Raw genomic sequence first — 72,089 nt, forward strand, 5'->3', positions numbered from 1 at the left:
AACCGCAAGTTCTGCATCCACTTGCTGCTTTTGGCAGAGCGCGCACGTGGATTTCTGCCAAACGACGTGCTAAGCACGCCCATGCTGTTCTTTTTAGCGCCCGCGCATGGATTTGTGCCGAACCACTTGTTAAGCATGCATGTGCATCTTTTGGTAGACGCAGACGTTGTTTTCTGCCAAACCACAAGTTATCCATGGACATGCTGCTTTTGGCAGAGCGCGCACGTGGATTTCTGCCAAACGACGTGCTATGCACGCCCATGCTGCTCTTTTTAGCACACGCACATGGATTTGTGCCAAACCACTTGTTAAGCATGCATATGCATCTTTTGGCAGACGCGGACGTTGTTTTCTGCCAAACCACAAGTTATGCATGAACAAGCTGCTTTTGGCAGAGCGCGCACGTGGATTTCTGCCGAACGAGGTGCTAAGCACGCCCATTCTGCTCTTTTTTGGACCCGCGAATGGATTTGTGCCAAAGCACTTGTTAAGCATGCACATGCATCTTTTGGTAGACGCGCACGGTGTTTTCTGCCAAACCACACGGTATGCATGCACATGCTGCTTTTGGCAGAGCGCGCACATGGATTTCTTCCAAACAACGTGCTAAGCACATCCATGCTGCTCTTTTAAGCACTCGCAAATGGATTTGTCCCAAACAACTTGTTAAGCACGCTGATGCATCTTTTGGCAGACGCGGACGTTGTTTTCTGCCAAACCACATGTTATGCATTCACGTGCTGCGCTTGGATGGCGCGCACGTGGACTTCCGCCAAAGGACGTGCTAAGGACGCCCTTGCTGCTCTTTTTAGCACCCGCACATGGATTTGTGCCAAACCACTTCTTAAGCATGAATATTCATCTTTTGGCAGACGCAGACGTTGTTTTCTGCCAAAGTACAAGTTATGCATGCACATGCTGGTTTTGGCAGATCACGCACGTGGATTTCTGTCAAACGACGTGCTAAGCACGCCCATACTGCTCTTTTTAACACCCCCGCATGGATTTGTGCCAAACCACTTGTTAAGCATGCACATGCATATTTTGGTAGACGCGGACATTGTGTTCTGCCAAACCACAAGTTATGCATGCGCATGCTGCTTTTGGCAGAGCGCGCAGGTGGATTTCTGCCAAACGACGTGCTAAGCACGCCCATGCTGCTCTTTTGTGCACCCACCCATGCATTTGTGCTGAACCACTTGTTAAGCATGCACATGCATCTTTTGGCAGACGCGGACGCTGTTTTCTGCCAAACCACAAGGTATGCATGCACATGCTGCTTTTGGCAGAGCGCGCACGGTGTTTTCTGCCAAACCACAAGTTATGCATGCGCATGCTGCTTTTGACAAAGCGCGCACGTTGATTTCTGCCAAACGACGTTCTAAGCACGCCCATGCTGCTGTTTTTAGCACCTGCGCATGGATTTGTGCCAAACCATTTGTTAAGCATGCACATGCATCTCTTGGTAGACGCGGACGTTGTTTTCTATCAAACCACAGCTTATGCATTCGCATCCTGCTTTTGGCAGAGCGCGCGCTTGAATTTCTGCCAAACGACTTTTTAAGCACGCCCATGCTGCTATTTTTAGCACCTGCGCATGGATTTGTGCCAAACCACTTGTTAAGCATGCACATGCATCTGTTGGTAGACGCGGACGTTGTTTTGTTTTCTGCCAAACCACAAGTTATGCATGCACATGCTGCTTTTGGCAGAGCGCGGCGTGGATTTCTGCCAAACGACGTCCTAAGCACGCCCATGCCGCTCTTTTAAGCACCCGCACATGGATTTGCGCCAAACCACTTGTTAAGCATGCACATTCATGTTTTGGTAGACGCGGACGTTGTTTTCTGCCAAACCACAAGTTATGCATGCACTTGCTGCTTTTGACAGAGCGCGCACGTGGATTTCTGCCAAGCGATGTGCTAACCACGCCCATGCTGCTGTTTTTAGCACCTGCGCATGGATTTGTGCCAAACCACTTGTTAAGCATGCACATGCATCTCTTGGTAGACGCGGACGTTGTTTTCTGCCAAACCACAGCTTATGCATTCGCATCCTGCTTTTGGCAGAGCGCGCGCTTGCATTTCTGCCAAACGACTTTTTAAGCACGCCCATGCTGCTCTTTTTAGCACCCGCGCATGGATTTGTGCCAAACCACTTGTTAAGCACGCATATGCATCTTTTGGTAGACGCGGACGTTGTTTTCTGCCAAACCACAAGTTATGCATGCACATGCTGCTTTTGGCAGAGCGCGCACGTGGATTTCTGCCAAACGACGTGCTAAGCACGCCCATGCTGCTCTTTTGAGCACCCACCCATGCATTTGTGCCAAACCACTTGTTAAGCATGCACATGCATCTTTTGGTAGACGCGGACGTTGTTTTCTGCCAAACCACAAGGTATGCATGCACATGCTGATTTTGGCAGAGCGCCCACGTTGTTTTCTGCCAAACCACAAGTTACGCATGCGCATGCTGCTTTTCCCAGAGCGCGCACGTTGATTTCTGCCAAACGACGTGCTAAGCACGCCCATGCTGCTCTTTTTAGCACCCGCGCATGGATTTGTGCCAAACCACTTGTTAAGAATGCACATGCATCTTTTGGTAGACGCTGACGTCGTTTTCTGCCAAACCACAAGGTGTGCATGCACATGCAGCTTTTGGCAGAGCGCGCACGTGGATTTCTCCCAAACGACGTGCTAAGCATGCCCATGCTGCTGTTTTTAACACCTGCGCACGGATGTGTGCCAAACCACTTGCTAAGCATGCACATGCATCCTTTGGTAGATGCGCACGGTGTTTTCTGCCAAACCACAAGGTATGCATGCACATGCTGCTTTTGGCAGAGCGCGCACGTGGATTTCTGCGAAACGACATACTAAGCACGCCCATGCTGCTCTGTTTAGCACCCGCGCATGGATTTTCGCCAAACCACTTGTTAAGCATGCACATGCATCTGTTGGTAGACGCGGGCGTTGTTTTCTGCCCAACCACAAGTTCTGCATGCACATGCTGCTTTTGGCGGAGCGCGGCGTGGATTTCTGCCAAACGACGCGCTGAGCATGCCCATGCTGCTCTATTAAGCACCCGCACATTGATTTGCGCCAAACCACTTGTTAAGTATGCACATTCATGTTTTTGTAGACGCGGACGTTGTTTTCTGCCAAACCACAAGGTATGCATGCACATGCTGCTTTTGGCAGAGCGCGCACGGTGTTTTCTGCCAAACCACAAGTTATGCATGCGAATGCTGCTTTTGGCAGAGCGCGTACGTTGATTTCTGCCAAACGACGTTCTAAGCACGCCCATGCTGCTCTTATTAGCACCCGCGCATGGATTTGTGCCAAACCACTTGTTAAGAATGCACATGCATCTTTTGGTAGACGCTGACGTCGTTTTCTGCCAAACTACAAGGTATGCATACACATGCAGCTTTTGGCAGAGCGCGCACGTGGATTTCTGCCAAACGACGTGCTAAGCATGCCCATGCTGATGTTTTTAGCACCTGCGCATGGATTTGTGCCAAACCACTTGTTAAGAATGCACATGCATCTTTTGGTAGACGCTGACGTCGTTTTCTGCCAAACCACAAGGTATGCATGCACATGCTGCTTTTGGCAGAGCGCGCACGTGGATTTCTGCGAAGCAACGTGCTAAGCACGCCAATGCTGTTCTTTTTAGCGCCCGCGCATGGATTTGCGCCAAACCTCTTGTTAAGTATGCACATTCATGTTTTGGTGGACGCGGACGTTGTTTTCTGGCAAACCACAAGTTATGCATCCACTTGCTGCTTTTGGCAGAGCGCGCACGTGGATTTCTGCCAAACGACGTGCTATGCACGCCCATGCTGCTCTTTTTAGCACACGCACATGGATTTGTGCCAAACCACTTGTTAAGCATGCATATGCATCTTTTGGCAGACGCGGACGTTGTTTTCTGCCAAACCACAAGTTATGCATGAACAAGCTGCTTTTGGCAGAGCGCGCACGTGGATTTCTTCCGAACGAGGTGCTAAGCACGCCCATTCTGCTATTTTTAGGACCCGCGAATGGATTTGTGCCAAACCACTGGTTAAGCATGCACATGCATCTTTTGGTAGACGCGCACGGTGTTTTCTGCCAAACCACACGGTATGCATGCACATGCTGCTTTTGGCAGAGCGCGCACGTGGATGTCTTCCAAACAACGTGCTAAGCACATCCGTGCCGCTCTTTTAAGCACTCGCACATGGATTTGTCCCAAACAACTTGTTAAGCACGCTGATGCATCTTTTGGCAGACCCGGACGTTGTTTTCTGCCAAACCACATGTTATGCATTCACGTGCTGCGCTTGGCTGAGCGCGCACGTGGATTTCTGCCAAACGACGTGCTAAGCACGCCCTTGCTGCTTTTTTTAGCACCCGCACATGGATTTGTGCCAAACCACTACTTAAGCATGCATATGCATCTTTTGGCAGACGCGGACGTTTTTTTCTGCCAAACCACAGCTTATGCATTCGCATCCTGCTTTTGGCAGAGCGCGCGCTTGGATTTCTGCCAAACGACTTGTTAAGCACGCCCATGCTGCTCTTTTTAGCACCCGCGCATGGATTTGTGCCAAACCACTTGTTAAGCATGCACATGCATCTGTTGGTAGACGCGGACGTTGTTTTCTGCCAAACCACAAGCTATCCATACACATGCTGCTTTTGGCAGAGTGCGCGCGTGGATTTCTGGCAAACGACGTGTTAAGCACGCCCATGCTACTCTTTTTGGCACCCGCACATGAATTTGTGCCAAACCACTTGTTAAGCATGCATATGCATCTTTTGGCGGACGCGGATGTTGTTTTCTGCCAATCCACAACTTATGCATGCACTTGCTGCTTTTGGCAGAGCACGCACGTGGATTTCTTCCAAACAACGTGCTAAGCACACCCATGCTGCTCTTTTAAGCACTCGCACATGTATTTGTGCCAAACAACTTGTTAAGCATGCTGATGCATCTTTTGGCAGACGCGGACGTTGTTTTCTGCCAAACCACAAGGTATGCATGCACATGCTGCTTTTGGTAGAGCGCGCACGGTGTTTTCTGCCAAACCACAAGTTATGCATGCGCATGCTGCTTTTGACAGAGCGCGCATGTTGATTTCTGCCAAACGACGTTCTAAGCACGCCCATGCTGTTCTTTTTAGCACCCGCGCATGGATTTGTGCCAAACCACTTGTTAAGAATGCACATGCATCTTTTGGTAGACGCTGACGTCGTTTTCTGCCAAACCACAAGGTAGGCATGCACATGCAGCTTTTGGCAGAGCGTGCACATGGATTTCTGCCAAACGACGCGCTAAGCATGCCCATGCTGCTGTTTTTAGCACCTGCACATGGATTTGTGCCAAACCATTTGTTAAGCATGCACATGCATCTCTTGGTAGACGCGGACGTTGTTTTCTATCAAACCACAGCTTATGCATTCGCATCCTGCTTTTGGCAGAGCGCGCGCTTCAATTTCTGCCAAACGACTTGTTAAGCACGCCCATGCTGCTATCTTTAGCACCTGCGCATGGATTTGTGCCAAACCACTTGTTAAGCATGCACATGCATCTGTTGGTAGACGCGGACGTTGTTTTCTGCCAAACCACAAGTTATGCATGCACATGCTGCTTTTGGCAGAGCGCGGCGTGGATTTCTGCCAAACGACGTCCTAAGCACGCCCATGCTGCTCTTTTAAGCACCCGCACATGGATTTGCGCCAAACCACTTGTTAAGCATGCACATTCATGTTTTGGTGGACGCGGACGTTGTTTTCTGCCAAACCACAAGTTATGCATGCACTTGCTGCTTTTGAGAGAGCGCGCACGTGGATTTCTGCCAAGCGACGTGCTAACCACGCCCATGCTGCTCTCTTTAGCACCCCCGCATGGATTTGTGCCAAACCACTTGTTAAGCATGCACATGCATATTTTGGTAGACGCGGACGTTGTTTTCTGCCAAACCACAATTTATGCATGCACATGCTGCTTATGGCAGAGCGCGCACGTAGATTTCTGCTAAACGGCTAAGCAGGCCCATGCTGCTCTTTTGAGGACCCGCGCATGGATTTGTGCCAAACCACTTGTTAAGCATGCACATGCATCCTTTGGTAGACGCGCACGGTGTTTTCTGCCAAACCACAAGGCATGCATGCACATGCTGGTTTTGGCAGAGCGCGCACTTGGATTTCTGCGAAACGACGTGCTAAGCACGCCCATGCTGCTTTGTTTAGCATCCGCGCATGTATTTTCGCCAAACCACCAGTTAAGCATGCACATGCATCTGTTGGTAGACGTGGGCGTTATTTTCTGCCCAACCACAAGTTCTGCATGCACATGCTGCTTTTAGCGGAGCGGGGCATGGATTTCTGCCAAACGACGCGCTAAGCATGCCCATGCTGCTCTATTAAGCACCCACACATGGATTTGCGCCAAACCACTTGTTAAGTATGCACATTCATGTTTTGGTAGACGCGGACGTTTTTTTCTGCCAAACCACAGCTTATGCATTCGCATCCTGCTTTTGGCAGAGCGCGCTTGGATTTCTGCCAAACGACTTGTTAAGCACGCCCATGCTGCTCTTTTTAGCACCCGCGCATGGATTTGTGCCAAACCACTTGTTAAGCATGCACATGCATCTGTTGGTAGACGCGGACGTTGTTTTCTGCCAAACCACAAGCTATCCATACACATGCTGCTTTTGGCAGAGTGCGCGCGTGGATTTCTGGCAAACGACGTGTTAAGCACGCCCATGCTACTCTTTTTGGCACCCGCACATGAATTTGTGCCAAACCACTTGTTAAGCATGCATATGCATCTTTTGGCAGACGCGGATGTTGTTTTCTGCCAATCCACAACTTATGCATGCACTTGCTGCTTTTGGCAGAGCACGCACGTGGATTTCTTCCAAACAACGTGCTAAGCACACCCATGCTGCTCTTTTAAGCACTCGCACATGTATTTGTGCTAAACAACTTGTTAAGCATGCTGATGCATCTTTTGGCAGACGCGGACGTTGTTTTCTGCCAAACCACAAGGTATGCATTCACGTGCTGCGTTTGGCTGAGCGCGCACGTGGATTTCCGCCAAACGACGTCCTAAGCACGCCCATGCTGCTCTTTTTAGCACCCGCGCATGGATTTGTGCCAAACTACTTGTTAAGAAAGCACATGCATCTTTTGGTAGACGCTGACATCGTTTTCTACCAAAACACAAGGTATGCATGCACATGCAGCTTTTGGCAGAGCGTGCGCATGGATTTCTCCCAAACGACGTGCTAAGCATGCCCATGCTGCTGTTTTTAGCACCTGCGCATGGATTTGTGCCAAACCACTTGTTAAGCATGCACATGCATCTCTTGGTAGACGCGGACGTTGTTTTCTGCCAAACCACAGCTTATGCATTCGCATCCTGCTTTTGGCAGAGCGCGCGCTTGCATTTCTGCCAAAGGACTTTTTAAGCACGCCCATGCTGCTCTTTTTAGCACCCGCGCATGGATTTGTGCCAAACCACTTGTTAAGCATGCACATGCATCTTTTGGCAGACGCAGAAGTTGTTTTCTGCCAAACTACAAGTTATGCATGCACATGCTGCTTTTGGCAGAGCGCGCACGTGGATTTCTGTCAAACGACGTCCTAAGCACGCCCATGCTGCTCTTTTTTGCACCCGCGCATGGATTTGTGCCAAACCACTTGTTAAGCACGCATATGCATCTTTTGGTAGACGCGGACGTTGTTTTCTGCCAAACCACAAGTTATGCATGCACATGCTGCTTTTGGCAGAGCGCGCACGTGGATTTCTGCCAAACGACGTGCTAAGCACGCCCATGCTGCTCTTTTGAGCACCCACCCATGCATTTGTGCCAAACCACTTGTTAAGCATGCACATGCGTCTTTTGGTAGACGCGGACGTTGTTTTCTGCCAAACCACAAGTTATGCATGCACATGCTCATTTTGGCAGAGCGCCCACGTTGTTTTCTGCCAAACCACAAGTTACGCATGCGCATGCTGGTTTTGGCAGAGCGCGCACGTTGATTTCTGCCAAACGACGTGCTAAGCACGCCCATGCTGCTCTTTTTAGCACCCGCGCATGGATTTGTGCCAAACCACTTGTTCAGAATGCACATGCATCTTTTGGTAGACGCTGACGTCGTTTTCTGCCAAACCACAAGGTATGCATGCACATGCAGCTTTTGGCAGAGCGCGCACGTGGATTTCTCCCAAACGACGTGCTAAGCATGCCCATGCTGCTCTTTTTAACACCTGCGCACGGATTTGCGCCAAACCACTTGTTAAGCATGCACATGCATCTCTTGGTAGACGCGGATGTTGTTTTCTGCCAAACCACAAGTTATGCGTGCACATGCTGCTTTTGGCAGAGCGCGGCGTGGATTTCTGCCAAACGACGTCCTAAGCACGCCCATGCTGCTCTTTTAAGCACCCGCACATGGATTTGCGCCAAACCACTTGTTAAGCATGCACATTCATGTTTTGGTAGACGCGGACGCTGGTTTCTGCCAAACCACAAGTTATGCATGCACTTGCTGCTTTTGACAGAGCGCGCACGTGGATTTCTGCCAAGCGACGTGCTAAGCACGCCCATGATGCTCTTTTAAGCACCCGCACATGGATTTGCGTCAAACCACTTGTTAAGCATGCACATTCATGTTTTGGTAGACGCAGACGCTGTTTTCTGCCAAACCACAAGTTATGCATGCACTTGCTGCTTTTGACAGAGCGCGCACGTGGATTTCTGACAAGCGACGTGCTAAGCACGCCCATGCTGCTCTTTTAAGCACCCGCACATGGATTTACGCCAAACCACTTGTTAAGCGCGCAAATGCATATTTTGGTAGACGCGGACGTTGTTTTCTGCCAAACCACAAGTTATGGACGCACATGCTGCTTATGGCAGAGCGCGCACGTAGATTTCTGCCAAACGACGTGTTAAACACGCCCATGCTGCTCTTTTTAGCACCCGCGCATTAAATTGGGCCAAACCACTTGTTAAGCATGCATATGCATCTTTTGGCAGATGCGGACGTTGTTTTCTGCCAAACCACAAGTTATGCATGCACGTGCTGCTTTTGGCACAGCGCGCATGTGGATTTCTTCCAAACAACGTGGTAAGCACACCCATGCTGCTCTTTTTAGCACCCACACATGGATTTGTGCCAAACCACAAGTTATGCATGCACATGCTGCTTTTCGCAGAGTGCGCACGTGGATTTCTGCCAAACGGCGTGCTAAGCAGGCCCATGCTGCTCTTTTGAGGACCCGCGCATGGATTTGTGCCAAACCACTTGTTGAGCATGCACATTCATGTTTTGGTAGACATGGACGTTGTTTCTGCCAAACCACAAGATATGCATCCACTTTCTGCTTTTGGCAGAGCACTCACGTGGATTTCTGCCAAACGATGTGCTAAGCACGCCCTGCTGTTCTTTTTAGCACCCGCCCATGGATTTCTGCCAAACCACTTGTTAAGCATGCACATGCATCTTTTGGCAAACGCGGACGTTGTTTTCTGCCAAACCTCAAGTGATGCATGCTCATACTGCTTTTGGCAGAGAGCGCACCTGGACTTCTGCGAAACGGCGTGCTAAGCACGCACATTCTGCACTTTTTATAACCCGCCCATGGATTTGTGTCAAACCACTTGTTAAGCATGTACGTGCATCTTTTGGTAGACGCGCACGGTGTTTTCTGCCAAACCACAAGGTATGCATGCACATGCTGATTTTGGCAGAATGCGAACGTGGATTTCTGGCAAACGACGTGTTAAGCACGCCCATGCTGCTCTTTTAGGCACCAGCGCATGAATTTGTGCCAAACCACTTGTTAAGCATGGATATGCATCTTTTGGTAGACGCAGACGTTGTTTTCTACCAAACAACAAGTTATCCATGGACATGCAACTTTTGGCAGAGCGCGCACGTGCATTTCTGCCAAACGACGTGCTATGCACGCCCATGCTGCTCTTTTTAGCACCCGCATAGGAATTTGATCCAAACCACTTGTTAAGCATGCATATGCATCTTTTGGCAGACGCGGACGTTGTTTTCTGCCAAACCACAAGTTATCCATGGACATGCTTTTGGCAGAGCGCGCATGTGGATTTCTGCCAAATGACGTGCTATGCACGCCCATGCTGCTCTTTTTAGCACCCGCACATGGATTTGTGCCAAACCACTTGTTAAGCATGCATATGCATCTTTTGGCAGACGCGGACGTTGTTTTCTGCCAAACCACAAGTTATGCATGCACTTGCTGCTTTTGGCAGAGCGCGCACGTGGATTTCTGCCAAACGAGGTGCTAACACGCCCATGCTGCTCTTTTTAGCACCCGCACATTGATTAGTGCCAAACCACTTGTTAAGCATGCATATGCATCTTTTGGCAGACGCGGACGCTGTTTTCTGCCAAACCACAAGTTATTCATGGACATGCTGCTTTTGGCAGAGGGCGCATGTGGATTTCTGCCAAATGACGTGCTATGCATGCCCATGCTGCTCTTTTTAGCACCCGCACATGGATTTGTGCCAAACCACTTGTTAAGCATGCATACGCATCTTTTGGCAGACGCGGAGGTTGTTTTCTGCCAAACCACAAGTTATGAATCCACATGCTGCTTTTGGCAGAGCGCGGCGTGGATTTCTGCCAAACGACGTCCTAAGCACGGCCATGCTGCTCTTTTAAGCACCCGCACATGGATTTGCGCCAAACCACTTGTTAAGCATGCACATTCATGTTTTGGTACACGCGGACGTTGTTTTCTGTCAAACCACAAGTTATGCATGCACTTGCTGCATTTGGCAGAGCGCGCTTGTGGATTTCATCCAAGCGACGTGCTAAGCACGCCCATGCTGCTCTTTTTAACACCCCCGCATGGATTTGTGCCAAACCACTTGTTAAGCATGCACATTCATGTTTTGGTAGAAGCGGACGTTGTTTTCTGCCAAACCACAAGTTATGCATGCACATGCTGCTTTTGGCAGAGCGCGCGCGTAGATTTCTGCTAAACGACGTGTTAAGCACCCCCATGCTGCTCTTTTTAGCACCCGCGCATGAATTTTGGCCAAACCACTTGTTAAGTATGCATATGCATCTTTTGGCAGATGCGGACGTTGTTTTCTGCCAAACCACAAGTTATGCATGCATTTGCTGCTTTTGGCAGAGCGCGCACGTGGATTTCTGCCAAATGACGTCCTAAGCACGCCCATGCTGCTCTTTTTTGCACCCGCGCATGGATTTGTGCCAAACCACTTGTTAAGCATGCATATGCATCTTTTGGTAGACGCGGACGTTGTTTTCTGCCAAACCACAAGTTATTCATACGCATGCTGCTTTTGGCAGAGCGCGCACGTGGATTTCTGCCAAACGACGTGCTAAGCACACCCATGCTACTCTTTTGAGCACCCACCCATGCATTTGTGCCAAACCGCTTGTTAAGCATGCGCATGCATCTTTTGGCAGACGCGGACGTTGTTTTCTGCCAAACCACAAGGTATGCATGCACATGCTGCTTTTGGCAGAGCGCGCACGGTGTTTTCTGCCAAACCACAAGTTATGCATGCGAATGCTGCTTTTGGCAGAGCGCGCACGTTGATTTCTGCCAAACGACGTTCTAAGCACGCCCATGCTGCTCTTATTAGCACCCGCGCATGGATTTGTGCCAAACCACTTGTTAAGAATGCACATGCATCTTTTGGTAGACGCTGACGTCGTTTTCTGCCAAACCACAAGGTATGCATGCACATGCTGCATTTGGCAGAGCGCGCACGTGGATTTTCCCAAACGACGTGCTTAGCATGTCCATGCTCCTCTTTTTAGCACCTACACATGGATTTGTGCCAAACCACTTGTTAAGCATACACATGCATCTTTTGGTACACGCGCACAGTGTTTTCTGCCAAACCACAAGGTATGCATGCACATGCTGCTTTTGGCAGAGCGCGCACGTGGATTTCTGCGAAGCAACGTGCTAAGCACGCCCATGCTGCTCTGTTTAGCACCCGGGTATGGATTTGTGCCAAACTACTTGTTAAGCATGTACATGCATCTGTTGGTAGACGCGGCCGTTGTTCTCTGCCAAACCGCAAGTTCTGCATCAAATTGCTGCTTTTGGCAGAGCGCGCACGTGGATTTCTGCCAAACGACGTGCTAAGCACGCCCATGCTGTACTTTTTAGCGCCCGCGCATGGATTTGCGCCAAACCTCTTGTTAAGTATGCACATTCATGTTTTGGTGGACGCGGACGTTGTTTTCTGGCAAACCACGAGTTATCCATGGACCTGCTGCTTTTAGCAGAGCGCGCACGTGGATTTCTGCCAAACGACGTGCTATGCATGCCCATGGTGCTCTTTTTAGCACACGCACATGGATTTGTGCCAAACCACTTGTTAAGCATGCATATGCATCTTTTGGCAGACGCAGACGTTGTTTTCTGCCAAACCACAAGTTATGCATGCACTTGCTGCTTTTGGCAGAGCGCGCACGTGGATTTCTGCCAAACGAGGTGCTAACACGCCCATGCTGCTCTTTTTAGCACCCGCACATTGATTAGTGCCAAACCACTTGTTAAGCATGCATATGCATCTTTCGGCAGACGCGGAGGTTGTTTTCTGCCAAACCACAAGTTATGCATCCACATGCTGCTTTTGGCAGAGCGCGGCGTGGATTTCTGCCAAACGACGTCCTAAGCACGGCCATGCTGCTCTTTTAAGCACCCGCACATGGATTTGCGCCAAACCACTTGTTAAGCATGCACATTCATGTTTTGGTACACGCGGACGTTGTTTTCTGTCAAACCACAAGTTATGCATGCACTTGCTGCATTTGGCAGAGCGCGCTTGTGGATTTCATCCAAGCGACGTGCTAAGCACGCCCATGCTGCTCTTTTTAACACCCCCGCATGGATTTGTGCCAAACCACTTGTTAAGCATGCACATTCATGTTTTGGTAGAAGCGGACGTTGTTTTCTGCCAAACCACAAGTTATGCATGCACATGCTGCTTTTGGCAGAGCGCGCGCGTGGATTTCTGCTAAACGACGTGTTAAGCACCCCCATGCTGCTCTTTTTAGCACCCGCGCATGAATTTTGGCCATACCACTTGTTAAGTATGCATATGCATCTTTTGGCAGATGCGGACGTTGTTTTCTGCCAAACCACAAGTTATGCATGCACTTGCTGCTTTTGGCAGAGCGCGCACGTGGATTTCTGCCAAATGACGTCCTAAGCACGCCCATGCTGCTCTTTTTTGCACCCGCGCATGGATTCGTGCCAAACCACTTCTTAAGCATGCATATGCATCTTTTGGTAGACGCGGACGTTGTTTTCTGCCAAACCACAAGTTATTCATACGCATGCTGCTTTTGGCAGAGCGCGCACGTGGATTTCTGCCAAACGACGTGCTAAGCACGCCCATGCTGCTCTTTTGAGCACCCACCCATGCATTTGTGCCAAACCGCTTGTTAAGCATGCGCATGCATCTTTTGGCAGACGCGGACGTTGTTTTCTGCCAAACCACAAGGTATGCATGCACATGCTGCTTTTGGCAGAGCGCGCACGGTGTTTTCTGCCAAACCACAAGTTATGCATGCGAATGCTGCTTTTGGCAGAGCGCGCACGTTGATTTCTGCCAAACGACGTTCTAAGCACGCCCATGCTACTCTTATTAGCACCCGCGCATGGATTTGTGCCAAACCACTTGTTAAGAATGCACATGCATCTTTTGGTAGACGCTGACGTCGTTTTCTGCCAAACCACAAGGTATGCATGCACATGCAGCTTTTGGCATAGCGCGCACGTGGATTTCTGCCAAACGACGTGCTAAGCATGCCCATGCTGATGTTTTTAGCACCTGCGCATGGATTTGTGCCAAACCACTTGTTAAGCATGCACATGCATCTTTTGGCAGACGCGGACGTTGTTTTCTGCCAAACCTCAAGTTAGGCGTGCACATGCTGCTTTTGGCAGAGCGCGGCGTGGATTTCTGCCAAACGACGTCCTAAGCATGCCCATGCTGATGTTTTTAGCACCTGCGCATGGATTTGTGCCAAACCACTTGTTAAGCATGCACATGCAACTTTTCGCAGACGCGGACGTTGTTTTCTGCCAAACCTCAAGTTAGGCGTGCACATGCTGCTTTTGGCAGAGCGCGGCGTAGATTTCTGCCAAACGACGTCCTAAGCACGCCCATGCTGCTCTTTTAAGCACCCGCACATGGATTTGCGCCAAACCACTTGTTAAGCATGCACATGCATCTTTTGGCAGACGCGGACGTTGTTTTCTGCCAAACCACACGTTATGCATGCACATGCTGCATTTGGCAGAGCGCGCACGTGGATTTCTCCCAAACGACGTGCTAAGCACGCCGATGCTGCTCTGTTTAGCACCCGGGCATGGATTTGTGCCAAACTACTTGTTAAGCATGTACATGCATCTGTTGGTAGACGCGGCCGTTGTTTTCTGCCAAACCGCAAGTTCTGCATCCACTTGCTGCTTTTGGCAGAGCGCGCACGTGGATTTCTGCCAAACGACGTGCTAAGCACGCCCATGCTGTTCTTTTTAGCGCCCGGGCATGGATTTGCGCCAAACCTCTTCTTAAGTATGCACATTCATGTTTTGGTGGACGCGGACGTTGTTTTCTGGCAAACCACAAGTTATGCATCCACTTGCTGCTTTTGGCAGAGCGCGCACGTGGATTTCTGCCAAACGACGTGCTAAGCACGCCCATGCTGTTCTTTTTAGCGCCCGCGCATGGATTTGTGCCAAACCACTTGTTAAGCATGCATATGCATCTTTTGGTAGACGCAGACGTTGTTTTCTGCCAAACCACAAGTTATCCATGGACATGCTGCTTTTGGCAGAGCGTGCACGTGCATTTCTGCCAAACGACGTGCTATGCACGCCCATGCTGCTCTTTTTAGCACACGCACATGGATTTGTGCCAAACCACTTGTTAAGCATGGATATGCATCTTTTGGCAGACGCGGACGTTGTTTTCTGCCAAACCACAAGTTATGCATGAACAAGCTGCTTTTGGCAGAGCGCGCACGTGGATTTCTGCCGAACGAGGTGCTAAGCACGCCCATTCTGCTCTTTTTAGGACCCGCGAATGAATTTGTGCCAAACCACTTGTTAAGCATGCACATGCATCTTTTGGTAGACGCGCACGGTGTTTTCTGCCAAACCACACGGTATGCATGCACATGCTGCTTTTGGCAGAGCGCGCACGTGGATTTCTTCCAAACAACGTGCTAAGCACATCCATGCCGCTCTTTTAAGCACTCGCACATGGATTTGTCCCAAACAACTTGTTAAGCACGCTGATGCATCTTTTGGCAGACGCGGACGTTATTTTCTGCCAAACCACATGTTATGCATTCACGTGCTGCGCTTGGCTGAGCGCGCACGTGGATTTCTGCCAAACGACGTGCTAAGCACGCCCTTGCTGCTTTTTTTAGCACCCGCACATGGATTTGTGCCAAACCACTTCTTAAGCATGAATATGCATCTTTTGGCAGACGCAGACTTTGTTTTCTGCCAAACTACAAGTTATGCATGCACATGCTGGTTTTGGCAGAGCACGCACGTGGATTTCTGTCAAACGACGTGCTACGCACGCCCATACTGCTCTTTTTAACACCCCCGCATGGATTTGTGCCAAAACACTTGTTAAGCATGCACATGCATATTTTGGTAGACGCGGACATTGTGTTCTGCCAAACCACAAGTTATGCATGCACATGGTGCTTTTGGCAGAGCGCGCAGGTGGATTTCTGCCAAACGACGTGCTAAGCACGCCCAAGCTGCTCTTTTGTGCACCCACCCATGCATTTGTGCCGAACCACTTGTTAAGCATGCACATGCATCTTTTGGCAGACGCGGAAGTTGTTTTCTGCCAAACCACAAGGTATGCATGCACATGCTGCTTTTGGCAGAGCGCGCACGGTGTTTTCTGCCAAACCACAAGTTATGCATGCGAATGCTGCTTTTGGCAGAGCGCGCACGTTGATTTCTACCAAACGACGTTCTAAGCACGCCCATGCTGCTCTTATTAGCACCCGCGCATGGATTTGTGCCAAACCACTTGTTAAGAATGCACATGCATCTTTTGGTAGACGCTGACGTCGTTTTCTGCCAAACCACAAGGTATGCATGCACATGCAGCTTTTGGCAGAGCGCGCACGTGGATTTCTGCCAAACGACGTGGTAAGCATGCCCATGCTGATGTTTTTAGCACCTGCGCATGGATTTGTGCCAAACCACTTGTTAAGCATGCACATGCATCTTTTGGCAGACGCGGACGTTGTTTTCTGCCAAAACTCAAGTTAGGCGTGCTCATGCTGCTTTTCGCAGAGCGCGGCGTGGATTTCTGCCAAACGACGTCCTAAGCACGCCCATGCTGCTCTTTTAAGGACCCGCACATGGATTTGTGCCAAACCACTTGTTAAGCATACACACGCATCTTTTGGTACACGCGCACAGTGTTTTCTGCCAAACCACAAGGTATGCATGCACATGCTGCTTTTGGCAGAGCGCGCACGTGGATTTCTGCGAAGCAACGTGCTAAGCACGTCCATGCTGCTCTGTTTAGCACCCGGGCATGGATTTGTGCCAAACCACTTGTTAAGCATGTACATGCATCTGTTGGTAGACGCGGCCGTTGTTTTCTGCCAAACCGCAAGTTCTGCATCCTCTTGCTGCTTTTGGCAGAGCGCGCACGTGGATTTGTGCCAAACGACGTGCTAAGCACGCCCATGCTGTTCTTTTTAGCGCCCGCGCATGGATTTGCGCCAAACCTCTTGTTAAGTATGCACATTCATGTTTTGGTGGTCGCGGACGTTGTTTTCTGGCAAACCACAAGTTATGCATCCACTTGCTGCTTTTGGCAGAGCGCGCACGTGGATTTCTGCCAAACGACGTGCTAAGCACGCCCATGCTGTTCTTTTTAGCGCCCGCGCATGGATTTGTGCCAAACCACTTGTTAAGCATGCATATGCATCTTTTGGTAGACGCAGACGTTGTTTTCTGCCAAACCACAAGTTATCCATGGACATGCTGCTTTTGGCAGAGCGCGCACGTGGATTTCTGCCAAACGACGTGCTATGCACGCCCATGCTGCTCTTTTTAGCACACGCACATGGATTTGTGCAAAACCACTTGTTAAGCATGCATATGCATCTTTTGGCAGACGCGGACGTTGTTTTCTGCCAAACCACATGTTATGCATTCACGTGCTGCGCTTGGCTGAGCGCGCACGTGGATTTCTGCCAAACGACGTGCTAAGCACGCCCTTGCTGCTTTATTTAGCACCCGCACATGGATTTGTGCCAAACCACTTCTTAAGCATGCATATGCATCTTTTGGCAGACGCAGACGTTGTTTTCTGCCAAACTACAAGTTATGCATGAACATGCTGCTTTTGGCAGAGCGCGCACGGTGTTTTCTGCCAAACCACAAGTTATGCATGCGCATGCTGCTTTTGACAGAGCGCGCACGTTGATTTCTGCCAAACGACGTTCTAAGCACGCCCATGCTGTTCTTTTTAGCACCCGCGCATGGATTTGTGCCAAACCACTTGTTAAGAATGCACATGCATCTTTTGGTAGACGCTGACGTCGTTTTCTGCCAAACCACAAGGTAGGCATGCACATGCAGCTTTTGGCAGAGCGTGCACATGGATTTCTCCCAAACGACGCGCTAAGCATGCCCATGCTGCTGTTTTTAGCACCTGCGCATGGATTTGTGCCAAACCATTTGTTAAGCATGCACATGCATCTCTTGGTAGACGCGGACGTTGTTTTCTATCAAACCACAGCTTATGCATTCGCATCCTGCTTTTGGCAGAGCGCGCGCTTCAATTTCTGCCAAACGACTTGTTAAGCACGCCCATGCTGCTATTTTTAGCACCTGCGCATGGATTTGTGCCAAACCACTTGTTAAGCATGCACATGCATCTGTTGGTAGACGCGGACGTTGTTTTCTGCCAAACCACAAGTTATGCATGCACATGCTGCTTTTGGCAGAGCGCGGCGTGGATTTCTGCCAAACGACGTCCTAAGCACGCCCATGCTGCTCTTTTAAGCACCCGCACATGGATTTGCGCCAAACCACTTGTTAAGCATGCACATTCATGTTTTGGTAGACGCGGACGTTGTTTTCTGCCAAACCACAAGTTATGCATGCACTTGCTGCTTTTGACAGAGCGCGCGCTTGGATTTCTGCCAAACGACTTGTTAAGCACGCCCATGCTGCTCTTTTTAGCACCCGCGCATGGATTTGTGCCAAACCACTTGTTAAGCATGCGCATGCATCTGTTGGTAGACGCGGACGTTGTTTTCTGCCAAACCACAAGTTATCCATGCACATGCTGCTTTTGGCAGAGTGCGCGCGTGGATTTCTGGCAAACGACGTGTTAAGCACGCCCATGCTACTCTTTTTGGCACCCGCACATGAATTTGTGCCAAACCACTTGTTAAGCATGCATATGCATCTTTTGGCAGACGCGGATGTTGTTTTCTGCCAATCCACAACTTATGCATGCACTTGCTGCTTTTGGCAGAGCACGCACGTGGATTTCTTCCAAACAACGTGCTAAGCACACCCATGCTGCTCTTTTAAGCACTCGCACATATATTTGTGCCAAACAACTTGTTAAGCATGCTGATGCATCTTTTGGCAGACGCGGACGTTGTTTTCTGCCAAACCACAAGGTATGCATTCACGTGCTGCATTTGGCTGAGCGCGCACGTGGATTTCCGCCAAACGACGTCCTAAGCACGCCCATGCTGCTCTTTTTAGCACCCGCGCATGGATTTGTGCCAAACTACTTGTTAAGAATGCACATGCATCTTTTGGTAGACGCTGACGTCGTTTTCTACCAAACCAGAAGGTAGGCATGCACATGCAGCTTTTGGCAGAGCGTGCACATGGATTTCTCCCAAACGACGTGCTAAGCACGCCCATGCTGCTCTTTTTAGCACCCGCGCATGGATTTGTGCCAAACCACTTGTTAAGAATGCACATGCATCTTTTGGTAGACGCTGACGTCGTTTTCTGCCAAACCACAAGGTATGCATGCACATGCAGCTTTTGGCAGAGCGCGCACGTGGATTTCTCCCAAACGACGTGCTAAGCATGCCCATGCTGCTGTTTTTAACACCTGCGCACGGATTTGCGCCAAACCACTTGTTAAGCATGCACATGCATCTCTTGGTAGACGCGGACGTTGTTTTCTGCCAAACCACAAGTTATGCGTGCACATGCTGCTTTTGGCAGAGCGCGGCGTGGATTTCTGCCAAACGACGTCCTAAGCACGCCCATGCTGCTCTTTTAAGCACCCGCACATGGATTTGCGCCAAACCACTTGTTAAGCATGCACATTCATGTTTTGGTAGACGCGGACGCTGGTTTCTGCCAAACCTCAAGTTATGCATGCACTTGCTGCTTTTGACAGAGCGCGCACGTGGATTTCTGCCAAGCGACGTGCTAAGCACGCCCATGATGCTCTTTTAAGCACCCGCACATGGATTTGCGTCAAACCACTTGTTAAGCATGCACATTCTTGTTTTGGTAGACGCAGACGCTGTTTTCTGCCAAACCACAAGTTATGCATGCACTTGCTGCTTTTGACAGAGCGCGCACGTGGATTTCTGACAAGCGACGTGCTAAGCACGCCCATGCTGCTCTTTTAAGCACCCGCACATGGATTTACGCGAAACCACTTGTTAAGCGCACAAATGCATATTTTGGTAGACGCGGACGTTGTTTTCTGCCAAACCACAAGGTATGCATGCACATGCTGCTTTTGGCAGAATGCGAACGTGGATTTCTGGCAAACGACGTGTTATGCACGCCCATGCTGCTCTTTTTGGCACCCGCACATGAATTTGTGCCAAACCTCTTGTTAAGCATGCATATGCATCTTTTGGCAGACGCGGACGTTGTTTTCTGCCAAACCACAAGTTATCCATGGACATGCTTTTGGCAGAGCGCGCATGTGGATTTCTGCCAAATGACGTGCTATGCACGCCCATGCTGCTCTTTTTAGCACCCGCACATGGATTTGTGCCAAACCACTTGTTAAGCATGCATATGCATCTTTTGGCAGACGCGGACGTTGTTTTCTGCCAAACCACAAGTTATGCATGCACTTGCTGCTTTTGGCAGAGCGCGCACGTGGATTTCTGCCAAACGAGGTGCTAACACGCCCATGCTGCTCTTTTTAGCACCCGCACATTGATTAGTGCCAAACCACTTGTTAAGCATGCATATGCATCTTTTGGCAGACGCGGACGCTGTTTTCTGCCAAACCACAAGTTATTCATGGACATGCTGCTTTTGGCAGAGGGCGCATGTGGATTTCTGCCAAATGACGTGCTATGCATGCCCATGCTGCTCTTTTTAGCATCCGCACATGGATTTGTGCCAAACCACTTGATAAGCATGCATATGCATCTTTTGGCAGACGCGGACGTTGTTTTCTGCCAAACCACAAGTTATGCATGCACAAGCTGCTTTTGGCAGAGCGCGCACGTGGATTTCTGCCAAACGAGGTGCTAAGCACGCCCATGCAGCTCTTTTTAGCACCCGCACATGGATTTGTGGCAAACCTCTTGTTAAGCATGCACATGCATCTTTTGGCAGACGCGGACGTTGTTTTCTGCCAAACCTCAAGTGATGCATGCTCATACTGCTTTGGGAGAGAGCGCACGTGGACTTCTGCGAAACGAGGTGCTAACACGCCCATGCTGCTCTTTTTAGCACCCGCACATGGATTTGTGCCAAACCACTTGTTAAGCATGCATATGCATCTTTTGGCAGACGCGGAGGTTGTTTTCTGCCAAACCACAAGTTATGCATCCACATGCTGCTTTTGGCAGAGCGCGGCGTGGATTTCTGCCAAACGACGTCCTAAGCACAGCCATGCTGCTCTTTTAAGCACCCGCACATGGATTTGCGCCAAACTACTTGTTAAGCATGCACATTCATGTTTTGGTACACGCGAACGTTCTTTTCTGTCAAACCACAAGTTATGCATGCACTTGCTGCATTTGGCAGAGCGCGCTTGTGGATTTCATCCAAGCGACGTGCTAAGCACGCCGATGCTGCTCTTTTTAACACCCCCGCATGGATTTGTGCCAAACCACTTGTTAAGCATGCACATTCATGTTTTGGTAGAAGCGGACGTTGTTTTCTGCCAAACCACAAGTTATGCATGCACATGCTGCTTTTGGCAGAGCGCGCGCGTGGATTTCTGCTAAACGACGTGTTAAGCACCCCCATGCTGCTATTTTTAGCACCCGCGCATGAATTTTGGCCAAACCACTTGTTAAGTATGCATATGCATCTTTTGGCAGATGCGGACGTTGTTTTCTGCCAAACCACAAGTTATGCATGCACTTGCTGCTTTTGGCAGAGCGCGCACGTGGATTTCTGCCAAATGACGTGCTAGGCACGCCCATGCTGCTCTTTTTAGCACCCGCACATGGATTTGTGCCAATCCACTTGATGAGCATGCATGTGCATCTTTTGGCAGACGCGGACGTTGTTTTCTGCCAAACCACAAGTTATGCATGCAGAAGCTGCTTTTGGCAGAGCGCGCACGTGGATTTCTGCCAAACGAGGTGCTAAGCACGCACATGCTGCTCTTTTTAGCACCCGCACATGAATTTGTGCCAAACCACTTGTTAAGCATGCACATGCATCTTTTGGCAGACGCGGACGTTGTTTTCTGCCAAACCTCAAGTTCTGCATGCACATGCTGCTTTTAGCAGAGCGCGGCGTGGATTTCTGCCAAATGACTTCCTAAGCACGCCCATGCTGCTTTTTAAGCACCCGCACATGGATTTGCGCCAAACCACTTGTTAAGCATGCACATTCATGTTTTGGTAGACGCGGACGTTGTTTTCTGCCAAACCACAAGTTATGCATGCACTTGCTGCATTTGGCAGAGCGCGGCGTGGATTTCTGCCAAACGACGTCCTAAGCACGCCCATGCTGCTCTTTTAGCCACGCGCACATGGATTTGCGCCAAACCACTGTTTAAGCATGCACATTCATGTTTTGGTAGACGCGGACATTGTTTTCTGCCAAACCTCAAGTGATGCATGCTCATACTGCTTTTGGCAGAGAGCGCACGTGGACTTCTGCGAAATGGGGTGCTAACACGCCCATTCTACTCTTTTTAGCACCCGCGCATGACTTTGTGCCAAACCACTTGTTGAGCATGCATATGCATCTTTTGGCAGACGCGGACGCTGTTTTCTGCCGAACCACAAGTTATCCATGGACATCCTTTTGGCAGAGCGCGCATGTGGATTTCTGCCAAATGACGTGCTACGCACGCCCATGCTGCTCTTTTTCGCACCCGCACATGGATTTGTGCCAAACCACTTGTTTAGCATGCAAATGCATCATTTGGCAGACGCGGACGTTGATTTCTGCCAAACCACAAGTTATGCATGCACAAGCTGCTTTTGGCAGAGCGCGAACGTGGATTTCTGCCAAACGAGGTGCTAAGCACGCCCATGCTGCTCTTTTTAGCACCCGCACATGGATTTGTGCCAAACCACTTGTTAAGCATGCACAAGCATCTTTTGCCAGACGCGGACGTTGTTTTCTGCCAAACCTCGAGTGATACATGCTCATACTGCTTTTGGCAGAGTGCGCACGTGGACTTCTGCGAAACGAGGTGCTAGCACGCCCATGCTGCTCTTTTTAGCACCCGCGCATGAATTTGTGCCAAACCACTTCTTAAGCATGCATATGCATCTTTTGGCAGACGCGGACGTTGTTTTCTGCCAAACCACAAGTTATCCATGGACATGCTTTTGGCAGAGCGCGCATGTGGATTTCTGCAAATGACGTGCTACGCACGCCCAGCATGGGCTGCTGCTCTTTTTCGCACCCGCACATGGATTTGTGCCAAACCACTTGTTAAGCATGCATATGCATCTTTTGACAGACGCGGACGGTGTTTTCTGCCAAACCACAAATTATGCATGCACATGCTGCTTTTGGCAGAATGCGCACGTGGATTTTTGCCAAACGGCGTGCTAAGCACGCCCATGCTGCTCCTTGTTGGACCTGCGCATGGATTTGTGCCAAACCACTTGTAAAGCATGCACATGCATCTTTTGGAAGACGCGCACGGTGTTTTCTGCCAAACCACAAGGTATGCATGCACATGCTGCTTTTGGCAGAGCGCGCACGTGAATTTCTGCAAAACGACGTGCTAAGCACGCCCATGCTGCTCTGTTTAGCATACGCGCAGGGATTTGTGCCAAACCACTTGTTAAGCATGTACATGCATCTGTTGGTAGACGCAGGCGTTGTTTTCTGACAAACCGCAAGTTCTGCATGCACATGCTGCTTTTAGCACAGCGCGGCGTGCATTTCTGCCAAACGACGCGCTAAGCTTGCCCATGCTGCTCTTTTATGCACCCGCACATGGATTGGCGCCAAACCACTTGTTAAGTATGCTCATTCATGTTTTGGTAGACGCGGACGTTGTTTTCTACCAAACGACAAGTTATGCATCCACTTGCTGCTTTTGGCAGAGCGCGCACGTGGATTTCTGCCAAACGACGTGCTAAGCACGCCCATGCTGTTCTTTATAGCACCCGCGCATGGATTTGTGCCGAACCACTTCTTCAGCATGGACATGCATCTTTTGGTAGACGCGCACGGTGTTTACTGCCAAACCACAAGGTATGCATGCACATGCTGCTTTTGGCATAACGCGCACGTGGATTTCTGCGAAACGACGTGCTAAGCATCCCCATGCTACTCTGTTTAGCACCCGCGCATGGATTTGCGCCAAACCCCTTTTTAAGCATGCACATGCATCTGTTGGTGGACGCGTACATTGTTTTCTGCCAAACCACAAGTTATGCATGCACATGCTGCTTTTGGCAGAGCGCGGCGTGGATTTCTGCCAAACGACGTCCTAAGCACGCCCATGCTGCTTTTTAAGCACCCGCACATGGATTTGCGCTCAACCACTTGTGAAGCATGCACATTCATGTTTTGGTAGACGCGGACGTTGTTTTCTGCCAAACCAAAAGTTATGCATGCACTTGCTGCTTTTGGCAGAGCGCGCATGTGGATTTCTGCCAAATGACGTGCTATGCACGCCCATGCTGCTCTTTTTAGCACCCGCACATGGATTTGTACCAAACCACTTGATAAGCATGCATATGCATCTTTTGGCAGACGCGGACGTTGTTTTCTGCCAAACCACAAGTTATGCATGCACTTGCTGCATTTGGCAGAGCGCGCTTGTGGATTTCTTCCAAGCGACGTGCTAAGCACGCCCATGCTGCTCTTTTTAACACTCCCGCATGGATTTGCGCCAAACCACTTTTTAAGCATGCACATGCATCTGTTGGTAGACGCGGACGTTGTTTTCTGCCAAACAACAAGTTATGCATGCACATGCTGCTTTTGGCAGAGCGCGGCGTGGATTTCTGCCAAACGACGTCCTAAGCACGCTCATGCTGCTCTTTTAGGCACGCGCACATGGATTTGCGCGAAACCACTCTTTAAGCATGCACATTCATGTTTTGGTAGACGCGGACGTTGTTTTCTGCCAAACCTCAAGTGATGCATGCTCATACTGCTTTTGGCAGAGAGCGCACGTGGACTTCTCCGAAACGAGGGGCTAACACGCCCATGCTGCTCTTTTTAGCACCCGCGCATGAATTTGTGCCAAACCACTTGTTGAGCATGCATATGCATCTTTTGGCAGACGCGGACGTTGTTATCTGCCAAACCACAAGTTATGCATGCACAAGCTGCTTTTGGCAGAGCGCCCACGTGGATTTTTGCCAAACGAGGTGCTAAGCACGCCCATGCTGCTCTTTTTAGCACCCGCACATGGATTTGTGCCAAACCACTTGTTAAGCATGCACATGCATCTTTTGCCAGACGCGGACGTTGTTTTCTGCCAAACCTCAAGTGATGCATGCTCATACTGCTTTTGGCAGAGAGCGCACGTGGACTTCTGCGAAACGAGGTGCTAGCACGCCCATGCTGCTCTTTTTAGCACCCGCGCATGAATTTGTGCCAAACCACTTGCTAAGCATGCATATGCATCTTTTGGCAGACGCGGACGTTGTTTTCTGCCAAACCACAAGTTATCCATGGACATGCTTTTGGCAGAGCGCGCATGTGGATTTCTGCCATATGACGTGCTACGCTATCCAAGCATGGGCTGCTGCTCTTTTTCGCACCCGCACATGGATTTGTGCCAAACCACTTGTTAAGCATGCATATGCATCTTTTGACAGACGCGGACGGTGTTTTCTGCCAAACCACAAATTATGCATGCACATGCTGCTTTTGGCAGAATGCGCACGTGGATTTTTGCCAAACGGCGTGCTAAGCACGCCCATGCTGCTCTTTGTTGGACCTGCGCATGGATTTGTGCCAAACCACTTGTAAAGCATGCATATGCATCTTTTGGTAGACGCGCACGGTGTTTTCTGCCAAACCACAAGGTATGCATGCACATGCTGCTTTTGGCAGAGCGCGCACGTGAATTTCTGCAAAACGACGTGCTAAGCACGCCCATGCTGCTCTGTTTAGCACCCGCGCAGGGATTTGTGCCAAACCACTTGTTAAGCATGTACATGCATCTGTTGGTAGACGCAGGCGTTGTTTTCTGACAAACCGCAAGTTCTGCATGCACATGCTGCTTTTAGCACAGCGCGGCGTGCATTTCTGCCAAACGACGTGCTAAGCATGCCCATGCTGCTCTTTTAAGCACCCGCACATGGATTGGCGCCAAACCACTTAAGTATGCTCATTCATGTTTTGGTAGACGCGGACGTTGTTTTCTGCCAAACCACAAGTTATGCATCCACTTGCTGCTTTTGGCAGAGCGCGCACGTGGCTTTCTGCCAAACGACGTGCTAAGCACGCCCATGCTGTTCTTTTTAGCACCCGCGCATGGATTTGCGCTAAACCACTTTTTAAGCATGCCCATGCACCTGTTGGTAGACGCGGACGTTGTTTTCTGCCAAACCACAAGTTATGCATGCACATGCTGCTTTTGGCAGAGCGCGGCGTGGATTTTTGCCAAATGACGTCCTAAGCACGCCCATGCTGCTTTTTAAGCACCCGCACAGGGATTTGCGCCAAACCACTTGTTAAGCATGCACATTCATGTTTTGGTAGACGCGGACGTTGTTTTCTGCCAAACCACAAGTTATGCATGCACTTGCTGCTTTTGGCAGAGCGCGCTTGTGGATTTCATCCAAGCGACGTGCTAAGCACGCCCATGCTGCTCTTTTTAACACTCCCGCATGGATTTGCGCCAAACCACTTTTTAAGCATGCACATGCATCTGTTGGTATACGCGGACGTTGTTTTCTGCCAAACAACAAGTTATGCATGCACATGCTGCTTTTGGCAGAGCGCGGCGTGGATTTCTGCCAAACGACGTCCTAAGCACGCCCATGCTGCTCTTTAGAGCACCCGCACATGGATTTTCGCCAAACCACTGTTTAAGCATGCACATTCATGTTTTGGTAGACGCGGACGTTGTTTTCTGCCAAACCAAAAGTTATGCATGCACTTGCTGCTTTTGGCAGAGCGCGCATGTGGATTTCTGCCAAATGACGTGCTATGCACGCCCATGCTGCTCTTTTTAGCACCCGCACATGGATTTGTGCCAAACCACTTGATAAGCATGCATATGCATCTTTTGGAAGACGCGGACATTGTTTTCTGTCAAACCACAAGTTATACATGCACAAGCTGCTCTTGGCAGAGCGCGCACGTGGATTTCTGCCAAACGAGGTGCTAAGCACGCCCATGCTGCTCTTTTTAGCGCCCGCACATGGATTTGTGCCAAACGACTTGTTAAGCATGCACATGCATCTTTTGGCAGACGCGGACGTTGTTTTCTGCCAAACCTCAAGTGATGCATGCTCATACTGCTTTTGGCAGAGAGCGCACGTGGACTTCTGCGAAACGAGGTGCTAACACGCCCATGCTGCTCTTTTTAGCACCCGCACATGGATTTGGGCCAAACCACTTGTTAAGCATGCACATGCATCTCTTGGTATACGCGGACGTTGTTTTCTGCCAAACAACAAGTTATGCGTGCACATGCTCCTTTTGGCAGAGGGCGGCGTGGATTTCTGCCAAACGACGTCCTAAGCACGCCCATGCTGCTCTTTTGGGCACCCGCACATGGATTTGCGCCAAACCACTTGTTAAGTATGCACATTCATGTTTTGGTAGACGCGGACGTCGTTTTCTGCCAAACCAAAAGTTATGCACGCACTTGCTGCTTTTGGCAGAGCGCCATGTGGATTTCTGCCAAATGACGTGCTATGCACGCCCATGCTGCTCTTTTTAGCACCCGCACATGGATTTGTGCCAAACCACTTGTTAAGCATGCATATGCATCTTTTCGCAGACGCGGACGATGTTTTCTGCCAAACCTCAAGTGATGCATGCTCATACTGCTTTTGGCAGAGAGCGCACGTGGACTTCTGCGAAACGAGGTGCTAACACGCCCATGCTGCTCTTTTTAGCACCCGCGCATGAATTTGCGCCAAACCACTTGTTAAGCATGCATATGTATCTTTTGGCAGACGCGGACGTTGTTTTCTGCCAAACCACAAGTTATCCATGGACATGCTTTTAGCAGAGCGCGCATGTGGATTTCTGCTAAATGAAGTGCTATGCACGCCCATGCTGCTCTTTTTCGCACCCGCACATGGATTTGTGCCAAACCACTTGTTAAGCATGCATATGCATCTTTTGGCAGACGCGGACGATGTTTTCTGCCAAACCACAAATTATGCATGCACATGCTGCTTTTTGCAGAGCGCGCACGTGAATTTCTGCAAAACGACGTGCTAAGCACGCCCATGCTGCTCTGTTTAGCACCCGCGCATGGATTTGTGCCAAACCAGTTGTTAAGCATGTACATGCATCTGTTGGAAGACGCAGGCGTTGTTTTCTGACAAACCGCAAGTTCTGCATGCACATGCTGCTTTTAGCAGAGCGCGCCGTGGATTTCTGCCAAACGACGCGCTAAGCATGCCCTTGCTGCTCTTTTAAGCACCCGCACATGGATTGCCGCCAAATCACTTGTTAAGTATGCTCATTCATGTTTTGGTAGACGCGGACGTTGTTTTCTGCCGAACCACAAGTTATGCATCCACTTGCTGCTTTTGGCAGAGCGCGCACGTGGATTTCTGCCAAACGACGTGCTAAGCACGCCCATGCAGTTCTTTTTAGCACCCGCGAATGGATTTGCGCCAAACCACTTTTTAAGCATGCACATGCATCTGTTGGTAGACGCGTACGTTGTTTTCTGCCAAACCACAAGTTATGCATGCACATGCTGCTTTTGGCAGAGCGCGGCGTGTATTTCTGCCAAACGACGTCCTAAGCACGCCAATGCTGCTCTTTTAAGCACCCGCACATGGATTTGCGCCAAACCACTTGTTAAGCGTGCACATTCATGTTTTGGTAGACGCGGACGTTGTTTTCTGCCAAACCAAAAGTTATGCATGCACTTGCTGCTTTTGGCAGAGCGCGCATGTGGATTTCATCCAAGCGACGTGCTAAGCACGCCCATGCTGCTCTTTTTAACACTCCCGCATGGATTTGCGCCAAACCACTTTTTAAGCATGCACATGCATCTGTTGGTATACGCGGACGTTGTTTTCTGCCAAACAACAAGTTATGCATGCACATGCTGCTTTTGGCAGAGCGCGGCGTGGATTTCTGCCAAACGACGTCCTAAGCACGCCCATGCTGCTCTTTAGAGCACCCGCACATGGATTTTCGCCAAACCACTGTTTAAGCATGCACATTCATGTTTTGGTAGACGCGGACGTTGTTTTCTGCCAAACCAAAAGTTATGCATGCACTTGCTGCTTTTGGCAGAGCGCGCATGTGGATTTCTGCCAAATGACGTGCTATGCACGCCCATGCTGCTCTTTTTAGCACCCGCACATGGATTTGTGCCAAACCACTTGATAAGCATGCATATGCATCTTTTGGAAGACGCGGACATTGTTTTCTGTCAAACCACAAGTTATACATGCACAAGCTGCTCTTGGCAGAGCGCGCACGTGGATTTCTGCCAAACGAGGTGCTAAGCACGCCCATGCTGCTCTTTTTAGCACCCGCACATGGATTTGTGCCAAACGACTTGTTAAGCATGCACATGCATCTTTTGGCAGACGCGGACGTTGTTTTCTGCCAAACCTCAAGTGATGCATGCTCATACTGCTTTTGGCAGAGAGCGCACGTGGACTTCTGCGAAACGAGGTGCTAACACGCCCATGCTGCTCTTTTTAGCACCCGCACATGGATTTGGGCCAAACCACTTGTTAAGCATGCACATGCATCTCTTGGTATACGCGGACGTTGTTTTCTGCCAAACAACAAGTTATGCGTGCACATGCTCCTTTTGGCAGAGGGCGGCGTGGATTTCTGCCAAACGACGTCCTAAGCACGCCCATGCTGCTCTTTTGGGCACCCGCACATGGATTTGCGCCAAACCACTTGTTAAGTATGCACATTCATGTTTTGGTAGACGCGGACGTCGTTTTCTGCCAAACCAAAAGTTATGCACGCACTTGCTGCTTTTGGCAGAGCGCCATGTGGATTTCTGCCAAATGACGTGCTATGCACGCCCATGCTGCTCTTTTTAGCACCCGCACATGGATTTGTGCCAAACCACTTGTTAAGCATGCATATGCATCTTTTCGCAGACGCGGACGATGTTTTCTGCCAAACCTCAAGTGATGCATGCTCATACTGCTTTTGGCAGAGAGCGCACGTGGACTTCTGCGAAACGAGGTGCAGCGCGGGTGCTAAAAAGAGCAGCATGGGCGTGTTAGCCCATGCTGCTCTTTTTAGCACCCGCGCATGAATTTGCGCCAAACCACTTGTTAAGCATGCATATGTATCTTTTGGCAGACGCGGACGTTGTTTTCTGCCAAACCACAAGTTATCCATGGACATGCTTTTAGCAGAGCGCGCATGTGGATTTCTGCTAAATGAAGTGCTATGCACGCCCATGCTGCTCTTTTTCGCACCCGCACATGGATTTGTGCCAAACCACTTGTTAAGCATGCATATGCATCTTTTGGCAGACGCGGACGATGTTTTCTGCCAAACCACAAATTATGCATGCACATGCTGCTTTTTGCAGAGCGCGCACGTGAATTTCTGCAAAACGACGTGCTAAGCACGCCCATGCTGCTCTGTTTAGCACCCGCGCATGGATTTGTGCCAAACCAGTTGTTAAGCATGTACATGCATCTGTTGGAAGACGCAGGCGTTGTTTTCTGACAAACCGCAAGTTCTGCATGCACATGCTGCTTTTAGCAGAGCGCGCCGTGGATTTCTGCCAAACGACGCGCTAAGCATGCCCTTGCTGCTCTTTTAAGCACCCGCACATGGATTGCCGCCAAATCACTTGTTAAGTATGCTCATTCATGTTTTGGTAGACGCGGACGTTGTTTTCTGCCGAACCACAAGTTATGCATCCACTTGCTGCTTTTGGCAGAGCGCGCACGTGGATTTCTGCCAAACGACGTGCTAAGCACGCCCATGCAGTTCTTTTTAGCACCCGCGAATGGATTTGCGCCAAACCACTTTTTAAGCATGCACATGCATCTGTTGGTAGACGCGTACGTTGTTTTCTGCCAAACCACAAGTTATGCATGCACATGCTGCTTTTGGCAGAGCGCGGCGTGTATTTCTGCCAAACGACGTCCTAAGCACGCCAATGCTGCTCTTTTAAGCACCCGCACATGGATTTGCGCCAAACCACTTGTTAAGCGTGCACATTCATGTTTTGGTAGACGCGCACGTTGTTTTCTGCCAAACCAAAAGTTATGCATGCACTTGCTGCTTTTGGCAGAGCGCGCATGTGGATTTCTGCCAAATGACGTGCTGTGCACGCCCATGCTGCTCTTTTTAGCACCCGCACATGGATTTGTACCAAACCACTTGATAAGCATGCATATGCATCTTTTGGCAGACGCGGACGTTGTTTTCTGCCAAACCACAAGTTATGCATGCACTGGCTGCATTTGGCAGAGCGCGCTTGTGGATTTCATCCAAGCGACGTGCTAAGCACGCCCATGCTGCTCTTTTTAACACTCCCGCATGGATTTGCGTCAAACCACTTTTTAAGCATGCACATGCATCTGTTGGTAGACGCGGACGTTGTTTTCTGCCAAACAACAAGTTATGCATGCACATGCTGCTTTTGGCAGAGCGCGGCGTGGATTTCTGCCAAACGACGTCCTAAGCACGCCGATGCTGCTCTTTTAGGCACGCGCACATGGATTTGCGCCAAACCACTGTTTAAGCATGCACATTCATGTTTTGGTAGACGTGGACGTTGTTTTCTGCCAAACCTCAAGTGATGCATGCTCATACTGCTTTTGGCAGAGAGCGCACGTGGACTTCTGCGAAACGAGGTGCTAACACGCCCATGCTGCTCTTTTTAGCACCCGCGCATGAATTTGTGCCAAACCACTTGTTGAGCATGCATATGCATCTTTTGGCAGACGCGGACGTTGTTATCTGCCAATCCACAAGTTATGCATGCACAAGCTGCTTTTGGCAGAGCGCGCACGTGGATTTTTGCCAAACGAGGTGCTAAGCACGCCCATGCTGCTCTTTTTAGCACCCGCACATGGATTTGTGCCAAACCACTTGTTAAGCATGCACATGCATCTTTTGCCAGACGCGGACGTTGTTTTCTGCCAAACCTCAAGTGATGCATGCTGATACTGCTTTTGGCAGAGAGCGCACGTGGACTTCTGCGAAACGAGGTGCTAGCACGCCCATGCTGCTCTTTTTAGCACCCGCGCATGAATTTGTGCCAAACCACTTTCTAAGCATGCATATGCATCTTTTGGCAGACGCGGACGTTGTTTTCTGCCAAACCACAAGTTATCCATGGACATGCTTTTGGCAGAGCGCGCATGTGGATTTCTGCCAAATGACGTGCTACGCACGCCCAGCATGGGCTGCTGCTCTTTTTCGCACCCGCACATGGATTTGTGCCAAACCACTTGTTAAGCATGCATATGCATCTTTTGACAGACACGGACGGTGTTTTCTCCAAACCACAAATTATGCATGCACATGCTGCTTTTGGCAGAATGCGCACGTGGATTTTTGCCAAACGGCGTGCTAAGCACGCCCATGCTGCTCTTTGTTGGACCTGCGCATGGATTTGTGCCAAACCACTTGTAAAGCATGTATATGCATCTTTTGGTAGACGCGCACGGTGTTTTCTGCCAAACCACAAGGTATGCATGCACATGCTGCTTTTGGCAGAGCGCGCACGTGCATTTCTGCCAAACGACGTGCTAAGCATTCCCATGCTGCTCTTTTTGGCACCCGCACATGGATTTGTGCCAAACCACTTGATAAACATGCATATGTATCTTTTGGCAGACGCGGACGTTGTTTTCTCCCAAACCACAAGCTATGCATGCACAAGCTATGCATGCACAAGCTGCTTTTGGCAGAGCGCGCACGTGGAGTTCTGCGAAACGAGGTGCTAAGCACGCCCATGCTGCTCTTTTAGGCACCCGCACATGGATTTGCGCAAAAACACTTGTTAAGCATGCATATGTGTCTTTTGGCAGACGCGGACATTGTTTTCTGCCAAACCACAAGTTATGCATGCACGTGCTGCTTTTGGCAGAGCGCGCACGTGGATTTCTTCCAAACAACGTGCTAAGCACACCCATGCTGCTCTTTTTAGCACCCGCACATGGATTTGTGCCAAACCACTTGTTAAGCATGCACATGCTTCTTCTGGCAGACGCGGATGTTGTTTTCTCCCAAACCACAAGTTATGCATGCACATCCTGCTTTTGGCAGAGTGTGCACGTGGATTTCTGCCAAACGGCGTGCTAAGCAGGCCCATGATGCTCTTTTGAGGACCCGCGCATGGATTTGTGCCAAACCACTTGTTAAGCATGCACATGCATCCTTTGGTAGACGCGCACTGTGTTTTCTTCCAAACCACATGGTATGCATGCACATGCTGCTTTCGGCAGAGCGCGCACGTGGATTTCTGCGAAACGACGTGCTAAGCACACCCATGCTGCTCTGTTTAGCACCCGCGCATGGATTTTCGCCAAATCACTTGTTAAGCATGCACATGCATCTGTAGGTAGACGCGGGTGTTGTTTTCTGCCAAACCACAAGTTCTGCATCCACTTGCTGCTTTTGGAAGACCACGCACGTGGATTTCTGCCAAACGACGCGCTAAGCATGCCCATGCTGCTATTTTAAGCACCCGCACATGGATTGGCGCCAAACCACTTGTTAAGTATGCTCATTCATGTTTTGGTAGACGCGGACGTTGTTTTCTGCCAAACCAAAAGTTATGCATCCACTTGCTGCTTTTGGCAGAGCGCGCACGTGGATTTCTGCCAAACGACGTGCTAAGCACGGCCATGCTGTTCTTTTTAGCACCCGCGCATGGATTTGTGCCGAACCACTTCTTAAGCATGGACATGCATCTTTTGGTAGACGCGCACGGTGTTTTCTGCCAAACCACAAGGTATGCATGCACATGCTGCTTTTGGCAGAGCGCGCACGTGGATTTCTGCGAAACGACGTGATAAGCATCCCCATGCTACTCTGTTTAGCACGCGCGAATGGATTTGCGCCTAACCACTTTTTAAGCATGCACATGCATCTGTTGGTAGACGCGTACGTTGTTTTCTTCCAAACCACAAGTTATGCATGCACATGCTGCTTTTAGCACAGCGCGGCGTGCATTTCTGCCAAACGACGTGCTAAGCATTCCCATGCTGCTCTTTTTAGCACCCGCACATGGATTTGTGCCAAACCACTTGATAAACATGCATATGCATCTTTTGGCAGACGCGGACGTTGTTTTCTCCCAAACCACAAGCTATGCATGCACAAGCTATGCATGCACAAGCTGCTTTTGGCAGAGCGCGCACGTGGAGTTCTGCGAAACGAGGTGCTAAGCACGCCCATGCTGCTCTTTTAGGCACCCGCACATGGATTTGCGCAAAAACACTTGTTAAGCATGTATATGCATCTTTTGGCAGACGCGGACGTTGTTTTCTGCCAAACCACAAGTTATGCATGCACGTGCTGCTTTTGGCAGAGCGCGCACGTGGATTTCTTCCAAACAACGTGCTAAGCACACCCATGCTGCTCTTTTTAGCACCCGCACATGGATTTGTGCCAAACCACTTGTTAAGCATGCACATGCATCTTTTGGCAGACGCGGATGTTGTTTTCTCCCAAACCACAAGTTATGCATGCACATGCTGCTTTTGGCAGAGTGTGCACGTGGATTTCTGCCAAACGGCGTGCTAAGCAGGCCCATGATGCTCTTTTGAGGACCCGCGCATGGATTTGTGCCAAACCACTTGTTAAGCATGCACATGCATCCTTTGGTAGACGCGCACGGTGTTTTCTTCCAAACCACAAGGTATGCATGCACATGCTGCTTTCGGCAGAGCGCGCACGTGGATTTCTGCGAAACGACGTGCTGAGCACGCCCATGCTGCTCTGTTTAGCACCCGCGCATGGATTTTCGCCAAATCACTTGTTAAGCATGCACATGCATCTGTAGGTAGACGCGGGCGTTGTTTTCTGCCAAACCACAAGTTCTGCATCCACTTGCTGCTTTTGGAAGAGCACGCACGTGGATTTCTGCCAAACGACGCGCTAAGCATGCCCATGCTGCTCTTTTAAGCACCCGCACATGGATTGGCGCCAAACCACTTTTTAAGTATGCTCATTCATGTTTGGTAGACGCGGACGTTGTTTTCTGCCAAACCACAAGTTATGCATCCACTTGCTGCTTTTGGAAGACCACGCACGTGCATTTCTGCCAAACGATGTGCTAAGCACGCCCATGCTGTTCTTTTTAGCACCCGCGCATGGATTTGTGCCAAACCACTTGTTAAGCATGCACATGCATCTTTTGGCAGACGCGGACATTGTTTTCTGCCAAACCACAAGTTATGCATCCACTTGCGGCTTTTGGCAGAGCGCGCACGTGGATTTCTGCCAAACGACGTGCTAAGCACGCCCATGCTGTTCTTTTTAGCACCGGCGCATGGATTTGTGCCGAACCGCTAGTTAAGCATGGACATGCATCTTTTGGTAGACGCGCACGGTGTTTTCTGCCAAACCACAAGGTATGCATGCACATGCTGCTTTGGCAGAGCGCGCACGTGGATTTCTGCCAAGACGTGCTAAGCACGCCCATGCTGCTCTTTTTAGCACCCCCGCATGGATTTGTGCCAAACCACTTGTTAAGCATGCAAATGCATATTTTGGTAGACGCGGACGTTGTTTTCTGCCAAACCACAAGTTATGCATGCACATGCTGCTTATGGCAGAGCGCGCACGTAGATTTCTGCCAAACGACGTGTTAAACACGCCCATGCTGCTCGTTTTAGCACCCGCGCATGAAATTGGGCCAAACCACTTGTTAAGCATGCATATGCATATTTTGGCAGACGCGGACGTTGTTTTCAGCCAAACCACAAGTTATGCATGCACGTGCGGCTTTTGGCAGAGCGCGCACTTGGATTTCTTCCAAACAACGTGCTAAGCACACCCATGCTGCTCTTTTGAGGACCCGCGCATGGATTTGTGCCAAACCACTTGTTAAGCATGCACATGCATCCTTCGGTAGACGCGCACGGTGTTTTCTTCCAAAGCACAAGGTATGCATGCACATGCTGCTTTTGGCAGAGCGCGCACGTGGATTTCTGCGAAACGACGTCCTAAGCACGCCCATACTGCTCTTTTTAGCACCCCCGCATGGATTTGCGCTAAACCACTTGTTAAGCATGCACATGCATCTTTTGGCAGACGCGGACGTTGTTTTCTGCCAAACCACAAGTTATGCATGCACATGCTGCTTTTGGCAGAGCGCGCACGTGGATTTCTGCCAAACGACGCGCTAAGCATGCCCATGCTGCTCTTTTAAGCACCCGCACATGGATTGGCGCCAAACCACTTGTTAAGTATGCTCATTCATGTTTTGGTAGACGCGGACGTTGTTTTTTGCCAAACCACAAGTTATGCATCCACTTGCTGCTTTTGGCAGAAAGCGCACGTGGATTTCTGCCAAACGACGTGCTAAGCATCCCCATGCTACTCTGTTTAGCACCCGCGCATGGATTTGCGCCAAACCACTTTTTAAGCATGCACATGCATCTGTTGGTAGACGCGTACGTTGTTTTCTCCCAAACCACAAGTTATGCATGCACAAGCTGCTTTTGGCAGAGCGCGCACGTGGAGTTCTGCGAAACGAGGTGCTAAGCACGCCCATGCTGCTCTTTTTAGCACGCGCACATGGATTTGTGCCAACCCACTTGTTAAGCATGCACATGCATCTTTTGGCAGACGCGGATGTTGTTTTCTCCCAAACCACAAGTTATGCATGCACATGCTGCTTTTGGCAGAGTGTGCACGTGGATTTCTGCCAAACGGCGTGCTACGCAGGCCCATGATGCTCTTTTGAGGACCCGCGCATGGATTTGTGCCAAACCACTTGTTAAGCATGCACATGCATCCTTTGGTAGACGCGCACGGTGTTTTCTTCCAAACCACAAGGTATGCATGCACATGCTGCTTTCGGCAGAGCGCGCACGTGGATTTCTGCGAAACGACGTGCTGAGCACGCCCATGCTGCTCTGTTTAGCACCCGCGCATGGATTTTCGCCAAATCACTTGTTAAGCATGCACATGCATCTGTAGGTAGACGCGGGCGTTGTTTTCTGCCAAACCACAAGTTCTGCATCCACTTGCTGCTTTTGGAAGAGCACGCACGTGGATTTCTGCCAAACGACGCGCTAAGCATGCCCATGCTGCTCTTTTAAGCACCCGCACATGGATTGGCGCCAAACCACTTTTTAAGTATGCTCATTCATGTTTTGGTAGACGCGGACGTTGTTTTCTGCCAAACCAGAAGTTATGCATCCACTTGCTGCTTTTGGCAGAGCGCGCACGTGGATTTCTGCCAAACGACGTGCTAAGCACGGCCATGCTGTTCTTTTTAGCACCCGCGCATGGATTTGTGCCGAACCACTTCTTAAGCATGGACATGCATCTTTTGGTAGACGCGCACGGTGTTTTCTGCCAAACCACAAGGTTTGCATGCACATGCTGCTTTTGGCAGAGCGCGCACGTGGATTTCTGCGAAACGACGTGCTAAGCATCCCCATGCTACTCTGTTTAGCACCCGCGAATGGATTTGCGCCAAACCACATTTTAAGCATGCACATGCATCTGTTGGTAGACGCGTACGTTGTTTTCTGCCAAACCACAAGTTATGCATGCACATGCTGCTTTTGGCAGAGCGCGGCGTGGATTTCTGCCAAACGACGTGCTATGCACGCCCATGCTGCTCTTTTTAGCACCCGCACATGGATTTGTGCCAAACCACTTGATAAGCATGCATATGCATCTTTTGGCAGACGCGGACGTTGTTTTCTCCCAAACCACAAGTTATGCATGCACAAGCTGCTTTTGGCAGAGCGCGCACGTGGAGTTCTGCGAAACGAGGTGCTAAGCACGCTCATGCTGCTCTTTTAGGCACCCGCACATGGATTTGCGCAAAAACACTTGTTAAGCATGCATATGCATCTTTTGGCAGACGCGGACGTTGTTTTCTGCCAAACCACAAGTTATGCATGCACGTGCTGCTTTTGGCAGAGCGCGCACGTGGATTTCTTCCAAACAACGTGCTAAGCACACCCATGCTGCTCTTTTTAGCACCAGCACTTGGATTTGTGCCAAACCACTTGTTAAGCATGCACATGCATCTTTTGGCAGACGCGGATGTTGTTTTCTCCCAAACCACAAGTTATGCATGCACATGCTGCTTTTGGCAGAGTGTGCACGTGGATTTCAGCCAAACGGCGTGCTAAGCAGGCCCATGATGCTCTTTTGAGGACCCGCGCATGGATTTGTGCCAAACCACTTGTTAAGCATGCACATGCATCCTTTGGTAGACGCGCACGGTGTTTTCTTCCAAACCACAAGGTATGCATGCACATGCTGCTTTCGGCAGAGCGCGCACGTGGATTTCTGCGAAACGACGTGCTGAGCACGCCCATGCTGCTCTGTTTAGCACCCGCGCATGGATTTTCGCCAAATCACTTGTTAAGCATGCACATGCATCTGTTGGTAGACGCGGGCGTTGTTTTCTGCCAAACCACAAGTTCTGCATGCACATGCTGCTTTTAGCGGAGCGCGGCGTGGATTTCTTCCAAACGACGCGCTAAGCATGCCCATGCTGCTCTATTAAGCACCCGCACATGGATTTGCGCTAAACAACTTGTTAAGTATGTACATTCATGTTTTAGTAGACACGGACGTTGTCTTCTGCCAAACCACAAGATATGCATCCACTTGCTGCTTTTGGAAGACCACGCACGTGCATTTCTGCCAAACGATGTGCTAAGCACGCCCATGCTGTTCTTTTTAGCACCCGCGCATGGATTTGTGCGAAACCACTTGTTAAGCATGCACATGCATCTTTTGGCAGACGCGGACATTGTTTTCTGCCAAACCACAAGTTATGCATCCACTTGCGGCTTTTGGCAGAGCGCGCACGTGGATTTCTGCCAAACGACGTGCTAAGCACGCCCATGCTGTTCTTTTTAGCAACGGCGCATGGATTTGTGCCGAACCGCTTGTTAAGCATGGACATGCATCTTTTGGTAGACGCGCACGGTGTTTTCTGCCAAACCACAAGGTATGCATGCACATGCTGCTTTGGCAGAGCGCGCACGTGGATTTCTGCCAAGACGTGCTAAGCACGCCCATGCTGCTCTTTTTAGCACCCCCGCATGGATTTGTGCCAAACCACTTGTTAAGCATGCAAATGCATATTTTGGTAGACGCGGACGTTGTTTTCTGCCAAACCACAAGTTATGCGTGCACATGCTGCTTATGGCAGAGCGCGCACGTAGATTTCTGCCAAACGACGTGTTAAACACGCCCATGCTGCTCGTTTTAGCACCCGCGCATGAAATTGGGCCAAACCACTTGTTAAGCATGCATATGCATCTTTTGGCAGACGCGGACGTTGTTTTCTGCCAAACCACAAGTTATGCATGCACGTGCGGCTTTTGGCAGAGCGCGCACTTGGATTTCTTCCAAACAACGTGCTAAGCACACCCATGCTGCTCTTTTGAGGACCCGCGCATGGATTTGTGCCAAACCACTTGTTAAGCATGCACATGCATCCTTCGGTAGACGCGCACGGTGTTTTCTTCCAAAGCACAAGGTATGCATGCACATGCTGCTTTTGGCAGAGCGAGCACGTGGATTTCTGCGAAACGACGTCCTAAGCACGCCCATACTGCTCCTTTAAGCACCCGCACATAGATTTGCGCCAAACCACTTGTTAAGCATGCACATTCATGTTTTGGTAGACGTAGACGTTGTTTTCTGCCAAACCAAAAGTTATGCATGCACTTGCTGCTTTTGGCAGAGCGCGCACGTGGATTTCTGCCAAACGAGGTGCTAAGCACGCCCATGCTGCTCTTTTTAGCTCCCGCACATGGATTTGTGCCAAACCACTTGTTGAGCATGCACATGCATCTTTTGGCAGGCGCGGACGTTGTTTTCTGCCAAACCACAAGTGAAGCATGCTCATACTGCTTTTGGCAGAGAGCGCACGTGGACTTCTGCGAAACCAGGTGCTAACACGCCCATGCTGCTGTTTTTAGCACCCGCACATGGATTTGTGCCAAACCACTTGTTAAGCATGCACATGCTTCTCTTGGTAGACGCGGACGTTGTTTTCGGCCAAACCACAAGTTATGCGTGCACATGCTGCTTTTGGCAGAGCGCGGCGTGGATTTCTGCCAAACGGCGTCCTAAGCACGCCCATGCTGCTCTTTTAAGCACCCGCACATGGATTTGCGCCAAACCACTTGTTAAGCATGCACATTCATGTTTTGGAAGACGCGGACGCGGTTTTCTGCCAAACCACAAGTTATGCTTGCACTTGCTGCTTTTGACAGAGCACGCACGCGGATTTCTGCCAAGCGACGTGCTACGCACGCCCATGCTGCTCTTTTTAGCACCCCCGCATGGATTTGTGCCAAACCACTTGTTAAGCATGCACATGCATATTTTGGTAGACGCGGATGGTGTTTTCTGCCAAACCACAATGTATGCATGCACATGCTGCTTTTGGCAGAGCGCGCACGTGGATTTCTGCCAAGACGTGCTAAGCACGCCCATGCTGCTCTTTTTAGCACCCCCGCATGGATTTGCGCTAAACCACTTGTTAAGCATGCACATGCATCTTTTGGCAGACGCGGACGTTGTTTTCTGCCAAACCACAAGTTATGCATGCACATGCTGCTTTTGGCAGAGCGCGCACGTGGATTTCTGCCAAACGACGCGCTAAGCATGCCCATGCTGCTCTTTTAAGCACCCGCACATGGATTGGCGCCAAACCACTTGTTAAGTATGCTCATTCATGTTTTGGTAGACGCGGACGTTGTTTTTTGCCAAACCACAAGTTATGCATCCACTTGCTGCTTTTGGCAGAGAGCGCACGTGGATTTCTGCCAAGACTTGCTAAGCACGCCCATGCTGCTCCTTTTAGCACCCCCGCATGGATTTGTGCCAAACCACTTGATAAGGATGCATATGCATCTTTTGGCAGACGCGGACGTTGTTTTCTGCCAAACCACAAGTTATGCATGCACAAGCTACTTTTGGCAGAGCGCGCACGTGGATTTCTGCGAAACGAGGTGCTAAGCACGCCCATGCTGCTCTTTTAGGCACCCGCACATGGATTTGCGCAAAACCACTTGTTAAGCATGCATATGCAGCTTTTGGCTGACGCGGACGTTGTTTTCTGCCAAACCACAAGTCATGGATGCACGTGCTGCTTTTGGCAGAGCGCGCACGTGGATTTCTTCCAAACAACGTGCTAAGCACACCCATGCTGCTCTTTTTAGCACCCGCACATGGATTTGTGCCAAACCACTTGTTAAGAATGCACATGCATCTTTTGGCAGACGCGGATGTTGTTTTCTCCCAAACCACAAGTTATGCATGCACATGCTGCTTTTGGCAGAGTATGCACGTGGATTTCTGCCAAACGGCGTGCTAAGCAGGCCCATGCTGCTCTTTTGAGGACCCGCGCGTGGATTTTCGCCAAATCACTTGTTAAGTATGCACATTCATGTTTTGGTAGATGCGGACGTTGTTTTCTGCCAAACCACAAGATATGCATCCACTTGATGCTTTTGGAAGAGCACGCACGTGGATTTCTGCCAAACGATGTGCTAAGCACGCCCATGCTGTTCTTTTTATCACCCGCGCATGGATTTGTGCCAAACCACTTGTTGAGCATGCACATGCATCTTTTGGCAGACGCGGACGTTGTTTTCTGCCAAACCTCAAGTGATGCATGCTCATACTGCTTTTGGCAGAGAGCGCACGCATACTTCTGCGAAACGGCGTGCTAAGCACGCCCATTCTGCACTTTTTATAACCCGCGCATGGATTTGTGCCAAACCACTTGTTAAGCATGCACGTGCATCTTTTGGTAGACGCGGACGTTGTTTTCTGCCAAACCACAAGTTATGCATCCACTTGCTGCTTTCGGCAGAGCGCGCACGTGGATTTCTGCCAAACGACGTGCTAAGCACGCCCATGCTGTTCTTTTTAGCACCGGCGCATGAATTTGTGCCGAACCACTTGTTAAGCATGGACATGCATCTTTTGGTAGACGCGCACGGTGTTTTCTGCCAAACCACAAGGTATGCATGCACATGCTGCTTATGGCAGAGCGCGCACGTAGATTTCTGCCAAACGACGTGTTAAACACGCCCATGCTGCTCGTTTTAGCACCCGCGCATGAAATTGGGCCAAACCACTTGTTAAGCATGCATATGCATCTTTTGGCAGACGCGGACGTTGTTTTCAGCCAAACCACAAGTTATGCATGCACGTGCTGCTTTTGGCAGAGCGCGCACTTGGATTTCTTCCAAACAACGTGCTAAGCACACCCATGCTGCTCTTTTTAGCACCCGCACATGGATTTGTGCCAAACCACTTCTTAAGCATGCACATGCATCTTTTGGCAGACGCGGACGTTGTTTTCTCCCAAACCACAAGTTATGCATGCACATGCTGCTTTTGGCAGAGTGCGCACGTGGATTTCTGCCAAACGGCGTACTAAGCAGGCCCATGCTGCTCTTTTGAGGACCCGCGCATGGATTTGTGCCAAACCACTTTTTAAGCATGCACATGCATCTGTTGGTAGACGCGGACGTTGTTTTCTGCCAAACCACAAGTGATGCATGCTCATACTGCTTTTGGCAGAGAGCGCACGTGGACTTCTGCGAAACGAGGTGCTAACATGCCCATGCTGCTCTTTTTAGCACCCGCGCATGGATTTGTGCCAAACCACTTGTTAAGCATGCACATGCTTCTCTTCGTAGACGCGGACGTTGTTTTCTGCCAAACCACAAGTTATGCGTGCACATGCTGCTTTTGGCAGAGCGCGGCGTGGATTTCTGCCAAACGAAGTCCTAAGCACGCCCATGCTGCTCTTTTAAGCACCCGCACATGGATTTGCGCCAAACCACTTGTTAAGCATGCACATGCATGTTTTGGTAGACGCGGACGCGGTTTTCTGCCAAACCACAAGTTATGCATGCACTTGCTGCTTTTGACAGAGCGCGCACGTGAATTTCTACCAAACGACGTGTTAAACACGCCCATGCTGCTCTTTTTAGCACCCGCGCATGAAATTGGGCCAAACCACTTGTTAAGCATGCATATGCATCTTTTGGCAGACGCGGACGTTGTTTTCTGCCAAACCAAAAGGTATGCATGCACGTGCTGCTTTTGGCAGAGCGCGCACGTGGATTTCTTCCAAACAACGTGCTAAGCACACCCATGCTGCTCTTCTTAGCACCCGCACAAGGATTTGTGCCAAACCACTTGTTAAGCATGCACATGCATCTTTTGGCAGACGCGGATGTTGTTTTCTCCCAAACCACAAGTTATGCATGCACATGTTACTTTTGGCAGAGTGCGCACGTGGATTTCTGCCAAACGGCGTTCTAAGCAGCCCCACGCTGCTCTTTTGAGGACCCGTGCATGGATTTGTGCGAAACCACTTGTTAAGCATGCACATGCATCCTTTGGTAGACGCGCACGGTGTTTTCTTCCAAACCACAAGGTATGCATGCACATGCTGGTTTTGGCAGAGCGCGCACGTGGATTTCTGCGAAACGACGTGCTAAGCACGCCCATGCTGCTCTGTTTAGCACCCGCGCATGGATTTTCGCCAAATCACTTGTTAAGCCTGCACATGCATCTGTTGGTAGACGCGGGCGTTGTTTTCTGCCAAACCACAAGTTCTGCATGCACATGCTGCTTTTAGCGGAGCGCGGCGTGGATTTCTGCCAAACGACGCGCTAAGCATGCCCATGCTGCCCTATTAAGCACCCGCGCATGGATTTGCGCCAAACCACTTGTTAAGTATGCATATGCATCTTTTGGCAGACGCGGACGTTGTTTTCTGCCAAACCGCAAGTTATGCATGCACTTGCTGCTTTTGGCAGAGTGCGGCGTGAATTTCTGCCAAACGACGTCCTAAGCACTCCCATGCTGCTCTTTTAAGCACCCGCACATGGATTTGTGCCAAAAAACTTGTTAAGCACGCTGATGCATCTTTTGGCAGACGCGGACGTTGTTTTCTGCCAAACCACAAGTTATGCATTCTCGTGCTGCGTTTGGCTGAGCGCGCACGTGGATTTCCGCCAAACGACGTGCTAAGCACGCCCTTGCTGCTCTTTTTAGCACCCGTACATGGATTTGTGCCAAACCAGTTCTTAAGCATGCATATGCACCTTTTGGCAGACGCAGACCTTGTTTTCTGCCAAACTACAAGTTACGCATGCACATGCTGCTTTTCGCAGAGCGCGCACGTGGATTTCTGTCAAACGACGTGTTAAGCACGCCCATGCTGCTCTTTTTAGCACCCGCACATGGATTTGTGCCAAACCACTTGATAAGCATGCATATGCATCTTTTGGCAGACGCGGACGTTGTTTTCTGCCAAACCACAAGTTATGCATCCACAATCTGCTTTTAGCAGAGCGCGCACGTGGATTTCTGCCAAACGGCGTGCTAAGCAGCCGCATGCTGCTCTTTTGAGGACCCGCGCTTGGATTTTTGCCAAACCACTTGTTAAGCATGCACATGCATCCTTTGGTAGACGCGCACGGTGTTTTCTTCCAAACCACAAGGTATGCATGCACATGCTGCTTTTGGCAGAGCGCGCACGTGGATTTCTGCCAAATTACGTGCTATGCACGCCCATGCTGCTCTTTGTAGGACCCGCCCATGGATTTGTGCCAAACCACTTGTTAAGCATGCACATGCATCTTTTGGTAGACCCGCACGGTGTTTTCTGCCAAACCACAAGGTATGCATCCACTTGCTGCTTTTGGCAGAGCGCGCACGTGGATTTCTGCCAAACGACGTGCTAAGCACGCCCATGCTGTTCGTTTAAGCACCGGCGCATGGATTTGTGCCGAACCACTTGTTAAGCATGGACATGCATCTTTTGGTAGACGCGCATGGTGTTTTCTGCCAAACCACAAGGTATGCATGCACATGCTGCTTTTGGCAGAGCGCCCACGTGGATTTCTGCGAAACGACGTGCTAAGCATCCCCATGCTACTCTGTTTAGCACCCGCGCATGGATTTGCGCCAAACCACTTTTTAAGCATGCACATGTATCTGTTGGTAGACGCGGATGTTGGTTTCTGCCAAACCACAAGTTATGCATGCCCATGCTGCTTTTGGCAGAGCGCGGCGTGGATTTCTCCCAAACGACGTCCTAAGCACGCCCATGCTGCTCTTTTAAGCACCCGCACATGGATTTGCGCCAAACCACTTGTTAAGCATGCACATACCACTTGTTAAGCATGCACATTCATGTTTTGGTAGACGCGGACGTTGTTTTCTGCCAAACCACAAGTTATGCATGCACTTGCTGCATTTGGCAGAGCGCGCTTGTGGATTTCATCCAAGCGACGTGCTAAGCACGCCCATGCTGCTCTTTTTAACACCCCCGCATGGATTTGTGCCAAACCACTTGTTAAGCATGCACATGCATATTTTGGTAGACGCGGACGTTGTTTTCTGCAAACCACAAGTTATGCATGCCCATGCTGCTTTTGGCAGAGCGCGCGCGTCGATTTCTGCCAAACGACGTCCTAAGCACTCCCATGCTGCTCTTTTAAGCACCCGCACATGGATTTGTGCCAAAAAACTTGTTAAGCCCGCTGATGCATCTTTTGGCAGACGCAGACGTTGTTGTCTGCCAAACTACAAGTTATGCATGCACATGCTGCTGTTCGCAGAGCACGCACGTGGATTTCTGTCAAACGACGTGTTAAGCACGCCCATGCTGCTCTTTTTGCACCCGCGCATGCATTTGTGCCAAACCACTTGTTAAGCATGCATATGCATCTTTTGGTAGACGCGGACGTTGTTTTCTGCCAAACCACAAGTTATGCATGCACATGCTGCTTTTGGCAGAGCGCGCACGTGGATTTCTGTCAAACGACGTGTTAAGCACGCCCGTGCTGATCTTTTTGCACCCGCGCATGCATTTGTGCCAAACCACTTGTTAAGCATGCATATGCATCTTTTGGTAGACGCGGACGTTGTTTTCTGCCAAACCACAAATTATGCATGCACTTGCTGCTTTTGGCAGAGCGCGGCGTGGATTTCTGCCAAACGACGTCCTAAGCACTCCCATGCTGCTCTTTTAAGCACCCGCACATGGATTTGTGCCAAAAAGCTTGTTAAGCCCGCTGATGCATCTTTTGGCAGACTAGGACGTTGTTTTCTGCCAAACCACAAGTTATCCATTCACGTGCTGCGTTTGGCTGAGCGCGCACGTGGATTTCCGCCAAACGTCGTGCTAAGAACGCCCTTGCTGCTCTTTTTAGCACCCGCACATGGATTTGTGCCAAACCACTTCTTAAGCATGCATATGCATCTTTTGGCAGACGCAGACGTTGTTTTCTGCCAAACTACAAGTTATGCATGCACATGCTGCTGTTCGCAGAGCGCGCACGTGGATTTCTGCCAAACGACGTGTTAAGCACGCCCATGCTGCTCTTTTTGCACCCGCGCATGCATTTGTGCCAAACCACTTGTTAAGCATGCATATGCATCTTTTGGTAGACGCGGACGTTGTTTTCTGCCAAACCACAAGTTATGCATGCACATGCTGCTTTTGGCAGAGCGCGCACGTGGATTTCTGCCAAACGACGTGCTAAGCACGCCCATGCTGCTCTTTTGAGAACCCACCCATGCATTTGTGCCAAACCACTTGTTAAACATGCACATGCATCTTTTGGCAGACGCGGACGTTGTTTTCTGCCAAACCACAAGGTATGCATGCACATGCTGCTTTTCGCAGAGCGCGCACGTGGATTTCTGCCAAATGACGTGCTATGCGCGCCCATGCTGCTCTTTGTAGGACCCGCGCATGGATTTGTGCCAAACCACTTGTTAAGCATGCACATGCATCTTTTGGTAGACGCGCACGGTGTTTTCTGCCAAACCACAAGGTATGCATGCACATGCTGCTTTTGGCAGAGCGCGCAAGTGAATTTCTGCAAAACGACGTGCTAAACACGCCCATGCTGCTCTGTTTAGCACCCGCGCATGGATTTGTGCCAAACCACTTGTTAAGCATGTACATGCATCTGTTGGTAGACGCAGGCGTTGTTTTCTGACAAACCGCAAGTTCTGCATGCACGTGCTGCTTTTAGCAGAGCGCGGCGTGGATTTCTGCCAAACGACGCGCTAAGCATGCCCATGCTGCTCTTTTAGGCACCCGCACATGGATTGGCGCCAAACCACTTGTTAAGTATGCTCATTCATCTTTTGGTGGACGCGGACGTTGTTTTCTGCCAAACCACAAGTTATGCATGCACATGCTGCTGTTCGCAGAGCGCGCACGTGGATTTCTGCCACACGACGTGTTAAGCACGCCCATGCTGCTCTTTTTGCACCCGCGCATGCATTTGTGCCAAACCACTTGTTAAGCATGCATATGCATCTTTTGGCAGACGCGGACGTTGTTTTCTGCCAAACCACAAGTTATGCATGCACAAGCTGCTTTTGGCAGAGCGCGCACGTGGATTTCTGCCAAACGAGGTGCTAAGCACGCCCATGCTGCTCTTTTTAGCACCCGCACAAGGATTTGTGCCAAACCACTTGTTAAGCATGCACATGCATCTTTTGGCAGACGCGGACGTTGTTTTCTGCCAAACCTCAAGTGATCCATGCTCATACTGCTTTTGGCAGAGAGTGCACGTGGACTTCTGCGAAACGAGGTGCTAACACGCCCATGCTGCTCTTTTTAGCACCCGCACATGGATTTGTGCCAAACCTCTTGTTAAGCATGCATATGCATCTTTTGGCAGACGTGCACGGTGTTTTCTGCCAAACCAGAAGTTATGCATGCACAAGCTGCTTTTGGCAGAATGCGCACGTGGATTTTTGCCAAACGGCGTACTAAGCACGCCCATGCTGCTCTGTTTAGCACCCGCGCATGGATTTGTGCCAAACCACTTGTTAAGCATGTACATTCATGTTTTGGTAGACGCGGACGTTGTTTTCTGCCAAACCATAAGTTATGCATCCACTTGCTGCTTTCGGCAGAGCGCGCACGTGGATTTCTGCCAAACGACGTGGTAAGCACGCCCATGCTGTTCTTTTTAGCACCCGCGCATGTATTTGTGCCGAAGCACTCGTTAAGCATGGACATGCATATTTTGGTAGACGCGCACGGTGTTTTCTGCCAAACCACAAGGTATGCATGCACATGCTGCTTTTGGTAGAGCGCGCACGTGGATTTCTGCAAGACGACGTGCTAAGCATCCCCATGCTTCTCTGTTTAGCACCCGCGCATGGATTTGCGCCAAACCACTTTTTAAGCATGCACATGCATCTGTTGGTAGACGCGGAAGTTGTTTTCTGCCAAACCACAAGTTATGCATGCACATGCTGCTTTTGGCAGAGCGCGGCGTAGATTTCTGCCAAACGACGTCCTAAGCACGCCCATGCTGCTCTTTTAAGCACCCGCACATGGATTTGCGCCAAACCACTTGTTGAGCATGCACATTCATGTTTTGGTAGACACGGACGTTGTTTTCTGCCAAACCACACGTTATGCATGCACTTGCTGCATTTGGCAGAGCGCGCTTGTGGATTTCATCCAAGCGACGTGCTAAGCACGCCCATGCTGCTCTTTTTAACACCCCCGCATGGATTTGTGCCAAACCACTTGTTAAGCATGCACATGCATATTTTGGTAGATGCGGACGTTGTTTTCTGCTAAACCACAAGTTATGCATGCACATGCTGCTTTTGGCAGAGCGCGGGCGTGGATTTCTGTTAAACGACGTGTTAAGCACGCCCATGCTGCTGTTTTTAGCACCCGCGCATAAATTTTGGCCAAACCACTTGTTAAGTATGCATATGCATCTTTTGGCAGACGCGGACGTTGTTTTCTGCCAAACCACAAGTTATGCATGCACTTGCTGCTTTTGGCAGAGCGCGGCGTGGATTTCTGCCAAACGACGTCCTAAGCACGCCCATGCTGCTCTTTTAAGCACCCGCACATGGATTTACGCCAAACCACTTGTTAAGCATGCACATTCATGTTTTGGTAGATGCGGACGTTGTTTTCTGCCAAACCACAAGTTATGCATGCACATGCTGCTTTTGGCAGAGCGCGGCGTGGATTTCTGCCAAACGACGTCCTGAGCACGCTCATGCTGCTCTTTTAAGCACCCGCACATGGATTTGCGCCAAACCACTTGTTAATCATGCACATTCATGTTTTGGTAGACGCGGACGTTGTTTTCTGCCAAACCACAAGTTATGCATGCACTTGGTGCATTTGGCAGAGCGCCCTTGTGGATTTCCGCCAAATGACGTGCTATGCACGCCCACGCTGCTCTTTTTAGCACCCGCACATGGATTTGTGCCAAACCACTTGATAAGCATGCACATGCATCTCTTGGTAGACGCGGACGTTGTTTTCTGCCAAACCACAAGTTATGCGTGCACATGCTGCTTTTGGCAGAGCGCGGCGTGGATTTCTGCCAAACGACGTCCTAAGCACGCCCATGCTGCTCTTTTAAGCACCCGCACATGGATTTGCGCCAAACCAATTGTTAAGCATGCACATTCATGTTTTGGTAGACGCGGACGCTGTTTTCTGCAAAACCACAAGTTATGCATGCACTTGCTGCTTTTGACAGAGCGCGCACGTGGATTTCTGCCAAGCGACGTGCTCAGCACGCCCATGCTGTTCTTTTTAGCACCCGCGCATGGATTTTTGCCAAACCACTTGTTAAGCATGCACATGCATCTTTTGGCAGACGCTGACGTTGTTTTCTGCCAAACCTCAAGTGATGCACGCTCATACTGCTTTTGGAAGAGAGCGCACGTGGACTTCTGCGAAACGAGGTGCTAACACGCCCATGCTGCTCTTTTTAGCACCCGCACATGGATTTGTGCCAAACCACTTGTTAAGCATGCACATCCATCTCTTGGTAGACGCGGACGTTGTTTTCTGCCAAACCACAAGTTATGCGTGCACATGCTGCTTTTGGCAGAGCGCGGCGTGGATTTCTGCCAAACGACGTCCTAAGCACGCCCATGCTGCTCTTATAAGCACCCGCACGTGGATTTGCGCCAAACCAATTGTTAACCATGCACAATCATGTTTTGGTAGACGCGGACGCTGTTTTCTGCAAAACCACAAGTTATGCATGCACTTGCTGCTTTTGACAGAGCGCGCACGTGGATTTCTGCCAAGCGACGTGCTCAGCACGCCCATGCTGTTCTTTTTAGCACCCGCGCATGGATTTTTGCCAAACCAATTGTTAAGCATGCACATGCATCTGTTGGTAGACGCAGACGTTGTTTTCTGCCAAACCACAAGTTATGCATGCACATGCTGCTTTTGGCAGAGTGCTCACGTGGATTTCTGCCAAACGGCGTGCTAAGCACGCCCATGCTGCTCTTTTTAGGACCCGCGAATGGATTTGTGCCAAACCACTTGTTGAGCTCGCACATGTATCTTTTGGTAGACGCGCACGTTGTTTTCTGCCAATCCACAAGGTATGCATGCACATGCTGCTTTTGACAGAGCGCGCACATGGATTTCTGCGAAACGACGTGCTAATCACGCTCATGCTGCTCTGTTTAGCATACGCGAATAGATTTGCGCCAAACCACTTGTTAAGCAAGCACATGCATCTGTTGGTAGGCGCGGACGTTGTTTTCTGCCAAACCGCAAGTTATCGATGTACATGCTGCTTTTGACAGAGCGCGCACGTGGGTTTCTGCCAAACGACGTGCTAAGTACGCCCATGCTGCTCTTTTTAGCACCCGCACATGGATTTGTGCCGAACCACTTGCTAAGCATGCACATGCATCTTTTGGCAGACGCGCACGTTGTTTTCTGCCAAACCACAAGTTATGCGTGCACATGCTGCTTTTGGCAGAGTGCGGCGTGGATTTCTGCCAAACGACGTCCTAAGCACGCCCATGCTGCTCTTTTAAGCACCCGCACATGGATTTGCGCCAAACCAATTGTTAACCATGCACATTCATGTTTTGGTAGACGCGGACGCTGTTTTCTGCAAAACCACAAGTTGTGCATGCACTTGCTGCTTTTGACAGAGCGCGCACGTGCATTTCTGCCAAGCGACGTGCTCAGCACGCCCATGCTGTTCTTTTTAGCACCCGCGCATGGATTTTTCCCAAACCACTTGTTAAGCATGCACATGCATCTTTTGGTAGACGCGCACGGTGTTTTCTGCCAAACCACAAGTTATGCGTGCACATGCTGCTTTTGGCAGAGTGCGGCGTGGATTTCTGCCAAACGACGTCCTAAGCACGCCCATGCTGCTCTTTTAAGCACCCGCACATGGATTTGCGCCAAACCAATTGTTAACCATGCACATTCATGTTTTGGTAGACGCGGACGTTGTTTTCTGCCAAACCACAAGTTATGCATGCACATGCTGCTTTTGGCAGAGTGCGCACGTGGATTTCTGCCAAACGGCGTGCTAAGCACGCCCATGCTGCTCTTTTTAAGACCCGCGAATGGATTTGTGCCAAACCACTTGTTGAGCTCGCACATGCATCTTTTGGTAGACGCGCACGGTGTTTTCTGCCAAACCACAAGGTATGCATGCACATGCTGCTTTTGGCAGAGCGCGCAAGTGAATTTCTGCAAAACGACGTGCTAAACACGCCCATGCTGCTCTGTTTAGCACCCGCGCATGGATTTGTGCCAAACCACTTGTTAAGCATGTACATGCATCTGTTGGTAGACGCAGGCGTTGTTTTCTGACAAACCGCAAGTTCTGCATGCACGTGCTGCTTTTAGCAGAGCGCGGCGTGGATTTCTGCCAAACGACGCGCTAAGCATGCCCATGCTGCTCTTTTAGGCACCCGCACATGGATTGGCGCCAAACCACTTGTTAAGTATGCTCATTCATCTTTTGGTGGACGCGGACGTTGTTTTCTGCCAAACCACAAGTTATGCATGCACATGCTGCTGTTCGCAGAGCGCGCACGTGGATTTCTGCCAAACGACGTGTTAAGCACGCCCATGCTGCTCTTTTTGCACCCGCGCATGCATTTGTGCCAAACCACTTGTTAAGCATGCATATGCATCTTTTGGCAGACGCGGACGTTGTTTTCTGCCAAACCACAAGTTATGCATGCACAAGCTGCTTTTGGCAGAGCGCGCACGTGGATTTCTGCCAAACGAGGTGCTAAGCACTCCCATGCTGCTCTTTTTAGCACCCGCACAAGGATTTGTGCCAAACCACTTGTTAAGCATGCACATGCATCTTTTGGCAGACGCGGACGTTGTTTTCTGCCAAACCTCAAGTGATGCATGCTCATACTGCTTTTGGCAGAGAGTGCACGTGGACTTCTGCGAAACGAGGTGCTAACACGCCCATGCTGCTCTTTTTAGCACCCACACAGGGATTTGTGCCAAACCTCTTGTTAAGCATGCATATGCATCTTTTGGCAGACGTGCACGGTGTTTTCTGCCAAACCAGAAGTTATGCATGCACAAGCTGCTTTTGGCAGAATGCGCACGTGGATTTTTGCCAAACGGCGTACTAAGCACGCCCATGCTGCTCTGTTTAGCACCCGCACATGGATTTGCGCCAAACCAATTGTTAAGCATGCACATTCATGTTTTGGTAGACGCGGACGCTGTTTTCTGCAAAACCACAAGTTATGCATGCACTTGCTGCTTTTGACAGAGCGCGCACGTGGATTTCTGCCAAGCGACGTGCTCAGCACGCCCATGCTGTTCTTTTTAGCACCCGCGCATGGATTTTTGCCAAACCACTTGTTAAGCATGCACATGCATCTTTTGGCAGACGCTGACGTTGTTTTCTGCCAAACCTCAAGTGATGCACGCTCATACTGCTTTTGGAAGAGAGCGCACGTGGACTTCTGCGAAACGAGGTGCTAACACGCCCATGCTGCTCTTTTTAGCACCCGCACATGGATTTGTGCCAAACCAATTGTTAACCATGAACAATCATGTTTTGGTAGACGCGGACGCTGTTTTCTGCAAAACCACAAGTTATGCATGCACTTGCTGCTTTTGACAGAGCGCGCACGTGGATTTCTGCCAAGCGACGTGTTAAGCACACCAATGCTGTTCTTTTTAGCACCCGCGCATGGATTTTTGCCAAACCAATTGTTAAGCATGCACATGCATCTGTTGGTAGACGCGGACGTTGTTTTCTGCCAAACCACAAGTTATGCATGCACATGCTGCTTTTGGCAGAGTGCTCACGTGGATTTCTGCCAAACGGCGTGCTAAGCACGCCCATGCTGCTCTTTTTAGGACCCGCGAATGGATTTGTGCCAAACCACTTGTTGAGCTCGCACATGCATCTTTTGGTAGACGCGCACGTTGTTTTCTGCCAATCCACAAGGTATGCATGCACATGCTGCTTTTGACAGAGCGCGCACATGGATTTCTGCGAAACGACGTGCTAATCACGCTCATGCTGCTCTGTTTAGCATACGCGAATAGATTTGCGCCAAACCACTTGTTAAGCAAGCACATGCATCTGTTGGTAGGCGCGGACGTTGTTTTCTGCCAAACCGCAAGTTATCGATGTACATGCTGCTTTTGACAGAGCGCGCACGTGGGTTTCTGCCAAACGACGTGCTATGTACGCCCATGCTGCTCTTTTTAGCACCCGCACATGGATTTGTGCCGAACCACTTGCTAAGCATGCACATGCATCTTTTGGCAGACGCGCACGTTGTTTTCTGCCAAACCACAAGTTATGCGTGCACATGCTGCTTTTGGCAGAGTGCGGCGTGGATTTCTGCCAAACGACGTCCTAAGCACGCCCATGCTGCTCTTTTAAGCACCCGCACATGGATTTGCGCCAAACCAATTGTTAACCATGCACATTCATGTTTTGGTAGTCGCGGACGCTGTTTTCTGCAAAACGACAAGTTGTGCATGCACTTGCTGCTTTTGACAGAGCGCGCACGTGCATTTCTGCCAAGCGACGTGCTCAGCACGCCCATGCTGTTCTTTTTAGCACCCGCGCATGGATTTTTGCCAAACCACTTGTTAAGCATGCACATGCATCTGTTGGTAGACGCGGACGTTGTTTTCTGCCAAACCACAAGTTATGCATGCACATGCTGCTTTTGGCAGAGTGCGCACGTGGATTTCTGCCAAACGGCGTGCTAAGCACGCCCATGCTGCTCTTTTTAAGACCCGCGAATGGATTTGTGCCAAACCACTTGTTGAGCTCGCACATGCATCTTTTGGTAGACGCGCACGTTGTTTTCTGCCAATCCACAAGGTATGCATGCACATGCTGCTTTTGGCAGAGCGCGCACATGGATTTCTGCGAAACGACGTGCTAAGCACGCTCATGCTGCTCTGTTTAGCACACGCGAATAGATTTGCGCCAAACCACTTGCTAAGCATGCACATGCATCTTTTGGCAGACGCGCACGTTGTTTTCTGCCAAACCACAAGTTATGCATGCACATGCTGCTTTTGGCAGAGTGCGCACGTGGATTTCTGCCAAACAACGTGCTAAACATACCCATGCGGCTCTGTTTAGCACTCGCACATGGATTTGCGCCAAACCATTTGTTAAGCATGCACATGCATATTTTGGCAGATGCGGACGTTGTTTTCTGCGAAACCACAAGTTATGCATGCACATGCTGCTTTTGGCTGAGCGCGCACGTGGATTTCTGACAAACGACGTGCTAAGTACGCCCATGCTGCTCTTTTTAGCACCCGCGCATGGATTTGCGCCAAACCACTTGTTAAGCATGCACATGCATCTGTTGGTAGACGCGGACGTTGTTTTCTGCGAAACCACAGGTTATGCAAGCACATGCTGCTTTTGGCAGAGCGCGGCGTGGATTTCTGCCAAACGACGTGCTAAGCACGCCCATGCTGCTCTTTTAGGCACCCGCACATATATTTGTGCCAAACCACTTGTTAAGCATGCACATTCATGTTTTGGTAGACGCGGACGTTGTTTTCTGCCAAACCACAAGGTATGCATGCACATGCTGATTTTTAGCAGATCGCGCATGTGGATTTCTGCCAAACGACGTGCTAAGCACGCCCATGCTGCTCTGTTTACCACCCGCACATGGATTTGCGCCAAACCACTTGTTAAGCATGCACATTCATGTTTTGGTAGACGCGGACGTTGATTTCTGCCAAACCCCAAGTTATGTATGCACTTGCTGCTTTTGGCAGAGCGCGCACGTGGATTTCTGCCCAGCGACGTCCTAAGCAAGAGCCCATGCTGCTCTTTTTAGCGCCCCCGCATGGATTTTTGCCAAACCATTTGTTAAGCATGCACATGCATATTGTGGTAGATGCGGACGTTCTTTTCTGCGAAACCACAAGTTATGCATGCACATGCTGCTTTTGGCAGAGCGCGCGCGTGGATTTCTGCAAAACGACGTGTTAAGCACACCAATGCTGCTCTTTTTAGCACCCGCACATGAATTTGTGCCAAACAGCTTGTTAAGCATGCATATGCATCTTTTGGTAGACGCGGACGTTGTTTTCTGCCAAACCACAAGTTATGCATGCACATGCTGCTTTTGGCAGAGCGCGCACGTGGATTTCTGCCAAACGACGTGCTAAGTACGCCCATGCTGCTCTTTTTAGCACCCGCACATGGATTTGTGCCGAACCACTTGCTAAGCATGCACATGCATCTTTTGGAGGACGTGCACGGTGTTTTCTGCCAATCCACAAGGTATGCATGCACATCCTGCTTTTGGCAGACCGCGGCGTGGATTTCTGCCAAACGACGTGCTAAGCACGCCCATGCTGCTCTTTTAGGCACCCGCACATATATTTGCGCCAAACCACTTGTTAAACATGCACATTCATGTTTTGGAAGACGCGGACGTTGTTTTCTGCCAAACCACAAGTTATGCATGCACATGCTGCTTTTGGCAGAGCGCGCACGTGGATTTCTACCAAACGACGTGCCAAGCACATCCATGCAGCTCTTTTCAGCACACGCGCATCGATTTGTTGTAAACCACTTGTTAAGCATGCACATGCATCTTATGGTAGACGCGCACGTTGTTTTCTGCCAAAGCACAAGTTATGCATCCACTTGCTGCTTTTGGCAGAGCGCGCACGTGGATTTCTGCCAAACGACGTGCCAAGCACGCCCTTGCTGCTCTTTTCAGCACACGCGCATCGATTTGTGGTTAACCACATGTTAAGCATGCACATGCATCTTTTGGTAGCTGCGGACGTGGTTTTCTGCCAAACCGCAAGTTAAACATGCACATGCTGCTTTTGGGAGAGCGCGCACGTGGATTTCTACGAAACCACGTGCTAAGCACGCCCTTGCTGCTCTTTTCAGCACACGCGTTGGATTTGTTCCAAACCACTTGTTAGGCATGCACATGCATCTTTTGCTAGACGCGCACGTTGTTTTCTGCCAAACAACAAGTTAAGCATGCACATGCTGCTTTTGGCAGAGCGCGTACGCGGATTTCTACCAAACCACGTGCTAAACACACTCTCTGCTCTTTTCAACACACGCTCATCGATTTGTGGTAAACCACTTGTTAAGCACGCACATGCATCTTTCGGTAGACCCGCACGTTGTTTTCTGCCAAACCACAAGTTATGCATGCACGTGCTGCTTTTGGCATAGTGCGCACGTGGATTTCTGCCAAGCGGCGTGCTAAGCACGCCCATGCAGCTCTTTTTAGGACCCGCGCATGGATTTGTGCCAAACCACTTGTTAAGCATGCACATGCATCTTTTGGTAGACGCGCACGGTGTTTTCTGCCAAACCACAAGGTATGCATGCACATGTTGCTTTTGGCAGAGCGCGCACATGGATTTCTGCCAAACGACGTGTTAAGCACGCCCATGCTGCTCTTTTTAGCACCCGCGCAATAAATTGGGCCAAACCACTTGTTAAGCATGCATATGCATCTTTTGCTAGACGCGGACGTTGTTTTCTGCCAAACCACAAGTTATGCATGCACATGCCGCTTTTGGCAGAGCGCGCACGTGGATTTCTGCCAAACGACGTGCTAAGTACGTCCATGCTGCTCTTTTTAGGACCCGCGCATGGATTTGTGCCAAACCACTTCTTAAGCATGCACATGCATCTTTCGGTTGACGCGCACGGTGTTTTCTGCCAAACCTCAAGGCATGCATGCACATGCTGCTTTTGGCAGAGCGCACACGTGGATTTCTGCGAAACTACGTGCTAAGCACGCCCATGCTGCTCTGTTTAGCAACCGCGCATGGATTTGCTCCAAACCACTTGTTAAGCATGCACATGCATCTTTTGGTAGACGCGCACGGTGTTTTCTGCCAAACCACAAGGTATGCATGCACATGTTGCTTTTGGCAGAGCGCGCACATGGATTTCTGCCAAACGACGTGTTAAGCACGCCCATGCTGCTCTTTTTAGCACCCGCGCAATAAATTGGGCCAAACCACTTGTTAAGCATGCATATGCATCTTTTTCTAGACGCGGACGTTGTTTTCTGCCAAACCACAAGTTATGCATGCACATGCCGCTTTTGGCAGAGCGCGCACGTGGATTTCTGCCAAACGACGTGCTAAGTACATCCATGCTGCTCTTTTTAGGACCCGCGCATCGATTTGTGCCAAACCACTTCTTAAGCATGCACATGCATCTTTCGGTTGACGCGCACGGTGTTTTCTGCCAAACCTCAAGGCATGCATGCACATGCTGCTTTTGGCAGAGCGCACACGTGGATTTCTGCGAAACTACGTGCTAAGCACGCCCATGCTGCTCTGTTTAGCAACCGCGCATGGATTTGCTCCAAACCACTTGTTAAGCATCCACATGCATCTTTTGGTAGACGCGCACGGTGTTTTCTGCCAAACCACAAGGTATGCATGCACATGTTGCTTTTGGCAGAGCGCGCACATGGATTTCTGCCAAACGACGTGTTAAGCACGCCCATGCTGCTCTTTTTAGCACCCGCGCAATAAATTGGGCCAAACCACTTGTTAAGCATGCATATGCATCTTTTGCTAGACGCGGACGTTGTTTTCTGCCAAACCACAAGTTATGCATGCACATGCCGCTTTTGGCAGAGCGCGCACGTGGATTTCTGCCAAACGACAAGCTAAGTACGTCCATGCTGCTCTTTTTAGGACCCGCGCATGGATTTGTGCCAAACCACTTCTTAAGCATGCACATGCATCTTTCGGTTGACGCGCACGGTGTTTTCTGCCAAACCTCAAGGCATGCATGCACATGCTGCTTTTGGCAGAGCGCACACGTGGATTTCTGCGAAACTACGTGCTAAGCACGCCCATGCTGCTCTGTTTAGCAACCGCGCATGGATTTGCTCCAAAGCACTTGTTAAGCATGCACATGCATCTGTTGGTAGACGCGGGCGTTGTTTTCTGCCAAACCACAAGTTACGCATGCACATGCTGCTTTTGGCAGAGCGCGCACGTGGATTTCTGCCAAACGACGCGCTAAGTATGTCCATGCTGCTCATTTTAGCAACCGCACATGGATTTGTGCCAAACAACTTGTTAAGCATGCATGTGCATCTTTTGGTAGAGGCGGACGTTGTTTTTTGCCGAACCACAAGTTACGCATGCACTTGCTGCTTTTGGGAGAGCGCGCACGTGGATTTCTACGAAACCACGTCCTAAGCACGCCCTTGCTGCTCTTTTCAGCACACGCGCGTGGATTTGTTCCAAACCACTTGTCAAGCATGCACATGCATCTTTCCGTAGACGCGGACGTTGTTTTCTGCCAAACCACAAGCTAAGGATGCACATGCTGCTTTTGGCAGAGCGGGCACGTGGATTTCTGCCAAACGACGCGCCAAGCACGCCAATGCTGCTCTTTTCAGCACACGCACATCTATTTGTGGTAAACAACTTGTTAAGCATGCACATGCATCTTTTGGTAGACACGCACGTTGTTTTCTGCCAAAAAACAAGTTAAGCATGCACATGCTGCTTTTGGCAGAGCGCGTACGCGGATTTCTACCAAACCACGTGCTAAGCACGCTTTCTCCTCTTTTCTACACACGCTAATCGATTTGTGGTAAACCACTTGTTAAGTACGCACATGCATCTTTCGGTAGACCCGCACGTTGTTTTCTGCCAAACCACAAGTTATGCATGCACATGCTGCTTTTGGCATAGCGCGCACGTGGATTTCTACCAAACCACGTGCCAAGCACGCCCATGCTGCTCTTTTCAGCACACACGCATCGATTTGTGGTAAACCACTTGTTAAGCATGCACATGCATCTTTTGGTAGACGCGCACGTTGTTTTCTGCCAAAGCACAAGTTATGCATGCACATGCTGCTTTTGGCAGAGCGCGCACGTGGATTTCTGCCAAACGACGTGCCAAGCACATCCGTGCAGCTCTTTTCAGCACACGCGCATCGATTTGTGGTAAACCACTTGTTAAGCATGCACATGCATCTTATGGTAGACGCGCAGGTTGTTTTCTGCCAAAGCACAAGTTATGCAGCACATGCTGCTTTTGGCAGAGCGCGCACGTGGATTTCTACCAAATCACGTGCTAAGCACGCCCTTGCTGCTCTTTTCAGCACACGCGCGTGGATTCGTTCCAAACCACTGGTTAAGCATGCACATGCATCTTTCCGTAGAAGCGCACGTTGTTTTATCCCAAACCACAAGCTAAGCATGCACATGCTGCTTTTGGCAGAGCGCGCATTTGGATTTCTAACAAACCACGTGCTAAGCACGCCAGTGCTGCTCTTTTCAGCACACGCGCATCGATTTGTGGTAAATCACTTGTTAAGCATGCACATGCATCTTTTGGTAGATGCGCTCGTTGTTTTCTGCCAAACTACAAGCTAAGCATGCACATGCTTCTTTTGACAAAGCGCGCCCGTGCATTTCTACTAAACCACGTGCTAAGCAGACCCATGCTGCTCTTTTCAGCACACGCGCATGTATTTGTGGTAAACCACTTGTTAAGCATGCACATGCATCTTTTGGTAGACGCGCACGTTGTTTTCTGCCAAAGCACAAGTTATGCATGTACATGCTCCTTTTGGCAGAGCGCGCACGTAGATTTCTGCCAAACGACGTGCCAAGCACATCCATGCAGCTCTTTTCAGCACACGCGCATCGATTTGTGGTAAACCACTTCTTAAGCATGCACATGCCACTTTCCGTAGACGCGCACGTTGTTTTCTGCCAAACCGCAAGTTAAAAATGCACAAGCTGCTTTTGGGAGAGCGCGCACGTGGATTTCTACCAAACCACTTGCTAAGCACGCCCTTGCTGCTCTTTTCAGCACACGCGCGTGGATTTGTTCCAAACCACTTGTCAAGCATTCACAAGCATCTTTCCGTAGAAGCGCACGTTGTTTTCTGCAAAACTACAAGCTAAGCATGCACATGCTTCTTTTGGCAAAGCGCGCCCGTGCATTTCTACAAAACCACGTGCTAAGCAGACCCATGCTGCTCTTTTCAGCACACGCACATCAATTTGTGGTAAACCACTTGTTAAGCATGCACATGCATCTTTTGGTAGACGCGCACGTTGTTTTCTGCCAAACCACAAATTGTGCATGCACATGCTGCTTTTGGCAGAGCGCACATGTGGATTTCTGGCAAACGACGTGCCAAGCACGCCCTTGCTGCTCTTTTCAGCACACGCGCATCGATTTGTGGTAAACCACATGTTAAGCATGCACATGCATGTTTTGGTAGACGCGGACGTGGTTTTCTGCCAAACCACAAGTTAAACATGCACAAGCTGCTTTTGGGAGAGCGCGCACGTGGATTTCTACCAAACCACTTCCTAAGCACGCCCTTGCTGCTCTTTTCAGCACACGCGCGTGGATATGTTCCAAACCACTTGTTAACCATTCACATGCATCTTTCCGTAGAAGCGCACGTTGTTTTCTCCCAAACCACAAGCTAAGCATGCACATGCTGCTTTTGGCAGAGCGCGCATTTGGATTTCTAACAAACCACGTGCTAAGCGCGCCCATGCGGCTCTTTTCAGCACACGCGCATCCATTTGTGGTAAATCACTTGTTAAGCATGCACATGCATCTTTTGGTAGATGCGCACGTTGTTTTCTGCCAAACTACAAGCTAAGCATGCACATGCTGCTTTTGGCAGAGCGCGCACGTGGATTTCTACTAAACCACGTGCTAAACAGACCCATGCTGCTCTTTTGAGCGCACGCGCTTGTTTTTGTGGTAAACCACTCGTTAAGCATGCACATGCATCTTTTGGTAGACGCGCACGTTCTTTTCTGCCAAAGCACAAGCTATGCATGCACATGCTGCTTTTGGCAGAGTGCGCACGTGGATTTCTGCCAAACGACGTGCCAAGCACATCCATGCAGCTCTTTTCAGCACACGCGCATCGATTTGTGGTAAGCCACTTGTTAAGCATGCACATGCATCTTTCCGTAGACGCGCACGTTGTTTTCTGCCAAACCACAAGATATGCATGCACATGCTGATTTTTAGCAGATCGCGCATGTGGATTTCTGCCAAACGACGCGCTAAGCACGCCCATGCTGCTCTTTACAGCACACTCGCATCGATTTGTGGTAAACCACTTGTTAAGCATGCACATTCAAACTTTTGGTAGACGCACATGTTGTTTTCCGCCAAAGCACAAGTTATGCTTGCACATGCTGCTTTTGGCAGAGCGCGCACGTGGATTTCTGCCAAACGACGTGCCAAGCACATCCATGCTGCTCTTTTCAGCACACGCACATCGATTTGTGGTAAACCACTTGTTAAGCTTGCACATGCATCTTTTGGTAGACGCGCACGTTGTTTTCTGCCAAACCACAAGTTGTGTATGCACATGCTGCATTTGGCAGAGCGCGCACGTGGATTTCTGCCAAACGACGTGCCGAGCACGCCCATGCTGCTCTTTTCAGCACACGCGAATCGATTTGTGGTAAACCACATGTTAAGCATGCACATGCATATTTTGGTAGACGCGGGCGTGGTTTTCTGCCAAACCACAAGTTAAACATGCACAAGCTGCTTTTGGGAGAGCGCGCTCGTGGATTTCTACAAAACCACGTGCTAAGCACGCCCTTGCTGCTCTTTTCAGCACACGCGCATGGATTTGTTCCAAACCACTTTTTAAGCATGCACATGCATCTTTCCGTAGAAGCGCACGTTGTTTTCTCCCAAACCACAAGCTAAGCATGCACATGCTGCTTTTGGCAGAGCGCGCACGTGGATTTCTACTAAACCACGTGCCAAGCAGACCCATGCTGCTCTTTTCAGCACACGCGCATCGATTTGTGGTAAACCACTTCTTAAGCACGCACATGCATCCTTCGGTAGACCCGCACATTGTTTTCTGCCAAACCACAAGTTATGCATGCACATGCTGCTTTTGGCATAGCGCACGTGGATTTCTGCCAAACGACGTGCCAAGCACGCCCATGCTGCTCTTTTCAGCACACGCGCATCGATTTGTAGTAAACCACTTGTTAAGCATGCACATGCATCTTTCGGTAGACGCGGACGTTGTTTTCTGCCAAACCACAAGCTAAGCATGCACATGCTGCTTTTGGCAGAGCGCGTATTTGGAGTTCTAACAAACCACGTGCTAAGCACGCCCATGCTGCTCTTTTGAGCACACGCGCATGTATTTGTGGTAAACCACTTGTTAAGCATGCACATGCATCTTTTGGTAGACGCGGACGTTGTTTTGTGCCAAACCACAAGCTAAGCATGCACATGCTGCTTTTGGCAGGGCGGGCACGTGGATTTCTGCCAAACGACGTGCCAAGCACGCCAATAATGCTCTTTTCAGTACACGCGCATCGATTTGTGGTAAACCGCTTGTTAAGCATGCACATGCATCTTTTGGTAGACGCGCACGTTGTTTTCTGCCAAACCACAAGTTATGCATGCACATGCTGCTTTTGGCTGAGCGCGCATATGGATGTCTACGAAACCACGTGCTAAGCAGGCCTATGCTGCTCTTTTCAGCACACACGCATCGATTTGTGCCAAAACGACAGGTTAAGCACGCACATGCATCTTTCGGTAGACGCGCACGTTGTTTTCTGCCAAACCACAAGGTATGCATGCACATGCTGCTTTTGGCAGAGTGCGCACATGGATTTCTGCCAAAAGACGTGCCAAGCACATCCATGCTGCTCTTTTCAGCACACGCGCATCAATTTGTGGTAAACCACTTGTTAATCATGCACATGCGTCTTTCCGTAGACGCGCACGTTGTTTTTTGCCAAACCACAAGTTATGAATGCAAATGCTGCTTTTGGCATAGCGCGCACGTGAATTTCTGCCAAACGACGTGCCAAGCACGCCCATGCTGCTCTTTTCAGCACACGCACATTGATTTGTGGTAAACCACTTGTTAAGCATGCACATGCATCTTTTGGTTAACGCGCACGTTGTTTTCTGCCAAACCACAAGTTAAGCATGCACATGCTGCTTTTGGCAGAGCGCGCACGTGGATTTCTGCCAAACGATGTGCCAAGCACGCCCATGTTGCTCTTTTCAGCACACGCGCATCGATTTGTGGTAAACCACTTGTTAAGCAAGCACATGCATCTTTCCGTAGACGTGCAAGTTGTTTTCTGCCAAACCACAAGATATGCATGCACATGCTGCTTTTGGCAGAGCGCGCATACGGATTTCTACCAAACCACGTTCTAAGCAGGCCCATGCTGCTCTTTTCAGCACACGCGCATCGATTTGTGCCAAACCACTTGTTAAGCACGCACATGCATCTTTCGGTAGACCCGCACATTGTTTTCTGCCAAACCACAAGTTATGCATGCACATGCTGCTTTTGGCATAGCGCACGTGGATTTCTGCCAAACGACGTGCCAAGCACGCCATTGCTGCTCTTTTCAGCACACGCGCATCGATTTGTAGTAAACCACATGTTAAGCATGCACATGCATGTTTTGGTAGATGCGCACATTGTTTTCTGCCAAACAACAAGCTAAGCATGCACATGCTGCTTTTGGCAGAGCGCGCACGTGGATTTCTAACAAACCACGTGCTAAGCATGCCCATGCTGCTCTTTTCAGCACACCCGCATCGATTTGTGCTACATCACTTGTTAGGCATGCACATGCATCTTTTGGTAGACGCGCACGTTGTTTTCTACCCAACTACAAACTAAGCATGCACATGCTGCTTTTGGCAGAGCGCGCACGTGGATTTCGACTAAACCACGTGCTAAGCAGACGCATGCTGCTCTTTTCAGCACACGCGCATGGATTTGCGGTAAACCACTTGTTAAGCATGCACATGCATCTTTTGGTAGACGCGCACGTTGTTTTCTGCCAAACCACAAGTTATGCATGCACATGCTGCTTTTGGCTGAGCGCGCATATGGATTTCTACCAAACCACGTGCTGAGCAGGCCTATGCTGCTCTTTTCAGCACACACGCATCGATTTGTGCCAAAACCACATGTTAAGCACGCACATGCATGTTTCGGTAGACGCGCACTTTGTTTTCTGCCAAACCACAATGGATGCATGCACATGCTGCTTTTGGCAGAGCGCGTACGTGGATTTCTACCAAACCACGTGCTAAGCACGCTCCCTGCTCTTTTCAACACACTCTCATCGATTTGTGGTAAACCACTTGTTAAGCATGCACATGCATCTTTTGGTAGACGCGCACGTTGTTTTCTGCCAAAGCAAAAGGTATGCATGCACATGCTGCTTTTGGCAGATCGGGCATGTGGATTTCTGCCAAACAACGTGCCAAGCACGCCCATTTTGCTCTTTTCAGCAAACGCGCATCGATTTGTGGTAAACCACTAGTTAAGCATGCACATGCATCTTTTGGTTAACGCGCACGTTGTTTTCTGCCAAACAACAAGTTAAGCATGCACATGCTGCTTTTGGCAGAGCGCGTACGTGGATTTCTACCAAACTCCGTGCTAAGCACGCTCCCTGCTCTTTTCAACACACGCTCATCGATTTGTGGTAAAGCACTTGTTAAGCATGCACATGCATCTTTTGGTATATGCGCACGTTGTTTTCTGCCAAAGCAAAAGGTATGCATGCACATGCTGCTTCTGGCAGAGCGCGCACGTGGATTTCTGCCAAACGACGTGCCAAGCACATCCATGCTGCTCTTTTCAGCACACGCACATCGATTTGTGGTAAACCACTTGTTAAGCATGCACTTGCATCTTTTGGTAGACGCGCACGTTGTTTTCTGCCAAACCACAAGTTGTGCATGCACATGCTGCTTTTTGCAGAGCGCGCACGTGGATTACTGCCAAACGACGTGCCAAGCACGCCCATGTTGCTCTTTTCAGCACACGCGCATCGATTTGTGGTAAACCACATGTTAAGCATGCACATGCATCTTTTGGTAGATGCGGACGTGGTTTTTTGCCAAACCACAAGTTAAACATGCACAAGCTGCTTTTGGGAGAGCGCGCACGTGGATTTCTACAAAACCACGTGCTAAGCACGCCCTTGCTGCTCTTTTCAGCACACGCGCATGGATTTGTTCCAAACCACTTGTTAAGCATGCACATGCATTTTTCCGTAGACGCGCACGTTGTTTTCTCCCAAACCACAAGCTAAGCATGCACATGCTGCTTTTGACAGAGCGCGCACTAGCATTTCTAACAAACCACGTGCTAAGCACGCCCATGCTGCTCTTTTCAGCACACGCGCATCGATTTGTGGTAAACCACTTGCTAAGAATGCACATGCATCTTTTGGTAGACGCGGACGTTGTTTTCTGCCAAACCACAAGCTAAGCATGCAAGTGGTGCTTTTGGCAGAACGGGCACGTGGATTTCTGCCAAACGACGTGCCAAGCACATCCGTGCAGCTCTTTTCAGCACACGCGCATCGATTTGTGGTAAACCACTTGTTAAGCATGCACATGCATCTTTCCTAAGACGTGCAAGTTGTTTTCTGCCAAACCACAAGATATGCATGCACATGCTGCTTTTGGCAGAGCGCGCATACGGATTTCTACCAAACCACGTTCTAAGCAGGCCCATGCTGCTCTTTTCAGCACACGCGCATCGATTTGTGCCAAACCACTTGTTAAGCACGCACATGCATCCTTCTGTAGACCCGCACATTGTTTTCTGCCAAACCACAAGTTATGCATGCACATGCTGCTTTTGGCAAAGCGCACGTGGATTTCTGCCAAACGACGTGCCAAGCACGCCCATGCTGCTCTTTTCAGCACACGCGCATCGATTTGTGGTAAACCACTTGTTAAGCATGCAAATGCATCTTTTGGTAGACGCGGACGTTGTTTTCTGCCAAACCACAAGCTAAGCATGCACATGCTGCTTTTGGCAGAGGGGGCATGTAGATTTCTGCCAAACGACGTGCCAAGCACACCAATGCTGCTCTTTTCAGCAAACGCGCGTGGATTTGTTCCAAACCACTTGTTAGGCATGAACATGCATCTTTCCGTAGAAGCGCTCGTTGTTGTGTCCCAAACCACAAGCTAAGCATGCACATGCTGCTTTTTGCAGAGCGCGTATTTGGAGTTCTAACAAACCACGTGCTGAGCACGCCCATGCTGCTCTTTTGAGCACACGCGCATGTATTTTTGGTAAACCACTTGTTAAGCATGCACATGCATCTTTTGGTAGACGAGCACGTTGTTTTCTGCCAAACCACAAGTTATGCATGCACATGCTGCTTTTGGCTGAGCGCGCATATGGATTTCTACCAAACCACGTGCTGAGCAGGCCTATGCTGCTCTTTTCAGCACACACGCATCGATTTGTGCCAAAACCACATGTTAAGCACGCACATGCATGTTTCGGTAGACGCGCACTTTGTTTTCTGCCAAACCACAATGGATGCATGCACATGCTGCTATTGGCAGAGTGTGCACAAAGATTTCTGCCAAAAGACGTGCCAAGCACATCCATGCTGCTCTTTTCAGCACACGCGCATCAATTCGTGTTAAACCACTTGTTAATCATGCACATGCATCTCTCCGTAGACGCGCATGTTGTTTTTTGCCAAACCACAAGTTATGCATGCAAATGCTGCTTTTGGCAGAGCGCGCACGTGGATTTCTGCCAAACGACGTGCCAAGCACGCCCATGCTGCTCTTTTCAGCACACGCACATCGATTTGTGGTAAACCACTTGTTAAGCATGCACATGCATCTTTTGGTAGACGCGCACGTTGTTTTCTGCCAAAGCAAAAGGTATGCATGCACATGCTGCTTTTGGCAGAGCGCGTACGTGGATTTCTACCAAACCACGTGCTAAGCACGCTCCCTGCTCTTTTCAACACACTCTCATCGATTTTTGGTAAACCACTTGTTAAGCATGCACATGCATCTTTTGGTAGACGAGCACGTTGTTTTCTGCCAAACCACAAGTTATGCATGCACATGCTGCTTTTGGCTGAGCGCGCATATGGATTTCTACCAAACCACGTGCTGAGCAGGCCTATGCTGCTCTTTTCAGCACACACGCATCGATTTGTGCCAAAACCACATGTTAAGCACGCACATGCATGTTTCGGTAGACGCGCACTTTGTTTTCTGCCAAACCACAATGGATGCATGCACATGCTGCTATTGGCAGAGTGTGCACAAAGATTTCTGCCAAAAGACGTGCCAAGCACATCCATGCTGCTCTTTTCAGCACACGCGCATCAATTCGTGTTAAACCACTTGTTAATCATGCACATGCATCTCTCCGTAGACGCGCATGTTGTTTTTTGCCAAACCACAAGTTATGCATGCAAATGCTGCTTTTGGCAGAGCGCGCACGTGGATTTCTGCCAAACGACGTGCCAAGCACGCCCATGCTGCTCTTTTCAGCACACGCACATCGATTTGTGGTAAACCACTTGTTAAGCATGCACATGCATCTTTTGGTAGACGCGCACGTTGTTTTCTGCCAAAGCAAAAGGTATGCATGCACATGCTGCTTTTGGCAGAGCGCGTACGTGGATTTCTACCAAACCACGTGCTAAGCACGCTCCCTGCTCTTTTCAACACACTCTCATCGATTTGTGGTAAACCACTTGTTAAGCATGCACATGCATCTTTTGGTAGACGCGCACGTTGTTTTCTGCCAAAGCAAAAGGTATGCATGCACATGCTGCTTTTGGCAGAGCGCGCACGTGGATTTCTGCCAAACGACGTGCCAAGCACATCCATGCTGCTCTTTTCAGCAAACGCACATCGATTTGTGGTAAACCACTTGTTAAGCATGCGCATGCATCTTTTGGTAGAGTCGCACGTTGTTTTGTGCCAAACCACAAGTTGTGCATGCACATGCTGTTTTTGGCAGAGCGCAAACGTGGATTTCTGCCAAACGACGTGCCAAGCACGCCCATGTTGCTCTTTTCAGCACACGCGCACCGATTTGTGGTAAACCACAAGTTAAGCATGCACATGCATCTTTTGGTAGACGCGGACGTGGTTTTTTGCCAAACCACAAGTTAAACATGCACAAGCTGCTTTTGGGAGAGCGCGCACGTGGATTTCTACAAAACCACGTGCTAAGCACGCCCTTGCTGCTCTTTTCAGCACACGCGCATGGATTTGTTCCAAACCACTTGTTAAGCATGCAGATGCATCTTTCCGTAGAAGCGCACGTAGTTTTCTCCCAAACCACAAGTTATGCATGCACATGCTTCTTTTGGCAGAGCGCGCACGTGGATTTCTACCAAACCACGTGCCAAGCACATCCATGCAGCTCTTTTCAGCACACGCGCATCGATTTGTGGTAAACCACTTTTTAAGCATGCACATGCATCTTTTGGTAGACGCGCACGTTGTTTTCTGCCAAAGCACAAGTTATGCAGCACATGCTGCTTTTGGCAGAGCGCGCACGTGGATTTCTGCGAAACGACGTGCCAAGCACACCCATGCTGCTCTGTTCAGCACACGCACATCGATTTGTGGTAAACCACTTGTTAAGCATGCACATGCATCTTTTGGTAGACGCGCACGTTGTTTTCTGCCAAACCACAAGTTGTGCATGCACATGCTGCTTTTGGCAGAGCGCACATGTGGATTTCTGGCAAACGACGTGCCAAGCACGCCCTTGCTGCTCTTTTCAGCACACGCGCATCGATTTGTGGTAAACCACATGTTAAGCATGCGCATGCATGTTTTGGTAAAAGCGGACGTGGTTTTCTGCCAAACCGCAAGTTAAACATGCACAAGCTGCTTTTGGGAGAGCGCGCACGTGGATTTCTACCAAACCACGTGATAAGCACGCCCTTCCTGCTCTTTTCAGCACACGCGCGTGGATTTGTTCCAAACCACTTGTTAAGCATGCACATGCATCTTTCCGTAGAAGCGCACGTTGTTTTCTCCCAAACCACAAGCTAAGCATGCGCATGCTGCTTTTGGCAAAGCGCGCATTTGGATTTCTAACAAACCACGTGCTAAGCACGCCAGTGCTGCTCTTTTCAGCAAACGCGCATCGATTTGTGGTAAATCACTTGTTAAGCATGCACATGCATCTTTTGGTAGATGCGCACGTTGTTTTCTGCCAAAATACAAACTAAGCATGCACATGCTGCTTTTGGCAGAGCGCGCACGTGGATTTCTACTAAACCACGTGCTAAGCAGACCCATGCTGCTCTTTTCAGCACACGCGCATCGATTTGTGGTAAACCACTTGTTAAGCATGCATATGCATTTTTCCGTAGACGCGCACGTTGTTTTCTGCCAAACCACAAGTTAAACATGCACAAGCTGCTTTTGGGAGAGAGCGCACGTGGATTTCTACCAAACCACTTGCTAAGCACGCCCTTGCTGCTCTTTTCAGCACACGCGCGTGGATATGTTCCAAACGAATTGTTAAGCATTCACATGCATCTTTCCGTAGAAGCGCACGTTGTTTTCTCCCAAACCACAAGGTAAGCATGCACATGCTGCTTTTGGCAGAGCGTGCATTTGGATTTCTAACAAACCACGTGCTAAGCGCGCCCATGCTGCTCTTTTCAGCACACGCGCATCGATTTGTGGTGAACAACTTGTTAAGCATGCATATGCATCTTTTGGTAGACGCGGACGTTGTTTTCTGCCAAACCACAAGTTAAGCATGCACATGCTGCTTTGGGCAGAGCGCGTACGTGGATTTCTGCCAAACAACGTGCCAAGCACGCCCATTTTGCTCTTTTCAGCAAACGCGCATCGATTTGTGGTAAACCACTTGTTAAGCATGCACATGTATCTTTCCGTAGACGCGCACGTTGTTTTCTGCCAAACCACAAGTTAAACATGCACAATCTGCTTTTGGGAGAGCGCGCACGTGGATTTCTACCAAACCACTTGCTAAGCACGCCCTTGCTGCTCTTTTCAGCACAGGCGCGTGGATTTGTTCCAAACCACTTGTTAAGCATTCACATGCATCTTTCTGTAGAAGCGCACGTTATTTTCTCCCAAACCACAAGCTAAGCATGCACATGCTGCTTTTGGCAGAGCGCGCATTTGGATTTCTAACAAACCACGTGCTAAGCACGCCCATGCTGCTCTTTTCAGCACACGCGCATCGATTTGTGGTAAACCACTTGCTAAGAATGCACATGCATCTTTTGGTAGACGCGGACGTTGTTTTCTGCCAAACCACAAGCTAAGCATGCAAGTGGTGGTTTTGGCAGAACGGGCACGTGGATTTCTGCCAAACGACGTGCCAAGCACATCCGTGCAGCTCTTTTCAGCACACGCGCATCGATTTGTGGTAAACCACTTGTTAAGCATGCACATGCATCTTTCCTTTGACGTGCAAGTTGTTTTCTGCCAAACCACAAGATATGCATGCACATGCTGCTTTTGGCAGAGCGCGCATACGGATTTCTACCAAACCACGTTCTAAGCAGGCCCATGCTGCTCTTTTCAGCACACGCGCATCGATTTGTGCCAAACCACTTGTTAAGCACGCACATGCGCCTTTCTGTAGACCCGCACATTGTTTTCTGCCAAACCACAAGTTATGCATGCACATGCTGCTTTTGGCAAAGCGCACGCGGATTTCTGCCAAACGACGTGCCAAGCACGCCCATGCTGCTCTTTTCAGCACACGCGCACCGATTTGTGGTAAACCACAAGTTAAGCATGCACATGCATCTTTTGGTAGACGCGGACGTGGTTTTTTGCCAAACCACAAGTTAAACATGCACAAGCTGCTTTTGGGAGAGCGCGCACGTGGATTTCTACAAAACCACGTGCTAAGCACGCCCTTGCTGCTCTTTTCAGCACACGCGCATGGATTTGTTCCAAACCACTTGTTAAGCATGCAGATGCATCTTTCCGTAGAAGCGCACGTAGTTTTCTCCCAAACCACAAGTTATGCATGCACATGCTTCTTTTGGCAGAGCGCGCACGTGGATTTCTACCAAACCACGTGCCAAGCACATCCATGCAGCTCTTTTCAGCACACGCGCATCGATTTGTGGTAAACCACTTTTTAAGCATGCACATGCATCTTTTGGTAGACGCGCACGTTGTTTTCTGCCAAAGCACAAGTTATGCAGCACATGCTGCTTTTGGCAGAGCGCGCACGTGGATTTCTGCGAAACGACGTGCCAAGCACACCCATGCTGCTCTGTTCAGCACACGCACATCGATTTGTGGTAAACCACTTGTTAAGCATGCACATGCATCTTTTGGTAGACGCGCACGTTGTTTTCTGCCAAACCACAAGTTGTGCATGCACATGCTGCTTTTGGCAGAGCGCACATGTGGATTTCTGGCAAACGACGTGCCAAGCACGCCCTTGCTGCTCTTTTCAGCACACGCGCATCGATTTGTGGTAAACCACATGTTAAGCATGCGCATGCATGTTTTGGTAAAAGCGGACGTGGTTTTCTGCCAAACCGCAAGTTAAACATGCACAAGCTGCTTTTGGGAGAGCGCGCACGTGGATTTCTACCAAACCACGTGATAAGCACGCCCTTCCTGCTCTTTTCAGCACACGCGCGTGGATTTGTTCCAAACCACTTGTTAAGCATGCACATGCATCTTTCCGTAGAAGCGCACGTTGTTTTCTCCCAAACCACAAGCTAAGCATGCGCATGCTGCTTTTGGCAAAGCGCGCATTTGGATTTCTAACAAACCACGTGCTAAGCACGCCAGTGCTGCTCTTTTCAGCAAACGCGCATCGATTTGTGGTAAATCACTTGTTAAGCATGCACATGCATCTTTTGGTAGATGCGCACGTTGTTTTCTGCCAAAATACAAACTAAGCATGCACATGCTGCTTTTGGCAGAGCGCGTACGTGGATTTCTCCCAAACAACGTGCCAAGCACGCCCATTTTGCTCTTTTCAGCAAACGCGCATCGATTTGTGGTAAACCACTTGTTAAGCATGCACATGTATCTTTCCGTAGACGCGCACGTTGTTTTCTGCCAAACCACAAGTTAAACATGCACAATCTGCTTTTGGGAGAGCGCGC

Source organism: Dermacentor variabilis, chromosome 2 (genome assembly GCF_050947875.1).
Source record: "Dermacentor variabilis isolate Ectoservices chromosome 2, ASM5094787v1, whole genome shotgun sequence".
In the NCBI taxonomy this organism is placed as follows: domain Eukaryota; kingdom Metazoa; phylum Arthropoda; class Arachnida; order Ixodida; family Ixodidae; genus Dermacentor; species Dermacentor variabilis.